Source organism: Papilio xuthus, unplaced genomic scaffold, assembly GCF_000836235.2.
Source record: "Papilio xuthus unplaced genomic scaffold, Pxut_1.1 DF827679.1, whole genome shotgun sequence".
NCBI lineage: Eukaryota > Metazoa > Arthropoda > Insecta > Lepidoptera > Papilionidae > Papilio > Papilio xuthus.
Window position 1 is genome coordinate 2,431,110 of NW_013530970.1, and position 72,089 is coordinate 2,503,198.

Consider the following 72,089-nt stretch of genomic DNA (forward strand, 5'->3'; position numbering starts at 1 on the left):
GTAGCGAGCTTCAGCTTTGCTCGCGGCGGAAACAAATTGCACGATTTTATCCTTTGTATCTTGTATAATTTTATATCAATATGATAGTTTTAGTATAAAATAGAATCAAAGGAAAGATTGTATAATGCAAAAACATGAAATTAGTCACTTAATAACATTTTTGTTTCAATAAAAAAACAGTCATTTTTAGTTTTAATAGGTGAATAGTTTAATGGATTGTATTTCTAAAAAATCTTTTTCGATACGATTATTTCTTTTCCATTTTCCAAACTTACTTCTTAATAATATTATAAATGCGAATGTTTAGATGGATGGATGTTTCTTACAAGGTATCTCCGGGACCGCTTAATAGATCACGCTGAAATTTGGCGTAAATGTAGAGCATAGTCTTAAAGAACACTTAGGTTTATTAATTTCGCACAGACGGAGTCGCGAGCAACGCCTAGTATGTCATCAAACTGCTAAATGAAAACAGTTATTTGTAATCGTAGCAATTATAACAGTTTTAAGAAATATGTTAAGCTAATGATGTAGTGGTAGAGTATAATAGCAGTGCCTCGCGGCTGGGCAAGCGCTACCACTCACCGCTTACCGCCCCCGCTTGCGGCACTCACCCACGCCTTACCATCTGGATCTTATATGTGAAGTTGATAAAGTTTAGTTACGCTTATGTTTATAATATGAGCTAACTAGGTTCCAGATCCTATAATAAATATAATGGCATCTATCAATTGTTTTGAGCCTGGATTTTTAAATGGTAGAAATTCAGACATGGAGACAAGTTTGATACTTATGCTGTATATCTTACTCTTTACAAAAATTATAAATGCGAATGTTTGGATGGATGGATGTTTGTTTGTTTGATGGTATCTCCAGAAAAGCTTCGTGGATCTCGCTGAAATTTGGAATAGATGTAGAACATAGCCTGGATGAATACGTAGGCTAATAATTAAGTTTTCTATTAAACTAGCGCGGATGGAATCGCGGGCGACATCTACTATTAATTTTTTATCATAGGTAATACAGATTAAACCACGAAACAATAACTAACATAATAAAATTGCACATAACTAAGAAATTAAATTATTGTTTAGTAATCATAGACAATCTAAAGTTTTTTTTAAATATCTAAATATAGTTTTATCAATGCTACAGAGTGTAGGGAATGGTCTGATTAGAACTCATTAATAATTTACTGTGAGGTTTTTTCATTCTAACTCAGAATACATGAATTGCCTAAAGCAAAATTCGGCCATACATTAACTGGAAGCTTTGACCGCCCACTCCGCTACTATTTGGTCGTTCGCTTTGTTTTTAATTGTGTTTCCATTTATGTAATATACTGATCAATTTTAATAAATCAAATGCATGAATTAATATTAATAATTAATTGACTTCTACTGTAAAATTATATAGAAAAATGTAATTACTTTACTTTCCTAATTTCACGTCATACTACATTTCTTTTTTTTAGCAAAATTTTTGTATTTTTTAACTTATTATTTCAATATTAATTTTAATTCCGACGTTTCAAATTTTGTCACACAGATTTGTCCGCGTCTATCAAATAGCCGTATCAGTCCACAGTCGGAACCGTATCATTTACATATCTTATTTACGGCTTGTCTGTCCGTATATCTTAATGACATACGAACAAATATATTCTCTTTGCTGACATCCAAGTTCCTCGGTATTGTTGTGGAGGGCACCATTTTACTATGGTCCGTAATCTTAATGTAAACTATAGTATCTCTAGCTCAGGTTTACTGGTCGTTTTTCTTTTTTTTGCGGTATAAATTTAAGAGAAGCTAAGTTTTTATTTTGTTATAATTTCGCGCAGTCGCCGCGGGCAAAGCGCAGAATATGAATATTAAGATTTTTTGCGTGGCGTAGTTTTGAATTTTCGTATCGTTTTTGTTTGCTTTGGAAATTTGTCTTATATTATTTTATCCAGCTTAACACGTTGAGCGCCACGTCAGCCATCGGTGGCTGACACTAGACATTCGTTTAGGCTCGACAGCCATCGGTGGCTGACGCTAGATTTTCTGTTTTGGGTGTTTGACGCTCAGTGACATTTGAATTGTAATGAACTGAATTGTCGTAAAAAAAATAACGGCCACCCCCCATAAATGGATTCATTTCGAAGAAATTATATCTGAGCGGGCTAAGCGTTAAGAAAAACAAAACAGACTTGGCGCGCAATTTGTTGAAACAAAGCCTATAGGTATAACGTTAAAAATGTAAACTACAAAATAGTGCGATCGGAAACACGGACCCTTTAATACCAGTGCGTATAAGCGGCGCTCGTGGCCTGAACGGGATTGTCTTAGAAATACGCGTGGCGCTTAACGTGTTAAGAATCCGTAAGAATTCGACTCAAGCGACTAAAAGTGACGTACGTAGTACTTCGTATATTCTGCATATAAAACTAGTAGCTAAATATGTTTTAAGTTATTTAAAAAACATTTTAATTGTAATAAATATATAATGTTATTTTAATTTATCACAAAGCAAGACAATGACAGATTAAGCGGAATACAAACCGTGGGACCGTGGGCGTGACGGGGCTCGTCTCTCGCCTAAATGTTGCCATTTCAAAATATTAATAATTAAAAGCATGCCTTAAAACTTTTTAAAGGTCAGCATCGAGAGCTAAAAATAACCAATTGTAAGTTCTAAATATGACTATGTAGTGGAAAACACATTGGTGAACACACATGATTCTAGATTTTAACTAAATAATTATTCAGTTATTACTGAACTTCAAATATCGTATACGGCATGAAAAACTTAGTTCTATGTTTGGGAAGAGTGTCGGTGGCTCGGAGGCAAGGCTTTGACTAGCAATCTGCAGGGCCTGGGTTCGAATCCACCATGTACCAATGTGTTTTTCGATTTTCCGATTTACATATGTAGGTACATTTATCCGACGTTCTTACGGTGAAGTAAAACATCGTGATGCAACCTGCACATATCTGAGAAGAAATTCAAAGGTATATGTGAAGTCAACCAACCCGCACTCGGCCAGCGTAGTTGAATATGACTTAATTACCCTTAACTTAGGGTAGGCTCCGAGCCCCTCGGTGGGGACATCAAGTGAGCTGATGATGATGATGTTTAGGAATAGGTTTTAATCTTTGGTAAACTTATTTCGATATTTAGATTTTCTAGAAAACCTTTAAGGTGATTCGCTTACTTTGGTCTTCTACTCAGTCTTCTTTATAAGTAAAAGAGCTACTTTATGTGATACTTTACCGTGACTATAGCGAGGTGTGGATTTCGAATCTTTTATTTTAAAAATGTTGCCTAATCATTGCATTTATTATTCCAAACTTAGTTGTACTAAGAGAAAGGAAAGGTTTCGGTTGTAGTTCATTATAACTAATTGTTTTCTTTATCCCATCAGTAGCCAACAAAAAATTCTTAGCCATAAAGAACTGGTCTACGTTATTTCTCAAATATTCTTCGTCCCAACGACCCCAAAAACAAGAATCGGTGGCCGAGCAAGTTATTAACGTTTTCTATAAAAGTATATTAATCACATCTCGCCACGCCCTCTAGCGGCTAAACACCAAATAATTTCTGCCATACCATTCTCGAAGGGTATGAAAAAAAAACAATAATTAATTTTACTCTGCGGCATTTCTTAGGGCGGACGTGTTTTTAGATATTTTCTGCCTTCGCTTTTTAAGGCAGGTGGACACTAGATGATTTGGGAAAAAATATATTGGACTAGCAGTCGCCCGCGACTTTATCGGAATTAAAAAAAACATGATTAGTAGCGTATGTGTCCTTCTTGACTGTAATCTACATATATGTATGCCAAATTTCATCGGGTTCCGTTCAGCCGTTCTAGAGATACCTTCAAACAAACATCCATGCATCCATTCACCCATCAATCTAAAGATTCGCATTTATAATATTAGTAAGATGTTTACAAAAATCAGTTGAGAAATGTCTTAATATAATAGAATTAAAATTCCTACTTATTTTGACAAAGATTAATATGTTTGATACTATTTTTCTAGGTGTTGTAGTTAGGATGTGATTGTAAATCCTGGTTAGTATTCAGTGAGCTATCACCATTGGTATTATCGATTAGTATAAATAATATAAAGGTATAGAGCTCGTCGGCAAAGATCACTGACGGGGCTGACCAATGGGGCGCGAGCACGCAAATGTCAGCGGCCGCACGTGTGTTTTGACACTCATATAGAGCTGAGAATACGCTGTTGTTATAAAAACTATCTGACCCCACTAACCATCCCAATAGATTGGTCTAAAAGTATAGAAATATTTAAAATAATTTGTCTTATATTCTTACTTATATTATGCAAATGGATGGATGGATGTTTATATGAATGTATCGCCAGAATAGTCTGGAAGAAACCAGAGGCTACTCATTATTTTTTTTATTCTTCGCGAACGGAGTCCGACAACTAGTACAAGAATATAAAAGTCAAAAAATGTCATATAAATTTCATCGCTCGATCAAATATAGCACCTAATTTATTTTAATGGCAACCATATTAACTGTAATTCAAAAAATAGTTATTACGTTATCGTGATATATCAAATGCGGTGGTGTTGCGTGCTCTATGTTAGTTTGCGACTGAAATATACATGAGTTTGAATGTACCCTCGGACAATCGCACTAATTAATGGTCACTCAATTTTACGAATTGTTTGTTAGTTGTTGAGTGGGGACTCATCTCTTTGTTTATCGATTGTTCACAATATTTGTATACTAGCTGACGCCCGCGACTACGTCCGCGTAAAATAAAAAAAATACTGAATTTATAGCCCATGTATTCTTTCGGAATATACGTGTACTCTACATCTATACAAAATTTCATTGATATCGAGCCGTTTTGAAGAAACCTTCTAACAAACATCAATCTATCTAAACATTCACATTTATGATATATGTAAGTAAGAAGTTCGGGAATTTTTTAACGATTTAAATATGGGCTTAGCTTTGGTTTTTTTTTACTTCGATGGTATAGTACTTTTGAAAAAGCATCTAAAACTAACATAAATGATAACATTTATAATTACGTTTACATTAATAAGTATAAAGGGTGATTCAGACTGATAAAAATATTTTCAAAGTCTATTGTACGTCTTTAACAACATATTAACAGTTTATAAAAGTTGTGTTTCCCGTTGGGCCGATCAGTTTACCGATCGATCGGCCCAATGGGAAACAACCAACAAAAGTAAAGGAATGCGTTCTCAGTTAGGTGTCAGCAACAAACATTATTAAAGACGCACGTAGGTAAGTGTAGAAGTTGTGCGCCGATAGCCAATCAATCAGCATTCGACACGGACATCGATGAGTAGGGTGACCATAAATATACATTCTAAAAATGGTATGATTAATGTCTACTTATCATTAACCCACTTAATGTGTGTTTGATGCATCAGATTTTCGTCCTATCAATCTGTTACTCGTCATTTAAGTCATTACTCCCTTCTTAATTGTGACATCTTTAACGCAAACCCTTCACCCCTTCCTTGACCAAGGCGATGTTTTTCAGGATATAAACAGATATTTTTAAAAGCAAGGTAAAATTAAAAGATATTCAATATCTAAAAATATGTAGAGAAGTAAAGGTACATCCACACATCCGTTGATTACACAAACACCGCACTCAATTATAAGCGAACCACCGTGGAACCGCGACCTAATACGATCGTGTGAAATGCCACGTGTTCTTTACCCTCCCGATTCCAATTTTCCTTTATGTGTAGGGTGAGGTGGGCGATCGTCAGTTAGGAGACATTCCTACACGAATTATAGGTGATACGGAATGATTGTGTTTACTATAAGCTTACATTCGGTTGTAATTTAATTAACAATATAATTAGTTTTTATTCCTCCAAGTACAAAAGTACGCTGTTCTATTTGTGTTTGACATTTTTGACAACAGTAAATGAGTATTTACAATTGACAAAAATGAATGTTATTATATAAGTGTTTCTATCTAATTTATATCGTGTGAGTGAGGTATTAGATTTATCTGTGTTGCTATATGTTTAATTAATTTACCATCCCTTAATCATTTTCTTTCCTTTATATTTTCTTTTTATTAGAAAGTATTTAGTCCAACGAAATATCTGATAATCTGCCTGATGCGCACTTTTTCTAAGTATTTATGGTGTTTTTCCATTGTTTTTGTCCAGATCTTTCGTCAGTGAAAATCTACTATTTTTTATAGAATACGGGAAAATCGAGCCTGATCCGTAGGTCTTTGATATTCGCAACACAAGTGAAACGGATAAGTTGCCGGCCTTTAAATAAAAATGTATCTCCTGTTTGTTGAATCCAGCGCCCGAGTATATCAGTGTATTATATTTGGTATAATAATCATCATCTGCTAACCATACGTCCCAACTGAGTGCCTCGAAGCCTAATTGACTATGACCTAGTCACTCCTGACTAGGACATAGTCAACCACGTTGGCTCATTGCGTTTTGACTTCACACATAACTGAATTTCTTCGCGGGTATGTGCACGGGTTCTTTGGTATTAGAAAATTGAAAAGCAATTTATTAATCGAATAGAGTTTATTCTTACAGACAATTCCATTATGTTTTTTTAATTTCCTAAGTACATAGATAGCAGCCTGTACTGGTTAACACTTACGCTAAGGGACATACTAAATACATTTTGTTATACAACATCCATTCTTCATGTTATTGAAGAAACTTATTTACAGATTTTATTCACATAGAGTAGAGTATATAATAATTTTGTCCAAACAGTCTCGTCTTACATAAGCGTGATTTTCCAATGAGACATTTATAAAACATAGAAAGCATATAATGATTCGGGTGTGAGAGAAATTAATTTTAAACTAAAATCATTATTCGTTTTATATTTTGTTACGAATATATTTCCGTTTTAAATTTCAATGCAAAATAATTCACATGAATATCTGTTTAATTGGATTTTATAAATATAGAGTTTTAAATGCATATTTATTTTAGAATACCTAAATTTATAAATAATATTTTCAACAATTATTTAGAGAAAGTAAATGTCTATGGTAGACAAAAAATTAAGGATTTCACTGCAAAATATAAGACAGTTTTTAATTACAGATTATTAATTTAAACATATGTAAACCCTTTTCACTCGCTTATTAGACATTGCCAGGTTTCTCGAAATGCGATCTTGACAAATAAATAACAAATTACTAATACCAGAAGCACAGTTTTGGTGAGAAATATTGAAAGATATTTTTTTTTATAATCACGTTGACATCCACATTCACTGGTAGTCAAAAGCTTTATACGTGTTTAACTAAACAATATCTAACTGTATTTTATGGATTAAATCAGAAATTTAATCATTATTCCAATAGTTTTTTACTCAAAATTACTTTTAACATTTAAATGCTAATTATTTTAATTAGCTAAAAAGTTCGTGACTGAAAAAATAATAGGAAAAGTTCACGAATGCACTTAAATATTACAAAACTGTTACAATGTTATTATCTATTACATTTACCGTGGGTTTCTGATACTAAAATCTTTGTACAAAACATATCGTTATCCTTGTCTTACAAAAGAGAGATAACAATATGTTTTAAACGGGGGTTTTGGCCTTAGAAACCCATGGTAAGTATTTTCAAAATTTCAAAACAAGTTTCATACATCTTAATTTGAAAATCCGCACCTGGATAAACGCCTTCTAATTAAGTTAAGCTTTTTAAAAGTTTCGGAAATCAAAAGAACATGTATAATAAATACATATATCTAGCTATGTAAATATACATGTATCAAGTTAATTATGTACCGGTACATCTACGTTATATTATACATAAAGATTCATCTATTTATTTACATAAACACCTTTTATGATGAAACCTGTGTACCAGACATGTTTCCAGGATATATTTTATTTACAAATCATATATTTACAACTACAATACCTTTTTTAAGATTTATAACTTAATTTAAATAACAATTTCATTTAATTATTGGGTTATTGAAATTATAAAATAAATACAAAAATGCGTTACACATCTATCTTAAAATAGGAACCAAAACAATTATTCTATGCTATTATTAATATAGTAAAATAAATTATTTTTAAAAGTAAACTTAAAAAAAATCTTGACATTATAAAATTTTATTTCTGTACACTATACAAATACATATTAAATTCTATACATTTTAAGATTCAATGTTATTTTAAATACAGTTAGTCAATGGACAGGTTATAAAATAAACCTTAAGAAAAAAATAATTATGTTGTTTATTTTGCATGCATGACACAAAGGTTTGTGTCAAAATTACTATTATTTAAATTAAATTTTTTATTTTACCGAAGATTTCTATTTAAAAATTAATAATTTTGGAGAAAAAAAATCCGGAATGATTTAAATACTGCACGTCACCACTGATCGCCGTTAACTTTAAAAAAAATACAACACGTCACAGAGCACTGCGTTCGAAATTCGAAATTCATAACGTCACATTCGTTCATAAAAGAACTCCGTTATAAAAGTCCACTTTGTAAACCGTTGAGCCGCATCAGTCGTGGAAGTCCCGCGGCTCCGGCTTCAGCTACCAGACGAGACCCTCGGGGTGCAAAGGAGGTGGAGCGTCACCAAAGGTGAACTCGGGGGAGGAGGGTCTCGGCAACACGAGGTGGTCCGGTGGCGGGAATTGCTCTGGAAACTCGCCGCCCGGCAGCGACTCCATACCACCTGCGAAACGACCTGCTCACGTTACTACGCGCCTGGTACTTTGTACACATGTGGTTACACGCACGTACATCTGATCTCTGTGAGGGTAACTAAGACAATTACTAAAAGTAGTGACAAAAATTGGTCATTGTAAATTATCTAACCAAATTACAGATCAAATAAATTTTTGTCTTTTAATATCTATGTTAATCATCTACAAATATACTAAAAGATTAAGAATAAAATAGCACAACTTATTATGACTTGTAAGTCTTTATACCTGGCTGATTGAAGGGCATAGTGGGTGGCGGGTGGAAGAATGGCGCGTCATGGTGGAACGGCGGCCCATAGCCAAACTCGAACTTGCCATCTGCAGTCGCGAAGTAAGGAAACCCCGGCGGCCCCTCCTCTAGTCCCCCTGGCGATAGGTTCATTGGGAATCCCCGCATCTTGCGAGATGACCCGAAGAATGGACCCCTGCCCATAGACGTCAGCTGTTTTAAACGACGCTCTTTCGATCGCTTGTTTTGGAACCACACCTGTTAGAAATAGAATTAATTAATTTCAGATAAACGTATATTTCTTGATTAAATAATAGAATTCACTAGCTATTTGAGATGTATTATAGACGAAAAATACACAAGACAAAAATGTCATAGGTAAGGACAGAATACAATAAGTTGTCGAAGTGATTCTAAAGCACGTTAGCATAAATAAGTTTAAATGAATAACAGATACTTGGAATTTACTTTTTATTTCGAGTAAGGAGGTTATAAAAAGGAGATTGTACATCTACATATAGATGCAATCGTAACCGCACAATAAAACGGAATGAGAACTTCGTAAAAGCGATACGAGATCGGTCGCAGGGAAATCGCACCACTTTGTCGGTCCGTCTCCGAGCAAAGTTTTATAGTTACACCATTGCTCGGTTTTTGTGGTCGCTACAAGAGTATATTTGCACGTCGTATATTGGTTTATATCGCGCACTTACAATTTAATTACATTCAGACCACAGAAATGATCGATATTATTGTTTCATAACAACCATGTCCTTTCTACCAAATTCTGACGTTTCATCACGCCCTCGTATACAACGAGCCTCATTTGAATGATGTTCTAAATTCAAATTTTTAGAACTTTTTATTTTTAAATCACAATACAGAAAGTATTATTCATTTGATATCCTTCTGTTATTTTCATTCGTGATAGCAGTTAAGTCTATGCCTGAACGTTGTAATCGAGTTCTGAAAACCCAATTAAGTAACGCATGTCCGTGACATCAAGAAGTGCCGATACTAATGTCTTTTAAATTTTTCATAAACAACCAAATAACACGCGAATCTGCGTTTATTAAGACCGAAGCCATACCTACCTGTAGAACAATCGCATTTTTCTATAGCAATGGCCTGACCAATGTAAAGGAGTTGAAATAATATACCATAGCATATATTCCTTCTCCAATTTGAAAATGGCACAATTATAAAATCATATTCAGACGGTCGTTACGCGTTCACGGCGCGTTATACCCGTCGCGTGCGTCTGCGCAACTAATCCGGCGCTTTAACGACCGTGCGTTATCCCCTGTCGTGTGGCACTTCCATTATAAAGACAGTGGCATGCTATTGAAAAATAGTAACGCCTTGACTGTCAAGTTATTTGTGTCATTGTCAAATTATTACACTTATTACTTGTATGAATTATTTTAATAAAAAATGAAAAGAATCTTCCAACTTACATATTTGTGAAAAATATATCTTACTAATATTATAAATGTGAATGCTCGGATGTGTGGATGGATGATTGTTAGAAGTTATCTCCAGAACGGCTACATCTCTCCGAAATTTGGCATAAATGTAGAACATAGCCTGAAAGAATATAGGCAACTATTTATATGTACGGAGTCGCCGGCGACAGCTAGACTCTCCTTTAAGATGAGTAAATAATATTATGTATACATAAAGAACCGGACAGTAGTTCTACAACAGTAATTACATGCAAAACAATTATCATCAGTAATATGAATCATATCGGAGCCTTCAGCGACTACAAATGTGCATTTTGTGCAAATGTGTGCGTGGGCGAGGCGGCACATCAAAGGAACGCAGCGGGACTAGTGGTGTACAGAAGTTAGGTTCGAAACGAAACGATTTATTCGATTTAAGTGTCTTTAAATTTTATATCGATTGTTTATAGTTATATTTAATTCGTTGACTTTATTAATAACTAGCCATCCGCGACTCCGTGCACGCAGAATTAAAAAAAATATTAATTAGTACGTGTTATACCAAACTATGTTCTATACCTAAACCAAATTACAGCGTTATCCATGCAGCTGTTCTGGGACACCTTCTAACAAACATCCATCCATCCATCCAAACATTCGCATTTATAATATTAGGAAGTTAGTAAGATATTGCGGTAAGCTTTACGTACTAGTAAAATTTATGTTTTACCGTTCATAAGTATGGACTTAACTAGACAATAAAATTAAAATAATATACGCGACTTACATAATATACTTCTCGTATATTTATTTACTTGTATACTACTACAAGACAGTAATTAAGCAATATTTATTACCAATAACTTTTATCTTAACTCCCATCTTTGCATACGCTTGGATAAAGTCTTACACACATTTTAGTATATGCCATAACATAAAGCTTGGCCAGAGTGGTTTACTATGGCCTAATCACCCTTAACTTAGGGTAGACTCCTAGCCCCTCAGTAGGGATGTGAGTTGTTGATAGAGTGAGCTGATGATTATTATATTTAAGACGAAGAATACGTTTATTGCCCCAAAGTGAAACAAAATATACAATGTGTAGATTTCATTCTATACACAAAGTCTTTGGCAACATTATGTTAAGATGACATAAATTTGTAATGCCACTAGAGCAGTAGTACTGTGACGTCACGCCGCGTTAATAAAAAAAGATAAAACTTGTCTATTACAACAATCGGCAAAACTGACCTTGAGACTATCACCAATCATTATACTACAATGAAATAAAACGTTTGTCTGTTAATCAATCTTATTAATATAAATGCGAAAGTTTAGATGTATGGATGGATGTTTGTTATCTATCCATACATCGAAAAATTGGCATTTTTAATATTATTAGTATGAGGAAGATCCGAAGTTGTGCCGGTGTGTTGACGCAACACCTTACTGGGATGTGGACGTTTATGTCCCCTCGCTGTTCTCTCTGACTCTAGACTTTGTAACGAAAGCCTGTCATTCACGTCAAATGATTCTAACTAATACCGTCTAAAAATTAATATGATTATTTTAGAAAATAGCGCGAAAGAGGTCGCTGGCTATAGTTAGTTTTGTCCGTCGACCGTTTGGATAACGTTAAACGTTCCAAATTGACGTGTTCCGTTATTTTATACCCAAAATTATAACGTTTATTACTTAATCGCACCACTCATAGACAATCTCGGTTAAAAAATTGATGGACAAAAAAATTGTAAACATAATCTTTGGCTATTAAAATATTTGGGTTGAATGTGTTTCATTTTTTTTTTATAATAGTTTTACTATAAGTGAGCTGTAACGTATTCTTATCTAATTGGAATAAACTGGACAAGGTATTGTAATAAGAAATCTTACTAATATTATGAACTAGCTGTCGCCCGTGACTCCGTCCGCGTGGATATATAAAAAAACGTAATATATAGATAAGTTAAAAAAAAACAGCTCTTCAAGGCATAACTTAGAAAAAAAAAGAATAAATAGTGTCTTATGTCTATCTCCTGGCTCTAAGCATGAGGAGGTGTCCTCACCAATTTTCAGCTATAGCGGCAAATACGTTCTTGAGTTATAAATAGTGTAACTAACACGACTTTCTTTTATATATTTGGATGTGAAAGATTAGATGAATGGATGTTTGTTTGAAGGTGTCTTCAGAACGGCTTCGCAGAAGATATCGCTGAAATTTGGCAAACTTGTAGACCATAGTTTGGAAGAACACATTGGCTACTATTTAAGTTTTTTAATTCCGCGAGAACAGAGTCGCTGGAGTCAACTAGTGTAATAAAAAGTGTAATGAGCTAGGACAGTATGACTATAGAGTTTCGAAGACGAAAATGGAATCAAATAGAGTCACTAAAATATAGGGTTTTTTTCATACTCTGTTCTTGCAGAATATATATCTTAATAAATGCCTAAGATATCTTTGATAAACATGTGATGAATGTATCTTTTCATATTTTTGATTTTTTTCATATTTTACAACTTTGTTTTGATTTTAAATTTCAAATTGTTTGTGATATAATGACGACTCATCAAGCTGGACAACTCTTAACGTCCATAAAATTTATACTACAAGACATTCATACTTAAACCGTGCTTTCTAAATATACCGTTTTTATGTTTATACTAAACTATCGATAAAACTTTACAACTTACATCACTAACAATAAACTTGCACACAGATTTACAACAAACATATTTGCAATATTAATTTACAACATAAATAATAAATTCATAGTTGTCGAAGCTACAAAACTAAGCTATATTTTAGGTGCATAGTTTTCTAAGCTATTTTATATGTTGTAACACTAGGAGCTAGGTTTTATGTTACTTTTATAGTATAATGATAAAGTTTCGTTTAGGGTGAGGTTACACTGTAGTGAGTCGGAACCGGCCTCGCTGCGGGACGCCGGTGTGAACAAGCCTTGTGGTGTTAAACACTATAATTCATACGTACTGCTGTGAAGGGGAGGTCCATTCTTATATCGAAGTAAATTTTAAAAATATATTTAATTTTAGTGTAGATATTAGTTGTTACTTAACTCTAACTTAACTATAAAACTTTTGTCTCCTGTGCGTTTAATTCTTTTTTATGAGAAATAATGTAATACTCTAAAAATTTATTATCTTGCATAGAAGACTCTTTGTAAACAATTTTTCTATTAAAATCATATTAATTAGATAATCATAGTGTAAATTTTATCAGAACTTACTATAAAAATACTTACAATAAGCTTTTGCAACGAACACAATACTAAGTATAAACATTTTTTACTTAATAGATTGCTTGTTAGAAAACCTTTTTATGTTAAGATTATATACATAATTCATACATTTCATCGCAACTATAATATGGACGATAAAAACCATTGCGGAATCACCCTGCGGCAAAGTATAAAAGATGATTAATACGAGCCGGGCGCGGACATTGTTCCCGTCCCCTGTACCTGACCAAGGCGCCCCCTGTCGCTAATGAGTCGACGTTACAGCGGACCATAACAGATAACACTAGCTATATAAATTCGCCCGTTTTAATGCTAACTACCGACTTTGACGATTAAGTAAACAGTCGGAGTCGAAGGTTGAGTATTAAAGATATAAATATATTCACATATCTTTTTAAAGGATTGAATATGCGAATTATGTTTTGGAACTAGCTGTCGCCCGCGACTACGTTCGCAATTAAAAAAAAACGTAATAAGCAGCCTATGTGTTTTCCAGACTATGTTCTACGTAGCTAAGCGATTTCGAAGATACCTTCAAACAATCTATCCATCCATCTAAACTTTCGCATTTATATTATAATATTAATAAGAAGTACGATAACTTTATAGTTTGTTGAGAAAAACGTTTTTAATACGGATGTAACTCACATTCGTATTAAAACTGTGATATCACTACAATGAAGTAGACGGCTTTTACTCTTGAACTGCTGAATGTTCTTGCTAACTATAGACGATTTCACAAATTGGTCACACTACAAAAAAAAATTACGAAAAAATTACAGTAGATACTTAAACGTCAAAACATCTTCTAGCCAAGTGAATGAAGCTCAGACATTACTTCGAATTATAAAGATTTCGCTTTTTATATCATTCGACTCATGGATACCACTTTTTGCTTTTTTTGTGACTTATAGGATATTGAACTGATTGGCGATAATATGACAAATCATTGGACTTTGTCCTCATCATATTACCTTGATTCAGTTGTGAAATTTTTATAATGTTAAAGAAGTTAAAATATTTTTAGCAGTTCGTCTCAGAGCGAAAAAATGAAGTCTTACGTAGAATTTCACATTTTAATTGCTCCAGTTAGATAGATTGGTCAATCAGGTTGTTTTTTATATTACAATAATGAATGAACATCATGAATGAACGCCCAAATAGTCTAGATTCAAGACTTAAGAGATTTGCTACGGTGGCCGCAAAGCAAAACGTCCGGACAAGAGTGAGCTAGTAATTTGGATCTAGAGGTGCTCCACAGGCGGTCTGGCTCCCTGCAGCGACCCACAATATAACAAACTATAATACTTGAGTATCGAACAGTTGGGATGATCGTATTTTTTCATTTTTTTTCGTTCCGCCATAAACATTAGTGTCGTGCGCCATATGCTCGGACGCGATTTTTGGATCATCCTATAGATTCGCGGAATACTAATGAAGGTGCTCGTAAATTATTTATTAAGTATTTATCAAAGCTGATTGTAAACATACTGTTACCTTTTTATGGAGGAGTTTCTCGACAATGGGATTAATAAATCATTTTAAAGTTTACAAACTCATAATTCATATTCGATTGTAAAACTTAACTCAGAAAATAAATATGCTTAAACAGTTGAAGAAAAACTGTGACAGCATAAAACAAACCTCTCATAATATACGTGATTACAAAACCTAATTAAAGTAAACTTTAGTTACTATTTTTTTCATAACAAAAATAAATAAACTTATATTAGTGTGATTTGTTTAAAAGTTATCATTACATATCATATTTAAAAAGATAAATCAAGATGCAAATAGCGTAAAAAGTGAACCGTTGTGACGCGAGGCCACACGGCGAGTGGATGCACCATCTAACTCTAATTGGCGTAACAAGCGACTTATTTCCTCACGAATCCATGCTTAATGTTTTCAAAGGCTATTTGTCTTTTGCCTTCCTTTTACTTTTTTATCGAGATATAATGAAAACAACTTACTTTCGTCGTGCCAGTATTAAATAAATAGAAAGTTCAAAACTATTCAAAAATTATGAAGATCATTTGATCAAATTATTTGAAAAATAAAGATGGACTAAGTTAAATAAAATGGAATAGTGATTATATTTTACATACTTCAATCTTTTTTTCAATGAACGTGTCATTAATTTGTAAATACGCTAAATTAAATTTAATTTTAAATGTCAGTCTAACATCGAATGAACACATAAAAAAGTAAATCTAAGAGATGGAGAACACAGTTTTTGTTTTAAATAACCATTTATACAATGCAACAACATTCAAACGGTAAATTGCCATTGGACCAATCAGCAAACACCTATTTAAAATTAGAACATCACTATTTTAACATAAATATAAATTTTGTCATCCCTTTCATTAATACAAATGCAATGGAAACAGACAGCAATACCAAAATAACATTCAATCATTTTATGTCGCGGGACAAGTCGACGCATTCAATTAACTAAAATAAGACAAGTAACAAATTGAACGCACACCGCAACACCGCCGGCCACGGAGAATTTAACAACGTCAACGCTCACAACACACTGATTTACTTTTTAATGACACGTTGAAACACATTTGTAAAAGAAACAAAGAATTGAAGCTTTGACATAAGACAGAATTTCAATCAAAATCAGCAGGGCTAGATAAAGTTCATTTGCTCTGAAGTAACTCCGTAACGAACTTAAAACTGACAATAACTTTCGATAAGACATGTAAGTATCGTTAGTATAATACTTTTTTGAAGTTCGTTATTGTATCGCTTCAAACCTGGAACTAAAGTTCACATACCTATGCATCCTAACTAGTATAGTGTTGTATATATGATCTGTCTTCACGGCAGTGAAATTCGACTGTAAGATTGCTTCATAATTAGCTACTAATATAGGCAGGTAAGTTTACGATGTGTTCTTTACTATTTCAAAATATTTTTACCACAAAACTCCTGTGGAAACTTTAACTTAAAAGTTTTGCGATTTCGTAAAGATTTCGTTTTTATATGGCTTGATCTAAACTTTCATGGCAAGTTAAAGTTAAATTAAAAGTAAGTAAAGTTACAATAAAAGTTTGGAAACTGATGAAAATAATTTCGCTACAAAAATGCAGAAGAAATATTTCTCAAAAGGTCCCTTAAAATCATTTTATCGCTCTTTATTATCACTTTACAAAATATATGAAGTTACGATGAGAGAAATGTGATATTAGTTGACAAGCTATAAAATACTGAACAGTTTCTTTTTAAAACTAGATTGTTTTTTATATTTCGAACGACATTTGTATCGTAACCGATTGTTCCGCCAATCATAGCGTAGTATTCATAAATCGAACTGATAACGGAATTCCACGATAACATACGTCTAACCATTGGGCACGGTGCACGCCACAAAATGGCGGCTTATCTAAACTCATTTAGCGGTGTAGTTTTATTTACTTTTTAACGACAAAAGATAAGTTATCAGTTGTATATACATGGTCGATGTTTTGTTTTCAATTTGCAATTTTGTAAAGTACATGGGAACAACGTTTTATACTGCATACTTACTGATATTTTTACGATGTATATAGACTTTGCAGTAATACTGAAAATATTATTATTATGTCTCTTATTTCAAAGAGAATTAAAGTATATTAATTTATTAGGTAATAAGACATTCAGCGTTATACGGTTAGGTATCATTAGTTGTTTTTTATTACTCTTCGGGTTAATTTGAAAACCTTACAGTAAAAAAATTGGCGTAATAATTTTTATAGTCATATTCTAGAGTGAAGTGCGGAAAATTATTGTTTATGGTTGTAATTAGACACTATTAAAAAGTAATAAATTTATGTCTTTATGTTCTGAAGTTTTATTGCTTGTAGTAAAATTGAATAAATGGGCTTAAATCACTAAATATTATAAAACAAACGACCCTTCTCTGTGTCTGTCTGAACTCCAACGTTACTACTTCCTTTAGATATTTAATAGAGAGCTATTATTGTTTTTAACATAATATGTAGTCAAGCAATTATATTTGTTTTCCACTTGGGATCGATCGTACAGCACATTGTCAACATAAGCGCGAATGTAATCTTTGCCAAGACGTCGACCTAAATGCAGTTTTTTTTTATTAAAAGGCGGCAAACGAACAAGTGGCCACCACCATAGCAAAGCTAGCGCTGCTTATGGAAATCATAAACTCCTGATGAGTTTTCTATCTTTAATCAACGGTGGAGACGACGCACAGAATATTTTCCCTTCCTATGCGGCTCATAGTTAATGTCAACTAACATTTGACTAAATATGAGTAGTAAATAAAAGCCCTAGACTGTACAAAATATATTCATTATTAGGCTTTCTTGCACCTTTATTCCAAGTATTGTATCTTCCGCGTCAAACGATGGCTAACGGAAGAAAAAAAAACCAGGAAGTGAACGACTACCGACTCTGTGTTGGAATTCGCGGCCTCAAGGACTGAGCTATCAATTGTGACAATACGTGTCTATCAGTTTTATTACAATTACATTGTTCACGAATGAACGGTGCTGGATATTCCGGGGAACACGGATCTTGATACATTGACTACATTATTACGACTATATTAAGCTCATATACATCAATTTTAAACTAGCTGTCGCCCGCGACTCCGTCTGCGTGGATATATAAAAAACTTAATATATTCCACCCATCCATCCATCCACATCGCATCCATCTAAACATGCGCATTTATATAAGTAAGTTATTATAAATAAAAAGCAGCTCTTCAAGGCATAAATTTGAAAAAAAATAAATAAATAGTATCCTATGTCCGTCTCCTGGCTCTATGCTACCTCCTCACAATTTTTTAGCCATATCGGTTAACCCGTTCTTGAGTTATAAATAGTGTAACTAACAAGACTTACTAGACTTACTTAGACTATATATATATATATAGATTAATATAACGGCTAAAACACTCACGTATGTTCGTCTAGTTTCTATGAGGGCCCTTCATCAGGGTGAGTGGGATTGTCTTTATATATGATGATAATGTCTGACGAAAGTTTAAATAATTTGGTACATCTATTTGTTTTCGATTATTTAATTGTAAAACACTTACAAATTTATATATATTTAAACTCAAAGTGCCAGTCAACCTTTAAAAGTTTAAAGTATTCGAAGTCCCGAATCTATAGTAAACGTTCAAACTTCAAATCGCTCACGTACCAAACATTAGTTCATTTTCCGGTGTAAAAACCAGAAACCCGACAATCGGACGCCGTGTTTTGTATCGATATTGTCACGTCAATAGAATCGTAAACCGTGGAAAGCAGCTGCTACGTGCTCATGCAGCCAAGAAATGCCCTAAGAAAATGAAATCGGTCATTAACCGCAAAAACGTTAACTTAACAGATTTCCAACATTATTAACTTAAATTATTTATAAAGAAACTAGTTGTCTTAAGAAAAAAACTACACTAGTAGCCAATGTGTACTTACAGACTATGTTCTATATCTATTTAAAATTTCAGCGAGGTTCATACGGCCGTTCTGGATATACCTTCTAACAAACATCCATTCATACATCTTTCCAAACATTTGCATTTATAATAAAATATTATAGATATGACAATCAAGTCAATCCAGTCCAGTGACAGTCCAGTCTGAGCTATACAATATGTATAGACAAGGCATAGTCGGCTAAAAAGAACACCAGCTATAACAACAATTTTTGCTTAAACCCCATGATTACAAATTATAACCTCCTTTATATAATAAAATATTAAACATTTATTATTATAATTTATTTGGATTTTTACTTGCAGTTACACCACCCGCCATCCATCATGGCGGTCGACGCTGCAATGATTTATTATCGTGCATCATTTCTTAGAGCTCCCAGCACTACCGTACATTAATTATGCTCATGTCGATTACACCAGGATACCTTGATCCACTTTCATTTTATTACAAGATTATAAAATCGATCAACAAACTCAAGCAGCACAAAGAGGTCCAATGTAAAAGTAACACAATCTTTTAGAAGATACGATTTAGTAGAAATAAAATTAAGTCGTCTTTTAGGAGTCAATTTTAAAAAATACCTAATACCCGACTCTCAGACCTACTGAATATGATTTTTTTTATTTTAAATAAAAAGTTAGCTTCCAATCTCAAAGAACAAAAATAAAATGCATCTTATAAATAGTAAGAACAAAGCACGAAGACAAAATAATTCATCGCAACAACACCACAAAAATAGAGAGAACACATCAAATAATTGCAGCGCGCAAAAACACAACTCGCTTAATGGTGCGACAGATGAAATTTATAAGAGAACGGTCAGGTTGACCGATTGCGAGACTAGGGCGATTGAACATTAAGGCCTACGCGATATTAATGTACCACATTCTCACCCGGGGCAATAAAATAAATGATGTCATTTTTTGTCCGGGGACCTTTTGTCCCTACGCGCCGCCTCGACAAAGTTACGTCGCTTTGGTTCTCGCCGCGGACGCCGCGGGACGCTGCTAGACAAAAGATTTTAGGCGCCGCTCTCGAAAACTTCTTTCGTATTTTTTCTTATGATTTCAGCAAACGTGTACGGTTATTGTATGACGGGGCTTTTTATCATAATTAATAATTTATTGCTTTCGTCAGGCAGCTTTGTTCGACCGCACCTGCTGCACGCTTCGGCAAGGTGCTTCTGTCCAATTGATAATAAATTATAAGATCTATTATGTTTAGTCGCAAGTCTGCAAGCTACGGTATTGAAAACTGGTACAGAAATATTCACACTGTTTTCACATATGTATAACACTTTGCTACATAAGTTTTCATTCCAACTTTTAACTCTTTTCATAAACCGTCGCTTTATTACGAGGAATTGTGTCTTACTAGTTTGTTAAAATAGGTCTTGTCATAAGTCCAAGAAGAAATTAATAAGATGATATTTGAAATTCCTTAGAATAAATCTGGAGAAAGGTCAATTACGAAAGTCAAACAAAGATATCTGAGTCGGTGAAAAAGAGAGAGATTACTTAACGTTAGCATAATTTGTTTTGACTTATGCCCGCCGGTTCAGATAGCCTTGTCGGTCTACATAATAATTTATTTACAACCACAGACAAATAATATGATTTGCATAAAATCTGTAACGCAAGAGTAAATTTGTCGCCGAGGAAAGCTACGGGCATAGACATCGAGTTGTTTTCTGCGTCCAACGCGCACTAAACGTCAAACGGCAACGCTAATTCCGTTTCGCGCCATACCGCCGCGCATTTTACGAGATTCCCGCCGAAATGTGGCTGTAAACAGAACATTTTATTGTTGTCTCTTGCATGCCCCACGCTTGTTACAATAACGATTAAAATTACGAATTTATTGTAATAACATGAAGTTTTTAGATGAAATGCGGACTCGATGATTCCACATTTAGTCGGGTCGGCGGCTATAATCGTTTTCGAAAACATTGAATACATTTTACGTTCGATGACACTGGCATTCAAAAGGTTTGGTGAGAAACGAGATTTTTACGCATTTAACTTGATCGTTGTATTAACTTTTTTATTCACTTTAAAATGCTATATAAAATTAGGCTATTAGATATTTGTGAAATGCACATTTAACATATTTTACACACTATAAATGAAATGAAATGTCGGACAGAGTAATTACCTACAATTTTTTTTTTTTGGAAAAATATAATTTATTTATAAGAAATGTAGGATTCAATAGGACAAATTAAATTCAAAATCCTATTTAAAAAATATTACAAAAGTATGTTACATAAACGTATAAAGACAATATTATATTACGAGAAAACTACAAAAATCTGTAGAACCAGGCAACACCGGTCACCAGCCGTGATGGCGCGGCGGCAGACCGTCCGAACATCGTAACTCGTACAAGTTATAGTATTTGGGGCAAGTCAAAGTCGCCGACGGATATAAAAACATGAGATATGGTCATGCGAGAGACGATGTACTGCTCATTCAACTCTCATCTGACGCGTATTGGAAGCTTAATTGACCTGCTTGTGTGGTACTAACGAACGATTGCGCGTTACACGTATCGAATAAAACTAATTGGTAGGATTTTTGTTTATAGTAAAATTCCTACTGTATTTTTTCATCTAGAGTAATAACTACCGCATATCGACTCATTAAGTGATCCCCTTTAATCTAAATTTACTATGAAATATCTATACTAAGAGTGTTCCTTAGTGAGGACTAAGAATTTCAGCAAGTTAGTAGTTTGTTGCCAGTATTTTGTAGCAAAAGAATAACTAAGAAAAAAAAAACAAAAGCAGTATCTTAGCTGGCAAAGGATTACTTTATTAGCAAATTTTTACTATTTGCAACATTGGCTTGTACCACAGTCAAGTCGCGGCATTTAATCACCACAGACTATATATTGTTGGGTCATTAATCAGGACGCGACTCAACGGGCGGCGGTGACATAATAACGTGTCTACTGTAAGCTGACAAACAGTTTTTATCATGTCGCTATAAATCAAGCTAGCCTTCCGTGTGGGAATTACTTTCTCGATTTTATTTAACTTTAAGTTGTATCATGTCATCTAAGATTATGCAAAATTATAAATATTAAATACTAGCTGTCACTAGAGACTCAGCCCGCGCGAAAGTTAAAAAATAACTTTATTAGTTGCGCATATTCTTCCATACTATGTTAAGTTTCATCCACCATTTTGCCGTTTATTTAAAATAAGACAGAATTTTATATGCACTTATAATGACGATTAGATGAATGTAACATCGAATTCCATATAAAAATAAAGTTGTTACAATTGTTAATAGAAGCAAAACATTAAGTAAAGCTCCAGATGAATTTCAAATACACTACAGTTGAACAAAATGATAAGATTTAAATATACTATAATAGTTATTATTTTATAACTAACTATGACAGCAAATTGTTATAACTATTTAATTAGGAATGATTGATGGTCATGTTTTCAATTATAAATGCTAACTGTACTTGAACTTGATACTGCAATTTATTTTAATAATAATAATTTACGTGAGATATATTCAAACGTAAAAGTATATAAGCCTTGTATTTTTTTATTTTGTAGGCAAAAACTGCGATTTTATACGCAGTTCGTATGAGTGTTCTTTTGTAAAAGTAAATTCAAATATGAGTCAAAGTGAAGTTAAAAGGCTTGTATTTTATGATTTAACGGAATGCCCATTTATCAATTAAAATATCCATCGACAACAGCGACAGTTTCGGTACGACAGATATTGTCTAAATAAAATATGAGTCAATAAAGGGCGTCTTGCATCGACGACACTAGCGCCGCGGCTGTCACGCGGGAGAAATTACGATATAGGAACTTATTAAAATGTCTATGGTATTTTTTCTCTTGTTTCGCGCTCCGGTGACACCACGTCAAGGTGAACTGACGTTCGGATGCGTTCTACATTGCTTATTTATGTTTTAGTTGCTAGTTATTAAATGGTTTAAGATTTTCAATGGTTTTAGAGGATAGTTATAATTATATTGCATTTTTTCGATAGCTACTCTATTTAAAATTTATTTAATTCCGAAAAAGACGATGGAACTTAAAATTTTCTTACCTGCTTTTTCATGTTTATTGATTTTCGTAATTTCATAAAGTATGTTTGTTGTGTTATTATGAAAAGGAACTAATTTCCAATGTTAAGTTTCAAAAAGTTTAAGCACAAGGAAAAAATGCGTAGAAAATCGATTTTCGCCATCTGGCAGCTCGAAAATCGATATTCGGCGACATCAATCGCGTTAGCGTTCACACGAACCGGTGTTAACTAGTTATAACCGTGTTGCACGAACAAAAAGTCAGTTAACAGTTATTCAACACCACATGTGGTGGCACAAACATTTGACACGCGCGATCTGGCGGGACTTGACGTATGGTGACAAAAAATGTTGTTTATGAACCCACTTAACATGCCCAGCATTATTGGAGATGCATGTTACACAATAATAAGAGTAAATATTTTTCTTACGCCGCCCACATATTGTTGTCTACACCATACTTACGATCTTTTGTGTGAGTTTTTTCATTAAATATAATCTTCTGAACACGATTAACACTTATTATGTTATGCTTATTATTGTTGAATTTTAAATGTAAAAATGACAGGTAAAGTAAATCTATAGGACCATATTATTTAAAACTTAAAATTTGAGGTTATAAGTCCATTGGTTTTTTTAACATGAGTTGTTAGTAAATTCCATTTTTTATTAATCTTAGCAATTTGGTTTTCAACTTAAAAAATAGTTTTAGACATTAGTCAAAGTTGAAGAACGACATGATTTATAAATTAAAATTAGCTCAGACTAAAGATAATTTATTTGATATCTATAACGGTTTCCTTTAATTTAATGCTGAAGTCTTACTTCTTTAAAGAACATTTAAAACTGACTCAATATGCGCTAATGAATAAAAAATGTATTTCTCTTCCGACATAAAATATTTGTTTATTTTTAATTTAGACGACCTGTTAAACCATCCTTGCCGAATTAAAAAACATAATTAGTCTATGTGTTCTCCCAAACTATGTTCTACATCTATGTCAAATTTCAGCGAGATCCGTTTAGCCCTTCTAGAAATACCTTCAAACAAACATCCATCCATCTAAACATGTGCATTTATAATTTTACTAAGATAAGAAGTAGGATAAAGATAACTTTAAAAAATTAAAATCATATAGTTAGCAAGAAAAAACTATTAATGTCAAAAAAAATCATAAAACATACTGGAAACCGTCTTGTTAATTAGCATTGTTAAATTGAGAGCTATTAATAAAACTTTTACAACAGCAAGAAACACACAGATGATTAATTAATAAATGTCTAAGTAAACTACAAATAGACCGCTACACGTAGGTAAAAACGTTTTGTTTCTTTCCGAAAGCCGGCGGAGCAAAAAGCGAAACAAAGAGGAAAGAGGCAAAAAGCGTGACGGACAGACGGACGGCGCAACAGACATCTGTTGCAGCGGTGTGAAGAATTGCATGGATTCACGTGTTATACAGTTTTTAGAAACAAATTTGATCTAGTTCACTCCTCAATACACAATACTATAGCAAATTAGATAAATTTTCATTTCAATGCAACTATAGAAGTAAAGGATTGTCATATTAAATATAATAGCGGCCATTACGCTTTTTTTTTTTCTTAAAATTATGTTTTTAACTTTTTGAGATAAAGTGAAATGATACAATTATTAGGTTAACAGATAGTTACAGGAGAAAACATTTATTTATTCACTAGTTTTTGCAAAAAAAAAACATGCAGTTTGTCTATGGTGAAAAAAAATCGTCTATGGATTGAAATTGAAACTATAATTCAAGAAAGCGCTAGTAAAATTCTTGTTTTTATTTGTAAAAATTAATGTTAAAGCACTACCGAGTCGCTATGCGCCAGTTAATTAGAATATTTGTCTTGTCAACACCGTTCCCGGACGATTGCGCGCGTTATTCAATTTGCGAACGATTGGGCCCCGGCCGCCATGATGGAGTATTGACCATTCGTTACGCTTCCCGCGCAAACGCTTTATGTCGTCTGATAAATTGCAAGTTTTACTCGAAAGAATTTAAACATGAAATTATAAACTGATTAATGTTGTTGATCTTTTTTGCATTCTTTTGTACTTGTTCTACGGAATTATAATTTTATGCTATATAAGAAAATTGACATTTTTATAAAGGCGAATGTAAAGATTTACATTAAATAATTAATCATCAATAAACAATTAATCGGTGATATAAATATATTCTTTTGTATTTTGCTACAATCGACAATTAATTGCTTGTGCAAGCAACGATTGAGAATTTAAAGTCAACAAAATCACGTGATATATATTTTAACAGGTGGCTTAAGTATTAAGAAAGACATCAGTAAATATCGTGTTCAAGAAAATAAAATAATTTGTAACTAACCTGTATAACCCTCATAGGCAGACCAGTTTCTTTCGCTAATTGTTCTCGTATATGCCTCGTCGGTTTCGGCGTCTGTGAGAAAGCGGACTTGAGTATTTCCAGTTGTTTCGCCTTGATTGTGGTCCTAGGTCCGCGTCGCTTGGACCCTCCGTTGCCGTCGTCAGGTGACTTGTTCTCGGCCTGCGAGTCCCTCGTCTCCGGGTCCCCGTCTAACGAGCCCTGGGACAGGAACAGATACAACTGAATGCGACAATGTGGTCACGTGACTTTATCCGCGATATTGTATGGTCATATAGGACCTGCTTCTGTAGTAGAAAATTGTATTCATTTTTTTAAATGGATTATGAAATGGATCGGTCTATGTGTTCTGTCGCCAATATCTTTTTTAGAAGGAAGACATCTAATCTCAGTCGGATAATTCACATATTAAAACATTTTCACCTGATATTCGTTGCTTAAAAATTTCAAAGGTTACTGTCCTCATTAAGAAATTCTATTTCTAGATGTACAGAATACTCCATCATATTTTTACATTCACACAGAATCAAAAGCTGTCTCTTAGCGTACATTTATCATATTAAATATAGGCTAAGGGACTGCCTTAATGTAACCACTCTGAGTTCTAGTAAGACACTATGACCGCTGTCAGTGAAGTTGCAAGCTAAGTAAATAACTCACCTGGTCTTCGGAGTCTTCATGAGGCTTTGTATCCCCGTTGTGCGCCAGATCAGGATGCAATGCAGGGTGCGGGGCGTGCGCGGGGCTGCTGGCGCTGTTCGCGGCTCGTGACTCGTCCTCCTCCTCCTCGTCTGACCCTGAACCCAGCAGAGAGTCTGCTGTAAAAGAAAACTGAAATTAGCTGGTAGCTTTATAAAGCATATTTGTGATTGTACATCATTCCGGTTTTAAAAGTTTTAATGGCAACAAAATATTGAGTAATTCTTTGTAGTACTGCTTGTTAAAGAAAAATCACATCGGTGCGTTTATCGCTTCTGTAAATTGCTTATATTAAAGCTAAAACTCAAGTCTCTATTTACGTGCGTTCAAAATTATCTTAACTTTTATGGGTCCAAAAAGCGAGATAGTTTTTCCATTAAATCACCATTCAGACTATTTTTATTGACATAATGAAAACTTAATAATACTTGAAAGAAGACGAGATAACGTACCAAGATCAGCCCATCCCTATGTCTAAAAATTGACTTATCAAAAAGCAATCGCTCGACCCTTCACGCGCCTAACACAATAAAAATGCAATTTTAGAAAGCGACTCCCCCAAAAGAATTGGAAGAGAAAAAATTAGCCGCAAAAACAATTACTTATGGTTGATATGGGGAAGTACAACGCCCCTACTCATTGTTTTCGCACAAATTCGACTTTATTTACTTAGAGAACCGCACTCAGAGAGTTAAGTGGAACCTTAATGTGGAATAACTTTGAAAAATCTACTTTAAGGATCTTCCTTAGATTAACATTCTGAGTTCGACAGTTAAGTATTACGAATCGATTCTAGTTTTTTTAACGTTAAACTTCTTTGGGTACGGTTGGATGAAAATTGGTTACAGTTACGCGTAATGGGTTACATTTTATGCTTGATTGTAAAATAAGAAAGAAAATGCAACGCGAATGTGTGAATTATTGGCAACATTTTGCAAAATAAACAATTAAATCTCGATCGAATAATTTTAAGTTTCAATATTATACTTTTAGTCTCATCTAGCTATCATCGTTCGAGTAACGAGTGAGAATATATGGTAGGGGAATACAACGTTACCGTATAAACATTGGGGCCGCGGCAGTATAAAATATTTGCGACAGACCTAAGGGGCTACTTGAGCGCTCTTGTTCTAATCGCAATATAAACTTTATGATATCAAGCTTTTAATATTTCATCTATTTTTATAGAGTTATTATAATTAAAACATTACTCCTGCAATTATTTATATTTTATTAATCAAGTTTTATAAATCGACTTATAAGTTTTGTCATCTAAATACGCAGGTTAAAAACCAATTGCCTATTTAAAGTAACTCCGAAAGGCAACAGAAATTATTATCTTAAGGGAAAATGGGTGTACCTTTGTGTGAATTATCTTTTTTTACCACATTTTTCACTATCAAAGATCTCGTTTAATCGTAAATCGTCAATCATATCAAAATTCTCAAACCGGTTTATATTCCAGAAAAGTTCCAACAATCATATTATAAAATTTCATTCATAAACCGTAATAAAAAAGTAACAATTCAAATTTAATGTTATGCATGAAACTATCACGTTGAACGAACAGATAGAGTTACCCCTTGACAGATGTTACACTGAAGTAGCCTCAGGCTCTCAGCCGGTCTGTTTTAAAACCAATTTCCACTAAGAGGATGGCTGCGCGATTTTAACCACGGCCGCCGTTTATAGAATCGTGGATTCATCTTATAATGGTGCAGCTGCACGGCTAGTCAAGTGGAAATAGATTCTTATGTTTTAGATTTATATTCACCGTAACTAAATTTGTTCTGTTTAGGTATATTGATGCAATTTATAAGCAAAATACTATACTGTTAACTATAATTGTTGTTAATTCGTATTGAGATAGCTTTTTTTAATTTAATATTTGTCTCGTATAGTAAAAAAAAACTAGTATTAGTAGTAGCTATGAAAAACTAAAAACTTTTTTCCCTACTTATACTTTTGAATAGCAAAAAAAAACAAAAACCATGAGAAATATAAATGTAATATGGATTCGTTAAGTTATCAAAGAAAGTTGACTTATTTCTGTAACTTTCCGGTCACTCCTGACTTGCGCTTCCTACAAGAGTGCAAGTCACAACGAGGGCAGAGGGAGGCTTTCATTATAAGTTCAAAGCAGCTGCCGAAACATTCTAAATTACCCAACGGTGACTTCTTAACTTAGAAAGGCAATTCCACCAAAAAAATACATTCGGGATTTTTTTTTACTTTTGCAAAAGTAAAATGTTGTTTGTTACAAGCGCTTACAGTAGTTATTTTTCAATTAAGAGATAATTTTAATAGATGTATTCATGGTAGCTTAATCTATTTGTTCTACCAGACTATATCCTACTACTGTGCCAGATTTCATGAAGATCCCTTGAGCCGTTCCGGAGATACCTTCTAACAAATATCCATCTAAACATTTGCATATATAGTTAGTAAGATGTTGTTTTCTTTTTTTTAATATTAACATTTTTTCTTGTTAATTTACTAATATTTCTTGTACGATTCCAAATAATTCCAGCTTGTTATACGAACACGTTTGAAGTTCTTGGTTTAAGTAAGAGTTGAATTTTTTTTCGTCAGAAACAATAACATACTCCATAAATTTTCCAATGGGGGACCGCGGACCACCTGAATGAAGACATATTGTCATCCTTCATTTGTTTCATATTTATAACAATAATTTTATACTAGTGTTTCGATAGACCAATCACAATTAAGATTCTTTACCATACAAGAGACGTGAGAACTTGTTTGCTAATTGTCTTATCGAAGTATCAAAGGGGCTAGTAGCCCTTAGCATCCCTTAGCGATCTAAAGCCTTGACAAACACTCCAGGGTAAAACGTCCGGGCATCGAGTACTCGTAGCGCCCTCTGTTTCACGACTTATGTAAACACCACCTCTTCGAGTACTTTGCTTTAGGCGTTGGGAAAACGATCAAGTGTGGAGCGAAAGTGATACGGATATTTTAACAGTTTGTTTGGTATTTTATGTTGATAAAATACAATGTTTTGGAAATAATTAAAAGTGTTTTGAATACACAACATAACACCATGAGATATGTGATAATTTAAAGACTAACTAGCTGTCGCCCGCGACTTTGTAGCGCGGAATTAAAAACTTAATAAGTAGCCTATGTGTTCTTCCAGACTATGTTCTACATCTGTGTCAAATTTCATCGAGATTAAGCCATTCTCGAGGTACCTTTAAACAAACATCCATCCATCTATCCAAACATTCTTATTTATAATATAAGAAGTATGATTTTTTCATAACATATGTAGAAAAGTTGGCATGTAAGCGTGTTTTTGCATGTCCATTGCATTCTATCAATTGAAAAAGTTAAGGAATTGTTGATATATTTTCTAAAGAAAAGAAAAATACGTGGAAAAGCAAATGTAGATGTGTTCTATCCTTTCGTTAGAAACAGGCAAAATGTCGATTATCGTTAGCTGTTGCGCTATGCTATTTTAATGCTATTGCTAATATTACGTGTAATCAAGAGTAAAAACTAACCGTATATGCTTTTTACTGCCATTAAGAGCATTGGTTTGCAATACGTTGCATGAAGCAGAAATGTTGTGAATACGTAGGTATTCAATGTTGTAAAATAGAGAGGAATAAAACCACGACTAAATGTTACGACTTTAATAAGAAATTGAATCGTTAGATTATGATAAGAATTAGGTTATAACTTTGGATTTCGACTGTAAAAACTCCTGTATAAAGATATTTGTTCCCTGGTTTTTCGAACAGTAAAGAAAATATGTTTTTGTGTGTATGCGTTATTACGGGACAATAAAGAACTCTACCCTGTGGTAGAGTTCTTTATTGTCCCGTAATAACGTTCTTCGTCTGTATTTTATTTACTCTTTGTCTGTACAAAGAGTAAATAAAATACAGACGAAGTTGGATAAGCTAGAAACCTCTTTAAACGAGACTCCTTGTCCGGTCCCGAAGGACAACCTCCATAAGCTAGAAAACTCGGGTAAAAATATCACGGTCTATTCGACTCTCGCATATCCAGGATCGACTGTAGTCGCAAATATCTCTTACTCTACAAAAGTGTTCCCTGAAAATGAAAAACGTCTGTAAACAGCGTGCCCTGTGTCACCCGCTCCCACGCCCCCTTCTCAAATCAATTTAAAACCGCCCCCCAAATAAACGACTTCCTTTGTCCCACTCCACGGCCTTAATCGAATTTTGGCGGCAAAACGGTCTTTTATTCTCGCTGAATTTCGAACGTGGAACACGTATTTCCTTTGATATTTTCGCGGCTTCCCGCCTTTCGAATGTTATAATTACTTCTTTTTTATATTTTTAATTTGTTTGCTAGTTGCTAGTTATAATACATAAACAAACATTTGTACATTCATTGTTTTAGTTTTTTTTTATCTTGCAATTAGGTATAATTTGAACTCTACATTTTCTACTAAAAATCTTTTAAACTTTTGTTAAGCCTGTAAATAAGTTCTTATATAAGACTTCAACGATAAAGAATTAGCATAAAAAATTTTACTAATCTGATGGACAATGTAAAAGCTAAGTTTAACAATTCCTGGTTAATGTAATTAACCTCTTGGTGTCATTGCTTTTTAAAGATTTATTAGAGAGCATTTACGACCAGTATGCTAATCCGGATATGGAACTCATTTATAACTAGTATTTAGGATAATTGTGAATTTAAAACGGAACAAATCTTAATGTCTATGAAAGTGGTAGATTACAACACAACATCAATTAACAATTCAATCGAGTAAATTCATGAATTTTAAGTTAAAAAAAAAACTTGAAGATCCCTATCGGTATCTATAACAGCCTATTAGTGCCGATGAGTAATAAAAATCACAGATTATTTTGTATTACGGGCACATTAAAGTTTGTTATAGCGTGTTTATGGGGCCGACCGTTAATTCGACCACCATCTTAAATGTAAAATAAGAAACCGCGAGATAAGGATCTAAGAACATAAAAGATATGGGAACTCTTTGTGCAGCCGGTAGCCGGAGCGTACGCCCCGCACGCACACACGCGCACCGCGGCACACATGAAAGGGCGAGGTCACGCACACGTGTAGACGTGGCCTACGATTGGCGGCCTGTGCGGCGACGTCAACGCCCTCTTTTATCGACGTTGCGCCGGGAGCGTGCGTGCGAAACGCTCGTATGGCTATGTGGCTATAGCTACAGGTATACTGCTATAGGTAGCGCCGGGACCGCTTTTAAAATGTCATTTCCATCGGGCCGTCTGTGGGAAATCTGGGCGCTTTGTAGTTGTTCCTCAAGGGTACTTTTTTGTGCGGATCTGGAGAGACGGCGAAATATCAATTTGCACGGATTTTGTCGCATTCCGCGCTCCAAATTCTAATAGGTATATCTATACAGTAAATATTTGATGTAACCTGGATACCTGTAAGAGGGATATTATAGAAATAGTTGCATATCAAAGTGATAACGGGATTATAACTTGATCAGGTTTTTTTATTATAAATAATCCACTAAAACTTTCTTTTTCTTCATAATCACTGTCCACTTCTGTTACCAAATAGTTCTGATAACGCGGACTGACTACGAATATCATTTACATAGACGCCTATAAAAGAAACGATTGCTTTTCTATGGTCGAATTCAATGGAAATGACAAATTATATTTACCCATGTCACTAGCCGACAAAATCTTTAAATTGATGATACAAACACGTCTATTTTACTTATTCTATAATATAATTACAGCCTTGCTAAGTAAAAACCGTTAAATTTGACTAGATAGTTTCGTTTGCAATTGTTTGCTTATTTATTACGGTTAACAAAACCATTAAAAAGGTTAAATAAGATGCTCATACCTTCTACCTACAAAAACAATTTGATTCAACTAGAAAAAAAGTATAAAACAAACGGTATAATACAGATAAAAAATGGCTATCATCACAACCAATCAATCTAATCAACGTTGATATTGTTTTATAAAAAGTAGCGGGTCGCATTTCAATAAGCATGGTGTTGTTAGGGGTCATAAATGAACATCGACCTCTAATTTCTTAGAAATAAACAAAGAAAGGGCAATAAATAACACGTACCTACATTCGTACTTCGACTATAAAGAAATGGATTAGGCAAAGAGATGACGTTGTACAAAAAAAATACAGCCACTTTTGGGGATGAGGTAAAGAAAGTCATACATGTGCATATTAAACTGACACTTGAAATTAGGTCTTTATCAACCAAGACTGGCTCAAAAATTTAAAACAAGCACACAAGCTAGCAATATAAATTCTTACTGTTCGTTTTTATCGACAGAAAGGAATGTGCTAGCTTGAGAGATCCTGTCTTTTAAAGTCAAAGCATTTGAAGCAATATGTCAGCGTCTGCACCCGCCATTAGCGACGCCATATTTGATCTAACACAATGGTGCGCGTACGCAAAGCTAAGACAAATTAGTGGTCTATCCATCAGATAGCTGTGAAGAATTGCCGTTTAATTATTTTTTTATACACCGCAGCGAATACTATGACCTCGTAACGTACTTCTGTATACGGAGACTGTGACCGATCGGTTATTCGATGAACATTACTTTCAGAAATCATAGCTTCTAACATATTCTACGATTCGTTACAAATAACAATAAAGGCTACTGCTGATAAGCAAGTAGGTACATTTGTGGGTAAAAAAGTTAAAACTTTAGTTAACTCAAAGTGATTTTATACGTTTTGCTAATTAACCGTGGGTTTCTGAGTTCAAAATCTCCGTATAAGCCATATTGTTATCTCTATGTTAACAAAAATGTAAGACAGTATTGACGATATTTTATAATTTTGGAGTCAGAAACCCACGATAAGTTCAATCAATACTACTCTATCTACAATCTGACTGTTTTTTTTTAAATATTGATGTACAACTTTAAATTATTTACTTTTATATGAAGGCTCGATTTGACATTTTAATACAAAATAAGACTTATATGTAAGCAACGCACAGAGGGCGCTACGTGACCGCAGATCGTGATCCTCTGTGATTGCGCCTGCACGTGGAGCTTTATTTCTGATTTATTTCTTAAGCTCTTATTTATAAACAAATACGTAGAAATAAGGTAGTATATTCTTATTTCTTCTAATATATCTAACTTATTAATTTCAATTGAGCTAAATGTCAAACACAAGGTATAGCAAACATCACCTTAGCAACTAAAGTTCACTAACTAAAACTATCGTAACTGCCTCAAACAAATTATTGACCCAGTGGAAATGTCACAAACAAAACACTTGAAGAATATAGCGAACAAAGTTAGTAAAAAAAATTGGAGAGAGAAGATTTATATCTATTGCATTTTACACAAGTACAATCAGGGAATCTGACGTTGTCAGACCTTAAAATTTACAGTTATTTAAACGGTTTGTACTCATTGAGACGAGGACGACAAACAATAACTAATACGCAGCTTTTAAATGTGGCTATGAAAACAAATCGGCCAGGGCAAAACGACTTACTGTTTTTTGATATTATCCCGTCGTTTGCGCAACTTACTACTACCTAATTGGCTATTTGTAAGGAGAGGCGCAGTATGTGTCGTCGCAAGGAACAATGTTTTTGTAATTGGAGAACCGAAACTTTCCACGATTGTACATCCGTCGTACCAAAATATCTATGTCAATTATAAAAAAAAACTACTTGTATTTGACCACCATAAAATTACCGTAACAATTACGACGCGTTGACTTGATGAATTTACAATCGCTGGTCTAAAACACATTAAACGAAGGACGATGAATAAAAAAATATGTCCATAGACAAGAGATCATAGACATTACGATCATAAACAATAGTTCGTGTAAATGAAAACAAAAAATCATCCTCACGCAAATGAGCGTAATCGCAAAATAAATAAAACATGGCGAACAAGTTGTCACATAATGACATACTTGACACTAATGATAGGTGGCTAGGGTTGCCACACGTCGATTGCATAGATTATTAACATACCAATAAAATCACTCCATTTTTGATGACTAGACTTAATTATCTACTTTATTACCTTAATAGCTGTCACCCGCGACTCGGTCCGCGCGGTATTAAAAAAACTTAATTAGTAACCTATGTGTTCTTCTAGACCTTTCTATATCTATGCCAAATTTCAGCGAGATTAATACAGCCGTTTTGGAGATACCTTCAAACAAACATCTATCCACACTATTCGCATTTCTAATATTACTAATATGAAGAAGAGGTAAGATTAAGTCGTTTTTATATTTTTAATATCTACAATAAGAACAAATGTTTTTTTAAGAACAAATATAAGATTTTCAATCTTTACAATGCTACTAAAAGAAAACCATACAAACGTAGGGAAACTTGTAAAAAATAAATTTTATAAGAAATTCAAGTCTAAAACTTTCTATATAAAGTTTGTGTGGCATTTTATAAGCTTGTAGCAATAAGATGATAAAATTGATGATAAGAAAAAAATCAAAAATGATTTACGACCATGATTATACAGATATGTAGTCATGGGCAACCTTATGTGGGCATGCGAAATCGCACAATGAGACAAGAAACCGACGCACGCGCAGCGCGCAGCACGCACCGTGCCCAATCGTAAGGCTTCAATGCAATGAACACGATGGATAATTTTGATGACTGCTATTAAAAAGCTTTCGAACTCGTCGACAAGAGTAAGGCATGTGTAATACACACATGTTACTGGCAACATTTAAATAGAATAAGATAAAGAAAAATAAATAAACAAATCAAAATGCTCTGTCTCTTGCCTTTTCTACCGACTGATAAGGATTTGTGCATTCATTAAAATTTAAATATTAATTTTGTTTTACAAAACGTCTTATAAGAGTGGAGATTATTAAATTCTACTTCATTAACGTATTATTTTGATGCTCACTGAAAATTATAAACTACGATTAAATTTGATAGCATGTAATTATATGCAACATTCGTATCGTCTACTGAACGGTAGAGAACCTACAGAGAACCTGAATACGCTATAATTAAAAGGGCCGAGCCAAACACGATCAATCTCGGCTCCATCTCCCCACTTAAAGTCAAAATAATAGATGGCCAACTCTAATGTCACTTTTTTCCCAACAGCCGACGTACACGAGTGAATTGACAGGTCATCAGCGACGGCGCAGGCGCAATGACGACGCTCTTTCTTTTCACCCGAGACGAACGACGCTAAAGAACTCCAGCGCATGCAACAACACTCAGATCTAATCCTTATACGGTAGCAGTAGAGGCGGTTATAGAGTGAAATGCGCACGCGTGTAAGCCTTTTGTTATCCAACAAATGCGCCTCCCGTTCGGTTCTTTTTTCGAAAGATAATCTTCGGCGGCCGAGGCGTGAAGGCCGACTGCCACACAACATGGCGTCGACAGGTTTCTTCCCGCTTTTTTACTTCTTTGTTCCTTTCCATTATTGTCTATAGATGTTTAGTTCCCGCCGTTCGATTTTTGAATAAGTTTTTCTTATTGTTTCGTTTTTCTTTTCGCATTAAGTCAGCGGCTTTGTGTTTGTGTTCCATTTATTTACATACAAGGTATCGGAGCGGAGAGCGATGAGCTATGACGGAAGATGATAGTTGATATTGGGAGTTTGATTTGTTCTCGGAACGATGGGAACATAAATGGAGTCCATCAAGGGATCACAACGTGCTGTCAAACGACTAAACACGGGCCGTGTTTAGTCGTTTCGCAGAAAACAATGATTTAGTGCTCATAAAAGGTTCGAAAACAATAAACCGGAGGAGGTCCGAATCGGAAGCCGGCGAACAATTGACGCATTTCGAGGCGTATTTCGATCACAATTGGAAAATATTTCAACCATAACGTCCAAAGAAAACCCATTTAATATGAGATGGTATCGCGTTAACATATACTTATATCTTTACCTACGTTGTTATAATAAGGAAATAAATCTTTGTTTATAAAAAGCAACGCCGAAATTGAAAAAAATATTCTGAAAGTATTCACTACTGTCTTTCTGCTCACTCATCAAAAGAAAAACCAAACAATGGTTTCTACAAGACAAACAATCCTATGGAATCGCTTTTTAAGCCTGCTACACATTTACAGATATAACTGAAAAGTCGAGTTGCACAGTCAAAACTTATGTGTGTAGCCAACATTTTAAGTGTCAATTATACAATTTTCATTTTTGCCTACACAGAAAAGTTTAACTGTGCAGTTAAAACTATACTGTTCGAACTGAAGGTGTGTAGCTGGCTTTATAAGTGAGCTATTCTGCTGTATCAATGGCAATAATTTAATGTCTTAAGCATCGTCTTTGAACATGAGTTTTCTGAGAAGCGAACTTCATTTACTAGCTAACGTAAGCAAACTGTTGTAATTGACACGTTCTAGAATCGATTGATTCATTACTAATTTACTTTTCCCTAACGCATACTGTAGAAGAAATTATATGCTTTGATTCAATTATCAACCTTGTTGGTCTACAATTAAGTCTATTTTCAATTACATAACATCAATCACATGTGATGTTTATGTAATGTGTGATTCAATTAAGCCTTTACAAGATGATCATAGGTAAATTGAATCTTAAATAAAAACGGTCAAGGTTTGTTTTTGCGTTGTATTTACGCGTAGTAAGGAAGCTGTGTAATGAGGCGTCTCGGCTTCGATTCCCCGATTCAGGCTATTAAAGTGTTAAGGTTAACTTGCAAAATGCCACGGTCGGTTTGTTGGCATATGTTTTGTATGAATGGTGACCATTCTGAGTGAACAAGCGTTGGATTGAGTATCGCATATCATTTATGCTCGTAAGAGTTACGGTTCTAAGAAATTTTCGATATTCCACTGTTTAACGACTTAGAGTCAATGACCTAAAGGAAACAGACTACTAATTATATTACGAAATTTTAAATTTGAAATAAATAATGTTATCATTAACTACAACATAATAAGTCTTAGACATTTATTAATTAGAATCCCTTGGAGCGAAAGACGTGCTTTCGTTACAAAGTTCAGTGTCAAAATGAATAGTGACGGGACACAAACGTCGACATTTTAGTAAGGCTAGTGTTGGGTGGATACACTGTCACATTTCAGGTTTTCTTCCTAACATAAGTAGCTTCGAAACCATCTTGTATGTGTATGATAAATTTCATCGAGATCCGTTCAGCTGTTCTGGAGATATGTTCAAACAAACATCCATCCAAACATTCGCATTTATAATATTAGTTAGAAGTTACATAGTTAGATTAAATTCAGGTACTTAAGTCAAGGTACGGATGTAGAAATTGCTCATAAAAGACGCATGTTGTATGTAGCATTTGGTAAATTCGAAAAATATGATAAAAAAATATAGAATCTTCATCAAGACACTCAGTAAAAAACCGAAAAATCAAGAAAAAAAAGGGCATGTTACTAATTCATTACTTATCTATGGTTGAGTCAAGTTTAACGACCAATTAATTGTTACTTAAGCAATCCCTTATTGTAGATTTCTCATAAAAAACATTAACTCGGTCATGAATTCTGTCATCATGTCATAAAAGGTCATTAATTTTTGCATAATTATGCAATCATTTTCCTATTAGCAATCAGACATTATGTTGAACGACCATACATATTCAAACAACGTACGATCATTACACGAACGATAATGAATATGGGACCAATAAATAACTCGATAGTTCCCCGGACAGAAGGGGGTCCAATTACATAGAGCTCTCCTGTAGTGTTATTCCTTTGCGATCGCCGGCCTTGTGATGTCGGTTTTTACACGATTAATCTGCTTTTTTGTGTACCTTAGAATACTAAGTGTCACCAGCAAGGAATATAAGTATAAAAAACGTAATTTTTCCAAAGATGACGACAATTTGTATCCAAAATGTATTTAAATTGGTTTAAGGGTAATTAATATTAAGAATAAAACTACGGATTTAGTTTCTTTGTAGATGATATATAAAATATGATATATATTACACTAGCTAAAGTCTGCGACTGCGTCCGCGTGGAATGAAAAAAAAAAAAATTAGTTCCCGGTAAATATTCCAATTTTTCTCACCTTTTAAACCTTCCCTAGACATCCACGAACATTTCAAGACCAAGATAAGGTAAATCCGTTCGGCCGTTCTCGAGTTTTAGCGAGACTAACGAACAACAATTCCTTTTTATATATATTATTACATGACACCAACGTAAATAATCGTATCTAACACTTTTACCATTTGCGTAATGTTTTATGTTTTTCAAATTATCTTGATATATTATTATATTTAATTTAATAGTGAAATAAAAAAGAATAGTTAAATGTCGCATGTTGCCTTTCCACTAAGAATAAAATCGTGATAATTATCCTAGAGAAAATGTTATTAAAAACTAAAATATACTTTTTAAACCTACGGTTACATTGCAAAAAGGTTACATACTTGTACATAACCAAAAATCCATCGAATATGCTCGAGTTTCAATTCCCCTTTTTTGACTGAACGTCGTAAGTTAGAAAAGTGTTATCTTCAAGGCTCCGTAGGTACTGAGGGAGGGACCCCACCCCATCCTCCGAAGGGTGCCTGTTGGGGTAGATAAGGAAATAATATTTCCTTTCCCTGTCAATTCAGACCTCGTTTCGCATCTAAATTTAGGATTTTTATTTAAACTAACTTTTGGATGAAAATTATGTTTTATCCATGATTTTGTTACCCAGAAAAACTTGTATTGGATCCGTTTATCCTACCAATATTATAAATGCTGTTTAGATGGATGGATAGATGAAAGGATGGATGTTTGTTTGACGGTGTCTCCAGAACGGCGGAACGGATCTCGAAGAGATTTGGCATACATATAGAACACACTCTGGAAGAACACATAGGCTACTAATTATTTATTTTTTTAATTCCGCGCGGACGGAGCCGCGGGCGACAGCTAGTGTTTAATATTATTCCGATAATAATTAAAATGTATCCTATGTGTGCCAAATATTCGTTATTGTCAGAATTATTCCAGTTTAATGAACTTGCGAGGCATCGAACTTTGGTAGCGCACGCTGGTCCAGAGTTGGACAAACGTTGCCCACACATCAATTTCACGCCAGTTACACGCGCACAATACCCGCGCATTAAAAACAAAAATCGTTTGAAAATGGAAGGCATTCTTTTTTTAAATCATTTTGTCGTATAAAGCCAGTTACAAAATTATAATTGTTTACAATATTTTAATTGTTTCTAAATCAAACGCAATTTACAAAATACATATGTCTCAAAAAGCTATATTTATTTGAAAAAAAAAAATTTACAAACATACTGTCTATTTTATTACATTATGGAAGAATGTAATGTGAAATAACCCTAGTGTTTTGACAAAATAACAATTACTGATAAACTCGTCCTAAATTCAAACCATCCAAATTACGCTAAAAGCCGAATTTAACCTTCGATACGTCGCCGACAATTACGGCTAATAAATTATAATTTCAATAATAAGCGTGTAACAAAAAAGTTTGAAGATGACCAAATTAGTGTGAGCTGTTTTGTATCATGATGTACATCAATTTAAGGAAATATAAAACATATGTTCAGAGGTCAGGTGAATTGGTTTTATATCGAAACGCAACACACGTACCGTAATAGCGATCGCTAACCCTCACTAGTGATTATGACGATTAAAGTCGATAACTTGCATCGACACCGGCTATTTGGTTAGTCTGTTGATTATCGATAATTTGCCTTCGGGGTACGCTTCTGATCGATTACGATTTTTTTTGTAAACCATACGTGATCTGAGCAATTTGCAACTAATACTTCCGTTAGGATTTCTTGGAACTTTTAAGATTTGTCTTAATAGTGATAAACGGAAACATCAGTAGATATTATTTTAAATTACTATAATTTGTCTATCCATAGTCTATGGTAACCATAGAGTTAAACGTTAACTAGTGTACAGAGATAAAACGTCATTAAATATTTAAATATGTTAATCTTCCTGTTCAGCTATTAGGTTTTTACTGATGTAAAATTTATTTAAAAACAAATTGCTATCCCTCACATTCTCTTTGGAAAAACAGAGACAACAATATTACATTGCGTATTCTTCTAACTTGATATCGGTTTTCTACAAAGTAAATTATAAATTACTTGATTTCATTTTTGAATTTCAAAATTGGAATACAATTAAATATAAAATACCTATTAATTATATTTTTTTCCATGAAAATGATTGTTCGGTTAATTACGAGTAGGAACGTCGAAGGTAGAGCGCACAAGAATGGAAACGGCTCATCTCGACATATTTTACTGCCTATAATTCTATTCCACGGCCACGTATAAAATAGAAACTCCAACTTGGAGAGCTTTCAAAAGCGCTACATTAAAACATCATAAAGATCCAAACATAAACGTTTACTGCGTCCAGTTTACGAGCGCGGGCTACCTATCGATCGTTTTGACGATAAATAAAAATTAATGGTCAGACATGGGGCAGAACTGGCGCTCTCTTACACAATCGTTGAGGATTCCAGATCAGTTCTGCTCCAAGATTCTGCTAATTTAACGTCCATGATGTTATGATGAACCACCAACGCGCTTTATTGGAATAGTAAATTAATATAACAAAACTGCCTTCTTTCGTACGCTTAGTAATAGATGGATTGCGTTAATGGTGACATGATTAAGAAGGAGTGACGACTGAGATGAAAGTAGATAGATTGATTTGGAGGACGTAAACCTGACACATCGACTCTACCTAAGTGGAACAAGGTCGATGATTTAAAAAAAAACTGCGTTCATTAGTAGAATTTGGATACTGTTTTAATCTTTGAAACATCACTGAGTAATTCAAACTGTATAATTCGTCTCATCTATATATATAAAAATCAATTGGTGTTCGTTAGTCTCGCTAAAACTCGGGAACGGCTGAACGGATTTATCTTATCTTGGTTGTGAAATGTTTGGTGGAGGTCTAGGGAAGGTTAAAAATGTGAGAAAAATTCGAATATTCACCGTCAACTAATTATGTTTTTTTATTTACGCGCGAACGGAGTCCTGGGCCACGGCTAGTTCAATATAAAATGATAAAAGAAGTTCATTAATTGATAATCAACCGATTATCAAATAGATCTATAATTACAGAGTCCGATATTAGTTTAGGAGAAATCAATAGCAAAACTAGCACATACTTGACGTATGTTCTTAAAAATAAATGATTGCCTGAAGCTAGTTATCTTTGAAATCAATGATCTTATTAGATGTTTAGATGAGTTTTGATATTAGTTTTTTGTGATTGACTACCGTTTATCAAAGACTAACTGTCCGCTACTTTTCTTCTACTGTAGAATTTAATAAAAACTTAATTAGTAGTCTGTGTGTTCTTTCAGACTCTACATATATGACTAATTTCAATGAGATCCGTGGAGGCGTTCTGAAGATTCAACAAATATCCATTTATCCAAACATTCGCGTTTATAATATTAGTCAGATTAACGATGTATAAAAAAAAAGAATATTTATTTTAACTAATTATATTTTAACTTTAAAAATATAAGACAATTGTTTAGTAATTATATAAGTTACTGAATAATATATAGAAGATTATATTTTAGGAAAAAACAAGAATTAATATTAAAGGGAATTCAAAACAGAATGTCGCTGCCAATCTTATTAACTCGATCGGTCCGTCGGATGCAGAATCGCGAATAACGACCCCAGCAACCCCCCGAGCGCAGGGGAGGGGGCGAAATGAGATTCTATCACTCTCCTCCATTCCACGCCGTTCGTGCTTTCTCTACGTGACTGTACATAGCAATATATGTAAAGAAATATCAACCTTCACTCGTAAGGAATAAAGTTCAAAATTCTTTGTACCAACAGCGTGGTATCAAGCTTTTTGTTTACGTCTGTAATTTGATGTTTTATGTTTTTTTATGTTCAGTCGACATTCATGTTTGTCGCCAGTTTGTGAATATTTGAAGTAAAATTCTAGAATAGTTTTGTTTCGTCTGTGGAACAATTTAAACTTTAGACTCTTGGACTAACGGATCGGTACGTCATTTGCCGGAGATTTATTTTTAAACATTTATAATACTGTTCCTTTTATTTGTTTTAAATTGCTAAAGGTAGAATAAAGTTAAAGCGGAACACAAACATTGGTTAAAGAAAAAAAAACAGATTCTTGAGAAAAAACGACAACTTTTTGTACTTTTTCATGACTTGGTTTGTTTATTTATCACAAATGTTAGTCTCTTTATCATCAGGAACTTCTTAATAAAATACTTGAGACTTACGTTTTAAGTAGATTAATGCATTTAAAATTTATAGGCTTAAATAAATTTAAAAATCTTAAACCGTTATTGGAGGAAAAAATATTTCCTTGTAACAGATCAACGCTGAAACTAATGAACCGGATTTTGATATTTTTTTTCAAATCAAGAACTACTCGTGCCAGTAATGACAAAAATAATACTTTTTTTTATTATAGTGCAATTTTTAATCTTACTCGGACAACGCTCTTTACCACAGTAAGATTTATAACAGTATTGCAAATAATTACTGAATTTCGGGAAACACATGAACGAACCTTTTAAAAAAAGAAATAGAATAAAAAAATATCATTTTCAACAGAAATGTGTTGGCAGTTAAAAGGTTGAATATAGAAAAACACCGAACTCTTAAAACATAACAAATTTAGGGGATCGAGAAAAAACTAGTCGTATGTAGGGGTGTGCGAATAATTCCAACTTAGGAATACGTTCGAATATTAATATTCGTATCTATTCGATTCGAACGATATTCGCACACCCCTAATCGTATTTTCTCACAACGAAATTTCACTGTCATGTATAATTGTTTGTCTTTTTTTTAAAGAGAATGACAGATAGCAATGATATAGAAATGTTTTTAAAGTTAGAACTCACAGTGATTGAGATTTTGACTATTGATCTTGCGCAATCATTTAACCCTCTCCCTGCTGACATCAGCGGCATTGCGCGTCAGAGCTTGCCCATTCTAACCAAAACATATCATAGCCCCCGTTCGGTTGCTGGAAAAATAGCCCGCAGCATGGATACAGTTATTACCTAAGGGCTTTACCAATATCGGGGTTCAGAGATTGTTGAGAGTTTAAAATCAATAATGTTTTAAAAATGTACGCCGAAAAAACACGTTTTAGGGACTGTAGGATTCATAATAACTAAAATTTCAACTTCCATTAAAATATTTATAAAATGTATTACTTATGAAACAGATTTGTTTCAATTGTTAATGACAATATTCTATTTTTCTATTTTTTTGACAAGATACTAAAAGAACTTTTTTGTATAATATAAAAGAGCATAGAACTAGAAATAATAAATAGCGTAAATACATCACAACCCCAGGCGCGGCGCGGCGCGTGCGTCTGATTGATAAGCGTTATCACGGCACGCACCCGGAGGCCCGGCTGCCTCGCGCAGAAGACGCCCCTACACAGGGTAGCTATTACCACAGTAGTTTTTTTTTAATAAATATTAAAGACATTGGAAAATAATCTTTAATGCTTTTCAACCAAAGGAATGTTTTTTTTTAGATATATGTACATCTAAAAATTTGGTATATACCTAAAAATGTTAAGTCTACTTTATTTATATTTATTATAAATTTTTATTGTATAATTTTTTACGTATGTGCCTAAAAAAATTCCTAACAGAATATCTGTTCTTGACATATTTAATTTTCTTTTCTTTGCAAAGTAGTAACACCGCTTATAACATACTATTAATTTGGCATAAAGATAGATTCTGTGCATGGCTAAAAAAGGTTGGATAAACGAATTAACGGTATCAATAACCGCGTAAGCTTCTTATCCCCTGTACGGGGTTTGCAGTTCCCGGCCTAATCTCCTCGTCCAAGGGCTTAGAGCAGCCAGTGGAAGTGATTTCTTGTTGCTGTATCATATATTCCAATCGTTCGGAGGGAGTTTTATCGGACGTAAATATCACGATCCCCTCCTTCGACCTGCCAAAAGACGCGCGAAATACTAGTAAGAATAATTATTTCTTTTTCAAATTTTGAATTTGGAATAGTTTTTTTTTCTGCCAGACGTTTTCGTGTTTTTTTGCAGTTTGGTCTCTAATAATAAATACCCAAAATACAAAATAGTTTTTTTATAAAAAAAATGTAAAAATCAAAATGAATATATTACTTTTTGGTGCAAATATACGAACATACTACTGTTCTAATTAGAAATGATTTGAATAAAATGTTATAAAATAATAAAGAAAATGCTAATGGTATACGTAAATTTCTAGCTGGCCAGTATTGAAATGTTATGAAACCACATTTCTACGTGTTAGATTCGAACGCATGCAAATGAGGTGTTGTCGGATATTCCGACTATAAATAAATCAAAATTAATCTTCATCATAAATGTTAATGTGGACCACTGGCTGTGTTAAAGTGAACACGAAAACATGGGAAAGGAACAAAACATTTTGTTATATCGCATTTTTTTTATTTTTAGTGCTACAAAAAACTATTCGTTAAATTATGATGTAAAGAAGCGATAAATAGTCATAAAATATTAAAGTTGGGAATAAAATAATTTTATGCTGATTTATTCCGCGAATTTAACAGTGCCAAATGTACTAACTTAGTTAAACTTAAGTTACATAAAAGAAAAACAAGTAAAGATATTGGTATATTCAAGCATTCACATAATTCAGTTTTTACTGTACAGACGGACTGTTTAGTTTGCTCGTAAGTGTGTAGGCGAAATTTAAAAATACAGTCAAACTGTACAGTTCTCAGTCTTGTCAATACACTTTCAGTTTAAACTGAACTGTCTTACCGTCCAGTTAAAACTGTACAGTCACAAATGAAGACGTTTAGCAGGATTTATGTATTTAGTACCGAAGATATGTACATATGTAGAAAAGTAGAATATGCTTACTTATAATTGAACCGACTTCAAAAAAGAGGTTGTATGTATTTTTGTTCTAGAATATTATATTTTAACTAGAAAATAAAGACGTTTTAAAAATATGAAGCCAACGTCTTTTATAACGATTGCGTAAAATATGTAGAGAAAATAAATCAAAAGGCGTTAGGGTTGTGTTGTTTGCGTTGCCGTGGCCACAACATGTGCGCGCCCGCGGCGCCGCGTGTTTACGTTGGGTAATTGTGTTTAGACATTGTTAGAGTGGAATAATACGGCAAATATTGCCCGCGGAATAACTACGATGATGTAATGGACCGGGGATAGAAATGTACTTTAATTATACTCATTTTATATAAGTTTACTAACTGCCAATTGTTTGAAAATATGTTGCCGAAAAAGAGAAGTAAAATAAATCATAAAGCTACTACATTTGTCCACAAAAAGGATATCCGCATTATAAGTAAAAAAAATTGTCGTACTTATAAAATATATTCAAATTTCCACAAGTTCACGACTCTTGTCTGAACTGCCAACAGTTTTTTGTGGCTCACGCCAAGGCATTGCCTTTGACAATGAGGCACACGTAAAAAAAGATGTTGTCTACTCCACTACCGCGTGGAGACGTGGCTGATGTGTAATTCAGTTGGCGTTTTTTTAACATCATTCGTTTTGTTTCTTTTTTTCAACGTTCGATTCGGTTACGGTTCGTATTGATCGAAAAATCCGATTTCAAAATGGGCGCTCCGAGAATTTTATTGTTGCCAGCGATACGTTCTTAAACAATAAAAAACTCTTTTTTAATCTGTGAATGCAATTCTCACATGTCACGTTCGAATATCGAAGGGGACTCCGGTCATGTTTTAGAAAAGTAATTATACGAAAACGATTGGCTCCGAATCGCGGCGAGGACAATAAAAGACCTAATTTATTTTTTTCATGCGGCAACACCGCCTTGTGTTGCGAACGTGATAGCGTATGTTGTTTGATTGGTGTTGCGTAAATATCAACTCCAATAAGACCAGTGCAATTTCAAAGCAATCTGACAGTTGACAGATCCTATTTTACGACACTCGACCACAATGTCGTCACACAACGAAATCTTAATAAAGAATAAATACAACTAAAATAACACAATCACTCATTCTGTCATATAATAATGTACCTACTAAATAAAATACATATTATAAACATATCAGCGTTCTCAAGTAGAAATGACGATTACTAATCGATAAAAAGCTCAGGATCAAATAAAAAGTACTGTAAAACACAGTGTTACATGGAATTATGCACAGATAATATTAATAGGTTTGAGAAGTAACATGTATATTAAGCCGTGAATAATCTCATTACATTACTACTTAACAAGTAGCAGTTAACTTAACAGTAATTAGATTCGTTTATCTTTTTTTATTGTTATAAAGCAGATAATCTTGAAGTAACTAACGCCATCTATACTTATTTAACATAAAACGTCTTAGACAACAACGCCATCTAGTATATTTTGTAAGTTATTAATCTTTGAAAAATATTTCATGAATCGAACTCTAAAGAAATACTCACAATGCGTTGGCGCCTTCCCAGCTAAGTAATCCTCTTTGCAGATAAACTTGTTATCATCCAGCACGTACAACTCCTCCCCAGTAGAGAGCTGTTTGCGGCAGACCAGGCACGTGAAGCAGTTAAGATGGAACACCTTTTCTCTTGCCTTCCGCACCAGGTCAGACGGCGAGATGCCATGCCCACAACCGCTGCATTTTGTACCGTATCTCCTGCGGAAAAAGGCACAAATTAATATGTTTTCTTGATTAAATACAAAAGCATATTACCGAGATATTCATACAGAATTATGATATCTTTTTAATTTAAATTTCAATTCAAGCATAAACTTTTTGTAAAATGCACGTAATTTTTTAAAGCTGTAAAAAGTGACGTTTATAAAAAATATGCTATTAAAATAAAAAAATAAAATTCTTTTTCAAAATGGAAGCTGCAATTCTACATTCGAAAGTAGCAGATTCGTTTTTAAATGTAACCAAGAAACATAATAAAAGAAATCAGATCCGGTCCCTGCCGTGTTGCCATAAAAATTAATCCCATCTAATTATCGACGCAGGTTACCATATTTCATCTTTATTTTTCACTTTCACCATATCAATGAGTACTTTTAATAAGCATATTGTCACACAGAACTATACCTTACTAGTTTAACTTTAAGGTTAACAATTTATTGTACTTTACGTTGTTTTCTTGGAACACACGTTTTTTATTAAAATTACATATTTTTTTATATCTAGGGGATGAAAGTTTGTATAGGGGTACTAGGTGTCCGTGGCCGCGCGGGATTTAAACTTAATTAGTAGCCTTTAAGTTCTTCCAGACCATGTTCTACATCTATGCCCATTCATCCATACATTCGCATTTATAATATTAGTAAGATGTAAGGTTTTTGTGAATGTATGGTCGAATTGTCTTTTAAGTTAAATAATTAGCCTAAATAATTAAAATTGCAACCAGAATACAGTATATCAAACGAACTAAGTCACGGTTACAGATATTTTGTTATAAAATAGTCAAACTTATACAACATTAAAATATCACATAGCACGAACTGACATTTGACATATATAAACGTAATAAATTAAAAATTAAATTTCACTTTGACTAATGAAACCAAATTTTGATATCCAGCAACACATTGGTCACATTCACCTGTGCCATAGAACGCGGAAATCGGACATAAATTGTTTTAAATAGCAAAATAATCCTAATAATTTATATATATTATATGGTGATACATCGAATAGAACATCGTAAACATAAAACGTAACACGGATGCGAGGATAGTAAAAAAATAATCTAAAATCACGTTAGAATCGATCTTTTCTTTCATCCGCTTGATTGAGTCCGACTTAACAACCAGATTTAACGAAAAAAAAAATGAGTCGCCGCTGACAAATTTTATGTCCGTCCAAGTTAAAATATTAATCGTAAATATAATTTAGATATCACTTCTAAAAAACATGTTATCGACAAGCCATCAGAATATCGATGTATTGAAATATACGCAGCTTCGAAGTCATTAGGGTCAATAATGGATGTACAATGAAACGATGAGTTATGGCGTTAAATGTATGCAAACGTTCGGAAATTAAAGCGATCTCAAAAAAATATCGACGCCTCTTATACAACTAGGGATGTTATCAAAATATCGATAACAACGATACTCGATATTTTAGATGACTACAAGAACTATAAATATTGTCAAATTATTAATAGAACTATTTAGTTCTTAATAGATATTTACTACTAGAAAAGTACTAAAACTGTTGTTTATAAAAATTCATAGTTTACATTTGTAAGATGAGTATACTAATTTCCAACTCGTACAGTGTCTACTAAATATTTCTCCATAAACATAAAAGAAAAAGAATATTAAGAAAGTATATATAAGCAGAAAAGTCGTGTCTTTTAAGATCAAAGAAATGACTCACAAAGCGCAAGAGAGACGCGAAATTCATATTTAATGGAGTTCTTAAATAAATTAGAACATCAAAATTATTATTTTAATCGTAAAGAAGCACCTCCCTAGTGATTACCAATCGGTAGTGTAGTAGCGTTAACGAATACAACACTAATAACTGTTCGTAGATTATCGAATACGGAACGACGCGGACGCTCAACGGTATCCGTGAGTGATGTACTTAATCCTTCATTTTTAGGTCAATACCAAAGTCGATATTCTCTTTGATACCTATTAAAATCGATTGTTATGTCAACCGATCATGCTATTTTATCTGTTGACACGCAATTTAAACATTTTTGGCATTCATTTCATGTCAATGTTAGTGGGCAATTAACGAATTACGAAATCGATTAAATTTTATTTGGATTTATGGGTTAGTCATATAACTTTAAATACTGGCCTACCGATATTGAGACACTAACTGATAATGACAAACATACTCAGAGTTTTAAGTGGTCGCTAAGCGTTACTCTCAGTATAGATTTACTAATGATAGTCCCTTATCCTTATAGCTGGCAATAAAACACTGTAGAAGTAGAAAATACGTATAAAAGTAGAGTGGACGTGTGTTCAAAAAGTATTTGATGTTTGAACTCCATACTATGCGAACTTATCAATCTATCTTGTCATTCACAAAATAACTATTTAAAGCTCCGCGATGGAGTACTGGCCACAAACACAAACAGATGATAAACTCTATTTTATTATTTAAAAATAAATGTTTTTTCTTTTTTAAGAAAACCACATAACACACGAACGACGAATGGTTATGCCAGGATGTTTCTTAAATCTTTTTGGTTTAAAGTAAAAGCAAAGACACAAAAATATTGCGGTTAACCAATACAAGGAGAGTATGCCGTGGACAGACATAGTATTTATATAAATATAGCCGTCCGATTTGCATAAGCGACAGAGGCCGTATGAATTATACATGAGATTGATTTTGCTTGCTTGTGATGTGTCGCGTCGTGTTTTTTCATGAATTAAAAGTCATAACTAACAAAGAAAAATTACTTAATTTTGTCGCACGTCGATTCATTAAATTATTACAAAATAAACGCATAGATTTCTAATACTAACTGTTACACTAATGGACTGTTGAACACTCCTAAGGTAAGCGAACAATAAAAGATAACTTATTTTTTTAATAACAAAAATAAAATTGTTATAGTCAATACAGTACAGTGTTGCCAAAATAAGGTATGTCTTTTTCATATTTCAAAATGCAAACAACAATTATAGGAACACGAACGAATATTTTTTCTTTCAGATTTGGCTTGCCCCATATCTGACTATAGTATCGTGCCAAAGAACTAAATGTGGACAGACGACGTAACTTGATAACATCTTCATAAAAAGCTATTAATAGCTTTCCAGATACGCTATATCTAAAAGAACAAATTTAAATGAATATTAACCGTGGGTTTCTGAGACCGAAATCCTCGTTTAAAACACATTGTTAACTCTGTTTTATCAAAGATAATGACAGGTATGATAATACGTTTTATGCAGAGATTTTATTTTCAGAAACCAACGGTAAATTTGCTAGTCAAAAACTCTGTTTGATGGACTTGAGTTAAATTGAAAATATTTATTGAATTTTTTTTATTGCACTTGTCCATTTATTGATGGCCAACAAATTATAAATAAGTTTTTAAGGAAATATCGTGAACTTTTTCTTTATAAAATTATAAAGTAAAATAAAAACGGTATACAAAATGAAATCATTAAGACAACGGAAGTTGTAAGTGAACTGCTTTCCGCTGTTGCCTGACCTGCGACAAAATTACTCTTTTTATGTTATTTTGAAGCGCCATACGATTTAACAATCTAATAGTAGGGGTTTTTACTTAAATTGATGCTTAGACAAATGACAGTCAAATGCAGGAATCGTCAACGGGTGGTCTAAACTTTTAAATCTTACTAATATCTTACTTCTTACTACCGTTGTAAATGAGAATATTTGGATGGATGTATGGATGTTTGTTTGAAGATATCTCCAAAACGGCTGAGCATATCTCGATGAAATTTGGCATGGCCGTAGAACATATTCTGGAAGAACACATAGACTACTTAGTTTTTTTTTATTCCGCGCGGACGGTGTCGCGGGCGACAGCTAGTATAAAATAGAACTTTTACTTTTAATAATATTTTCCTACTATCATAGACAATAGAGTGATCTCTACTCTATGATTTTACTTGAATGGTTATTTAACAACCTACTATACGAATTAATAGGTTTCGCATGATTTAGGAACATTTCTCAAATATTATGAAGACTTCCTTATTGGGTTTTATTTATAAGTTTTGAATATGATAACCAGTGAATCAAGACAAATTATTAAATTGTTTAACTAAAAAATTATAAGATTTTTCGAGTAGATCCTTTATAACAAGCTTTAAACAACGTTTAAACACTTAAACTACGCACACATTTTACACTTCAACTACGTATATAGTTAAGGAATAAATAATTATGTAATTAACAACAGGTGTCATAGTGCCGACCACTTACAGGTCAACTTTGTACCAAAGTTAAAAGCGATCTTTGTTCATTCTATTTGTAAACGGACAGGGAAATAATTGATTATAATAAAAACTGTTGGCTTCAAAACCTTTTTAATAGAAAAAAAAAATTCGACAACCAACAAATTTTTAACACGTCAATAGCTGAAAAATTTGTTTACATTAAATTACAGTAAGAAAGAACTGGCCACTAAAATTTTATGATTACGTTAACATTTGAAACATAAGAAATTATTTCATCAATCTATGAAAGGAGACCTATTTTTTAATAGTAAAAAGTCGTTAATGAGTAGGATGTTATCCAATTTCACTTAAACAGCTAAGAAACCGTTAAACATAGCATGTTGCAAGTTAAAACTTAGCAAATGCTTCATTCATACATACTATATACTCAAGAAGTTTGTTGGCATCATCCCGTGAACTGACCTGAAGAAATCATTCCTGCAGAAGAGCTTGTTGTCCCTAGAGTAGCACTTGTCGGCGAGTGGAGCGCGGCAGTCGGCGCAGCGTACGCACGCTGCGTGCCACGCGCGCTCCAGCACGTGCAGCAAGAACTTGTCCAGGATCGGCTTCTCGCAGCCGGCGCAAGCCATCGCGCCGCCTGCCTCGCCGCGTCCTACATAACAAACAAGAATATTAATATCTATAGTCCAGACTATGATATTACATTCAAGATCCATTAGTCCATACATCTACTCAAGATCCAGACTAGACCTTATAAAGACCTTCATAGCATCATTTCTATAGTAAAATCTTCAAGAGACCAGACTTGATAAGAATAGGATAAAGTAGTGAAGTACTCATAGCTACCATGCATAAGCTTAAGATTAACAGATTTACTTAACGGAATTACTGGATAATATGCATATTGTTGGGAAGAAAATCCGAAAATGTGGCAGTGTATTAACCGAACACTAGTCTTACTAAAATGTCGACGTTTATGTCCCCTCACTATTCATTCTGACACTTGACTTTGTAACGAAAGCACGTCATTCGCGCCAAAGGATTCTAACTAATAATGTCTGAAAATATATATGTTTTATACCTACTTAGTATTTGAATTTATCTATGTATATGTCTGATTAACATTTTATATCTGTATCTTATTTCTTACTAATATTATAAATGTGAATGTTTGGATGGATGAATGTTTGTTTTAAGGTAGCTCAGGAACGGCTGTATGGATCTCGTTGAAATTTGGCATAGATGCAGAACATAGTCTGAAAGAACATATAGCCAACTAATTAAGTCTTTTTTTTAATTCTGCGCAGACGTATTCGCGGGCGACAACTAGTCTATTAATTTATGTTGTAATTAGTATAATCTGTATCAAATGTTTTAATGTATCGTAAATTTTCTTCTTTACATACATTAGATATGCATTTAAACACGTAATATCGGCAAGACCGGAAACTAAACGATGCAGGTTTGTACAAAATATTAACCGGATATGACGTGTGAAACGGGTACCATTTTTTTTAAGTATAAGGAATTTTAACTTTATTTTATTAATCACATGCTCCTTAATTAAAACTTAGGTGAATAATATATTAAACTAGCTGTCGCTTGCGACTCCGTCCGCACGGGATTAAAAATAGATGTTGACCGATTCTCAGACCTACTCAATATGCTCACAAAATTTCATGAGAATCGGTTAAGCAGATTCGGAGGAGTATGGGAACTAAAATTGTGACACGAGAATTTTGTATATAAGATATTAATGTTGCTGTCCGCGACTCCGACCTCGCGGAAATAAAAAAAAGCTTTATAACCCATAGTTTTTCCAGGCTAGTTTCTACATCTATGCTAAATTTCAGCCGTTTTGGCGATACATTTTAACGAACATCCCCATCTAAACATACGCATTTATAATATTATTAATATGTAACTTAGGGACAATACCTATGACATATCATGATAAACGATATAATCGCCAAAGTAACAAAAAAACTCTGCAAATAAAACGCTGGGAGAAATTAAAAGATAATCAACCTCCTTGTCTGTAATTTAAAACTATTTAACCTTTACGATTAAGTTTTAAGAAACTACGTAAATTACTCGTAGCAATGTTTTAAGGTATAATAAAACTTAAGTCCAGTCTTATATCCTGCGTCCCTCTCATCCCAGTACGATAGACAGAGATGGAGTTCTTGGAATAGAAGTGCCTAGCCCAGTAAATCTAGGCTATGATGGAACGGTTGCTTGTTACGTTTGAATTTACTATATTTATACAATACTTCATAAAGTTGGTAGCCTGCTAGAAACATAATGGGATTGCGTTATTACGATCGATAAAGGTTATGTTGAATAAAATTTTATTAGCATATGTTATTGCTGGGTACTGTACATATTGCAGGAAATATGTGTGTTTTAGAACGAACAATTTACAAACCCAATGTAAGAATTGTTTCATTTAAGAATGCTACAATGAAAGGCACAAATTTACTATGAAGAAAACTATAGGATTTTTATCCCTATAATCTTACTAATATTACAAATGCAAATGTTACGGAGGTATGGACGGATATTTGCTCGAAGGTATCTCCAGAACGGCTGTATAGATCTTGCTGAAATTTGGCATAGATGTAGAACATAGTCTGGAGGAACACATTGGTTACTTATTAAGTTTTATTTTTAAATTTCGCGGTGGGGGTCGCGAGCTACAGATAGTTAATTACAAAATTAACATGGACTTTAGGCTTGAAGCCGGTAGCCCAATATTTTAAAGCCTTTTGCATTTTTTGAAATGAGTTCCTAAATATTATACTATATACCTGATCTGATTTTAGATATCGTAATAAAGCAAGTTATTGTTATGATATATTCATTTATGCAAACATATGTTCCTCTTAAAAAACTTTAATTGCCATATAATCTCATGCGATTGTGTCCTAACACTTCGTTAGCGAGGAACTCGACCGTGTCATATTAACAGGATTTTTTCTTGAAAGCCGTTTTCGAACGTAACATTTGACATTTATTGGTCAAATTTATGAAGGTCGCCAGTTTTTTAATATTCCATATTCGAATGGGGACGTGCGATTGGTCTCGCGTCATTTCAGACGCGTTCAGAAACATGGTGCCGCGATTCTACGGCTCATTTTAAAATAACTACCGTAAGTGAGATAAACTGAAAAGAAACAATTAATAAAATTGAATAACCTATAGACTGTATGTATTACTAAAAAATACATATTTCGAGAACATTCAATTTGTAAGTTGTTGTGTGTAAATCTATCCAAAAGTCCGCGATTGTTCTTATAATCTCCGAAACGGCTGGACGGATTTTGACAGGACTTTTATTGGAAGTTAGCTAATGTTTTTTAAAATGTAACATTGGCTATTTTTAATTTAATTCAAGCTTCCGAAAAAAAATTAAAAACAAATTTGAATATAGAATATAGATTCCATCAGTTCAAATCCGTTAGCAATAAACCTATTAAATTAATTATAACAATATCGCCATAACAAAATGTAAGGTGCGACTATCCGAACGAGTTAAACATTTACAGATTATAAAAACAACAAAGTTGTCTATGGATGTCAATAAAAACATGTTAATAACTTTCCCATACGCATATTTAAATGACAAGAAGTTATTAAATTACATTTTAACGTGGTTGAGTAATGTTTGTCTTCCAATTAACCGGGAAACCGCTGAACCAATTTCCATGTGAAGTTGAGGATCCGGGCTTATTAGCTGGCAACATTGAGACATAGAGCAGGCAACATTTCAACAGACAGATGCAGTACAACAATGTAAATTTTCACATTATTTCTTCAACTACTTTTGTCTTTACCACTATTTTTAAAATGACGACTTATGTTTGTTAGAGAAGCAATTATATAATTATGAAGTGTCAATTATTAAAAGGATAAGGGTACGGATATCACGTTATAGATGCGTTGTATTTAACTGACGGAGAAAAGAATGCACAAAAGGCTGATTTAATTCTCTTTATTCTCTCTGTCTACCTCTTTACTCGATGACTCCGCAACGGTACAACACATCTTATTGAAATTTGGCACAGATATAGAACATAGTCTCGATTAACATATGAGATACTTTTCATCCTTTTTAGGGTTCCGTACCTCATAGGAAAAAAACGGAACCCTTATAGGATCACTTTGTTGTCCGTCCGTCTGTCTGTCAAGACACTTTTTCTCCAAAACGCGTGAAGGTATCAAGCTGGAATGTATATCAAATGTTCAGGACTGCGGTCGCTAGGTGCTGTGAAAAAATAAAACTTCTAAGCCAACCCAATCAAAAGATACATATTTCGCAAATTTTTTTTAATGGTGCGCAGACGAAGTTGGAGGATATATAGGTATTATTTATTAAAAAAATATAATTTTAGTCAAGTAACGGAAAAGATAACAATTATTTTAAGTCAATAATGTTGGTTGAAAAGATAATTACTACATGGGACAGTTTTTTTTTAATTTAAACAAAAAATAACAACAAAAAACTTGGCACGCGTATCCGTAAAGAGGAGTTAAGTGCTTTAAGTAGGTATTTCATTGTTTAGTTGAATAGCGTTTAACAAAAACTTGAAAAAGTTTTGCTTTTTAAATTAAAAAAAGATAAGAGGTGTTCTTAAAGAGGTTTTATGTTGTGGCATATTTAATCCGCTTGGCTTTACCTCGTTATGTTTTTAAAAATACAGTTTTAACTTTTTAATTTGTAACAAAGGTTACTGGCCATCTTATATGAAAGTTGGAGAAGAATGCTTTTGAAGTCTTTTTTTTTGTGAAAACAAAGGTGTTACAATGCTAGCCTTTTAATCTTTAATCGCATTTAATTCATATTTCGTTAAGTTATGGTTATTTTACATAATCTATGCTATACGTTTACATAACTGTTTTTTTTTACATGCCTTACCATAAAAAACTAGGACAGCGTTTCAATTACATTTTAAAGGTAGGTTATTTGTGACCAAATATAGTTGATTTTAGTGTGAATTGTCGATTATTAACTCCTCGTTGGTGAGATCTAGAGATGTAGCCAGTTGCGCTAATATATTTTTTTAATTGATACCTATAGTGTGTAACAAGTTGACATACCCGGCGTTGCTTGGCTGACCTTCGTATTAAAAATTAATATTTAACCTTTATCTATGTTATTTCTAAATAATGACAATAATCGGTAATATACTTCAAATAGGTTGTCTATTGTTTTATTATCGTCCATTTTTAATCTGTTTTTTTTGTTTATGATATATCAATTTTAATGACCCCATCCTACCTGTCTATCATAATTTTAACACGTTAACAATGATACGATTTGTTTATGGTTATCAGGACAAATGAATAAAGCCTTTTTATCCTATAACGTTTAGTTTTATCGTATACAGTACTATGAAATTATTGATTAGACTTGAGATTTACAGATTTCGAATTTGGTACAGTACTTTGTTAAATTTCTATTTGATACTAGTGAAAATAATGATTTTATATCATTAGAATTTTAATACAAATATTTGTAACGCGAAATGTTAGAAAATTATAAAACAAATAACATATGTATTATATTTTTAATCTATACTTTAAAATATTTTTTTAAAACAAATTAGAAATCACGCGAGTCCTTCTAAAGGACAGATTTTGTTAGTTAATATGCCTTTAAGTAACATAACTGTATGTTGTATTTTTCTTTAGATGAAAAGCGATAGATATTACAGAGGTTTAGGCCTAGCGCGTACCTTTAGGCCTAACCGATGTTAAGTCTAATTGATTAACTAAATATAGTTAACATTATAATGCACTAATTCTCTTAATTTCAATAATGTATTATATGCAAGACAATTTTTTTTTTTAATATCGTCTTTTCTCAGTTAATTAACGGTTTAGTTGTGATAAGCTTTGCAATATCTTCATGCAAATAATAAGGTTGCTATTTTCACTAATTGTAACAAAATTAAACTTAGTCGACTAAACCAAAATGAATTGTAACAAAAAATAATTTCGTTTTAGGCACACCGGAGTGTTAAGGAAAGAAAACTTAGCAAACTTAATCATAACTTAACTTAGATAAGTTAAAAAAATAAAATAAAAAGCAAGCAAACAACCTCCATACGTCGGCATCCCAATTCACATTCACAGTTCCGTCCACAAAGTCGAAGATATAATTTTTTTTTTGTAATTTTTAGTTTATTGCAAACCGACACTGACTTTTACCAATGTGGTGCTGGTGGAAGGGGGCATGGGCCCCCCGTCCTGTAGCAAGGAAACCCGCCACTTCGGCACCTCTACACGGCACTTCACAGACACAACGCGACTACCGCGCGGATCTTACGTTTGACACGCGCGCCGTCCGAACGCGTACTGAACAAAAACCTATAGCTTTTTTCATGTCACACAAACAGTGATGAGACAGAGATATATGAAGCTTTTAAGTTGGAGAGAGAGGGAGTTGGTAGCGAGGTGTAGGAGGCGTGGTCGAAGCGAAGGGCCACTAGCGAGCTAGGGGGTGTTGCCCGCAATGTACTCTAGTAGGTTGTTTTTTGTGCGTTGTGCGCGGTAGTGGGATTTCATTTTGCGGGACACGTGCGGCGTCCGCAGTAAATTTGAATCGGCCCGCCGCCGCCCGCCGCTTGCCGCCCGCCGCTTGCCGCCCGCCGCCCGCCGCCCGCCGCCGGGTCGGGTAGCCCGATATAATTACACAGGCATTATTTCGGCTGCGTCTAGTCCCGGCTGTGTTTTGACTGGGGGCGTGTTGGGCCAGCGCTCGCCGGCTCAACGCGTTTTTATTTAACTCCTTTATTTTGCGAGACACGACTCTCCTTTCGATATCTACATTGGTTTTAGGAATCTTCGATCCTTCAGCTTCATAAATCATCAAGGGTTATATTTAAAACATTTATTAAAAAATATAAAACAATTGACTGTTGTTATAGAATAAGAAAAACAAGGTTTTAAACAAATAATAACTAAATGATAGGTTTTCGATTATAAATGTTAACAATTACTACTGACCTCATTCTATGATACAAGTAGGTTATATAATTAGCAATATTCATTTGTTCTTCTTACAAATAAAAAAGCTTTGTAACAATCGTCAAATTTATAATATGGGAGTCGCCAGGAAGCCCACCCATCCATCCACATCACATCCGTCTAAACATTCGCATTTATAATATTAGTAAGTTAAATAAAAAGTAGCTCTTCAAGGCATAAATTTGAAAAATAATAAAAAAAAATTAAGAGTGGTAGAACCCGCTTTAACATCTTCGCACTAATTGGCCAGGTACGCCCGGTGAAATACCACCACCACACAGAAAACAGGCGTGAAGTGGAAGAAATTCCGCGTTTCATCTGATGAGTGTGCGTCCCGGAGGCCTAATTTAGTCCTCTTTCCCTTCCCACCCTTTTCTTATAAGGAAAGGATGGGAAGTGGAAGTGGACTTTCCGGATGAGGGGATGCATGGAAAGGGAAAATATTTTCTTTCTGTGCATCCTCTCCTCCGTCGATTAAAGGTAGGAGGCAACGCATATGCAATTGCGTATGTCTATGGGCAACGGTCACTTCGCTAGTTTAGCGATTTCAGGTGGCCGCTCGCTCGTTTGCCGCCTTCAGATATAAAAAAAAAATAATAGTATCCTATGTCTGTCTCCTGGCTCTGAGCTACCTTCTCACCAATTTTCAGCCATATCGGTAAAGCCGTTCTTGAGTTATAATGTTTCTTTTTTCCAGAGAATACAGCGATCAATCACAGTTGTGCGGTTTACGTAAGAAAACGTGCTAATTGTAATAAGCAATTACTTGTAAAGTGTAGGAATTGTGTGTAAAACGATTCAGCACATATTGTAGATTAGAACTAACACCTGCTCGTGCGAAGGATTTTTAAATCGTTTACCTCAGTAAACCTTTGATAATTATAGTTAAAAAAACATAAAGACGCATTTTAAAATCCTCATTTTTGAAGTCGGTTTAAAAATTAACCCTGAGTACCTTCGTTGGAACGATTGAAAAATGACTATATAATGTTGTTGAGCTATTTTTCGTTACTTCAAACTTAGATTTTAATAATTTTATCTAAGGGATGCTTTAAGCGATCTAATGAAGACGATTTTCACCATCATCTGGAACGCTACATCAGCAAATGAGCCTGGACCTGGTCAAGCAAATTTCTCCTCGCAGTACTACTTTGACAATGATAGCAATCTAAAAACTTATTTTTTATCTCTTAAATTAGCGATCAATCCATTTTCGAGTTGACACTACAGAATTATTAAGATAAACTTGAGATCGATCTTAAAGATAAATAATTGTGTTTAGCTAATTAAAAAAAATTATAAAACGTCATATCCAAATTTTATCTTATTCTACATTTTATTTACATTAGAATTTCGTTCTTTGGAGTTCAAAAATTAAAATTCCGGGACAGCGCCATCTATATCAACGTCAATTAGTTATTACCTTCCAACTTCTTCGTTGCTCATTAGTACCAATAAATAAATATAGATGGCAGTCATCACCGGAGTCATGAGAAATATTCTACCGTCCAGTATATTCAAATATTTATTTATTTAAAATTTAAAATAAATTACACATTTTTACTAATTACAGGAAGGTAATAAAAAGAACAAATGAAAAAACAACCTTTATTTAACACACTTAAATCCGAAAATATACAAAAATATTGATTTTGATACTAATATAAGTTTATGCTTAATATTTTGTTAAAATCAAATTCAAATTTACGCAAAAATAAAATTAGCTTCTATTTCTTAAAAAAAACTAATTACAGGCAAGTCTTAAATTCTTGAACACCTTAAATCGATTTAAACATATAAGCTCATGTTTATATTGAAAAAAAAATACATATTTCAGTTCCTTCCGTATTTTCCTATATCACTACGGTAAAAAAAATATTTTTCATTGTTTACAAGCTATGCTGTTTTAAATTCATTATAAATATATATATTTTTAAACTAATTACATTGTATAAAATTTTTGCTATCTAAAATATTTAATAAATACATATATAATTTTGTAGTCTTTATAATTTTTATATGTTGCCATGCTTTTTACATAGTCTATCTATATACTTAAATTTATATAATTTCATAAAACGTGTTATCAAACAGTACACTGTGCAAAACAATTCATATCTTCTTACTAATATTATAAAATGCGAATGTTTAGATGGATCGTTTCAAATTATCTCCAAGAACGGCTGAACGGATCTCGATGACATTTGGCACGTGTAGGAAATAGTCTGGAAGAACAAATAGCCTACTAACAATGGTTTTTTTTAATCCGTGCGGAGGGAGTCGCGGGCTACCGCTAGTTTATATATAAATAGCACAGATGGACTTGATCACAATAAAAGTCTGATTTGTTCTTTATAGTAGTTATAGATATAACATGGAATGTTCGTATAATGGAACGTAGAAAGAGCGAGATAGAATGATAGTTTTATATTAAGATGACAGAGAGAGAAAGAGAATACTTAAGATATAGTTCATAATTGTAGATAGATTTATCAGAAACATTCTATTTGGTGATTTTAAAACCGGATTCCACGTGAATACTGAAATTGTTAGGGAAACTATTTATGTCAAACCTTTTTTTTTAACATTCCTATCATTATTTTATTAACCTAAAGTTAAAAAAGTTGAAAAAGAGTGAGATTCATTTGTTGTTAGTTTTAATAGAGAAAACTATGACGTCATTGAAGTATGTTTTACATTTTGTCAATTTTAACACAAACAGTCGATAAATTCAAGCAAAAATCTACATATTAACTAAATATTTTTGTAGTGAGAAAACATTTTTAAAAACTTTGAGAATCAACTAATTTCTATATTTCCAGTCAAACACATATACAAAAACATTGTCACTGCTTTCTTCAAAATAATAAAAGGGGTAATATAGGAATTTCGCCAGTGGAAACAAGGTTTAAGACCATGCCTGTACATTCCCCTCTCTATGCATCCGTGCGATCTCTGTACGTAACTTCTTCTCATTGTCTATGGCCGCTCTGACGTCAGCCTCCCTCTCCGCCACTTCTTCCAACTTCTCTTTCTCTACTCGGAGACCGTTTAATTGTGACTGCAGCGCCGCTATCGTTGAGTATTCTGTATTCTTCAACTGAAAACAAGAAAGAATATTATAATTAGAAAACTGAAAATATATTAGTAGTCGCCCGCGACTCCGTCCGTATTAATTAAAAAAACTTAATAAGTAGTCTATGTGTTCTTCCAGACTGTGTTCTACGTATAGGTCAAATTTTAAGCGAGATCCATGCACATGTTCTGGAGGTACTTTTTAATAAACATCCATCCATCCATACATCTACTTTCGCATTTATAATATTAGTAAGATATTTGTTCACGGCTATCCAAACATTCCAACTAACGATTTCGCTCAAACAATGGTGATACTGCACTATTGTATTGATCTATTATGTTATTCTACCCTCGTGTGAAAGCATTCCCATTTCCCTGTCTTGTATATCTTTTTCCTTTACCTGCGTCTCCCGCTCCTTGGCGCGTACTTGCTGGTGGAACTCCTCCATGTCCTGGAGTATCTTCTCTCTCTCCAGCACGTTGGCGCGCTGCTGCTGCCGGCTGGCTTCTATCTTCTCTTCTACTTGTCTTCTTAGTGACGTCACCACGTCCCGCATTAGTATGGAACGTGCTTCGCGCTCTTTTGCCCACAGCTAAAATAGATAAGAACAATGGTACTTTACTAATTATTAACTTAACTTAACTTATTGAGAAATTAGCTACGTCCCAAAAAAAAGGTACAACAGACAAGACAAGACAAGTACGGCCCGACAAGGATCTTATGGCACTTTTTTATGACACACAGGACTTAATTTGACTAGACAGCTATATACTAACGAGGAGCTATTATAATTTAGTTACACACTAGCTGACGCTCGTGACACCGTCCGTGCAATTAAAAAAAAAAACAAAATTAGGAATTTGGATAGTATAATTGAATTGAGATAAATAAGATAGAGATATATACCTTGTCTTGTTTGTCATTGATCTGCCTCGCCTCGCCGTCGTACATCACATCAATGTTCTTCTGTCTGTGTCGCTCCCTCTCCCTGCACTCCTCCACCTCGCGCAGCGCCGCCTCCAACACTCTCTTGTAACTACCACATCTCTCTTGTTCATGCTCTAAATCCTAGAGTTACATACTTAAAATTAGTAGTTTTTGAGTTCGTAACAATAAAAAACTAAAACTACTTAAAACTTCAAAAACCTGACTAATTATGACACTCAAAAATTAAGAAAACATATATATGACACCTCATATGTCAAAATATTCTTTGTTGTTGAGACTAGAAGCAATTAAAATCGAACTTCCATACATACAAACCCACACACATAAAAAACTTTCATACATTCGAAAACAATACCCGAATGATGAAATTTGATACAACTTTAAATTTAAAATTAAATTTATTTTGAACTACATTCACCTTGATAACAGTTCTCTGCAATTTCTCCAGCATTTTTAAGTCTAACTCTATCTCTCTCACAACTGCGGCTACTTTCCTTTTCAATTTGTACTTATGCAGGCCCATGTTCACAATATTCGTGTCTCTTTCTGCCACAAGCCTTGCATGTTCTCTCTCTCTTTCTTCAGATATAAATCGCACCTCATCTAATATCATCTTCTCTTTCTCTTCTTGCTTCCTCAATTTCTTTACGACTGTCTCTTTCTCGCTTAGCTCTGCTATTTGACCTTCTAAACTCTCACGGAGCTCCTATAAAAAAATTATTTCGTAAAACACATAGTTAAACAAATGTATCAACAGATAACCTTTTCATAAATATTAATAAAAGTTTTCATAAATGTTAATAAAAACATCTACATAAATATATATATTCTTTTGATAAATACAAATAAAAGTTCACCTTCATTTGTAGCTCTTTTTCTTTTAATCTCTCTTCTTCTATTTGAATCTGTCTGCGCAGAGCTTCATCCCTTTCCTGTAGACATTTTCTGGTATCCTCTTCTTCTTTCTTCTTTTGTAATTCTTTCTCTACTATTTGTTCCATCCTGAAATAAAATAAAATAAAAAAATACAAATTGGCTTCCAATATAAAACGCTAACGATAAATGGACACGCAAATTCTATTCAAAAAAAATAAATACTGGTTAAGAAATTGTCATCCAAATAATATATTTTACAAAATGTATTTTTTTAATCCTTTCTGAAATCTATGTCTCATAAAAAAGACGGAAATAAAAAGATATGGAGAAAAAAATACATTAGTAATATTAAAAAATTAAAAATAAATATTAAAAATAGGCTTTCATCGCCCCACAGTTCAAAGATAATGTAACAACAAGTAATTAAATATAACAACACCTATTATTATATAGAGCTTGCTGCAATTTAAACAGTACATTCAGCAAATTTAAAAGTACCAGTTGTATAAAAGTTTTCAAATATCTTGGCGGCTCATAAGTCATTGCGCAGAACACAATTTTAGGTGTGTTGGGGTGAGCCTTGAGCCGCCAAGGTATTTGAAATAAGTAATACATACCAAGCAGATTTAAGTTTCCCATTAGCAACATAAGTGTTAGCAGCTCTAAGCTCAGGTTGACGGAGTCTCCATGCATGATGCAGGCGCAGTTCCGCCTCATGTCTTCGCAGCTGTTCCTCTTTTTCCATGATTCCCTGGTTGATTTCTTGCAAGGTTGACGTTGGAACTTTGTTGAGATATGAACTGGTAGGAAAAATAACAAATATTAACAACATGCCAATAAAAAAACTTGAAAAATTTAAATAAATATTTTACCCATTCCGGTAATATTTTGGTTGAGCGGCCAACATTTTCAACTCCTGTTGGTACTGCATATTTTCTTGGAACAGCATTAGTTCCAACTTTTTACGTCTTTCTTCTAGTTTACTGCAATGTAATATAACAAAAGTAATTAAAATAAATTTGCCAATACTACTGGGGTTTTTGCAGAAATAATTTTAGTAAAAAATCTGATTGAACACAAAGTGCAGAAAATTTAAATTAAATAAATTATTTACTTATGTAGCTCTCAACACTATACATATTAAATTAGATAAACTATTATAAAATCTTATATAATATTATATAATCAAACTGTTTGTCAGAAACGGAATTTTTACAATCACCATACAAATACCAATCATACAACTAGTTAAAAACCATAAAAGTTTAAATGTATATATCAAAATAAACCAACGCTGATCGCATTTTCTTCTGCCTTAGTATCTCAGCTTCTTTCTTGGCTCGTTCGTAATAATCCTCCGTGGTCCAGCTTTCATGGTGGCGTGACTTGTTGGTGTTTGTCTCAAAGTAATCTGCAACCTTACGCAGTTCTTCAGCCCTACGTAGTTCGTTATCACGTCTTTGTGCTGCTAAAGCCTGCAGCTGCCATTGTGGTCTTGGTCGAGACATGATCTGAAAATATAGTCAATGAAATACATAAAAGTGAAAGTAACTGTTTTAATTTTGTCCCAAAAAAACAACAACCTTAACATAAAGCTTTATTTGGTAAATTCAACTTGATAACCTTGACTAAAGGTATAAACAAAACAAACCTTATACAATTTTTGCTTGATAAACTTTTTGTAAAGCAAATAATTGGATTAATGTCTTTTATCGTTTGCCAGTATTTTTGATCAAAAATAAATGTTTAAAAATAAATCAGAGTCGATGTAATAATTTACATTGACTATATATTGAAAACAGATACATCTCTGAGGTATTTATATGGCAAGTAACCATTTTCATCATATGTTTTATGAAATTCAAATTTATATTTTGCTGATTAAATTAAATACTCTTTGTTAAAATTATTAATTATTTAGAAACATCAGTGCAGTTTCTAAAAGACGATTTGACAAAAATTCAACTCACATATTTTATGTTCCAATTTAATTTTGGTTTTTTTCTTGCTTAAAGTAATGTCAAATATACTTCGCAAATGTGCGTCAAATTAAAAAATTTTGTTTCAAAATAATAGTAACACTAGTTTATTAAATTGTTTGCTTTAAAAACAAGCGGTTTTTATATTACTAATGACTTTCTGGATCTATGTTTTAAATTTGTCATGACAATAAAAGTGTTCAGTGACTCATTAGTTAAATCAATATTTACCAACCTGTTCGCTTCACTGCACACGCGAAAAATACACGATTTGGACACCAGATTGAGAATAATTCGACCTCAGTCTTCAATGACTGGGCCGTTTATTTCACTTCGCGTGGGCGCTAACCGTCGAGCAACTGGGCCGTATGAGGTCAATCGGATAATTAAACTACGTAATATTTCACTTCCTATCGTGTTTCATATGAGATCGTTTTCTGTCACGAGATTATGATACAATCATATAACACATCGTTAACGAAATTGCACCTCAAAACAAAATATTCGTTAAGTCAAATGTGACATTTAATCAACACGAGGTGACAGTTGCTAAGCAACCATGATGTTTAGAAACAAATTATGTTCGTTCTTGAACTTGAAATACATTTGGCGGTCATTCGATTTACAGCAAGTTTTTTACTTACCTTTTTAATATTTTATAGTACCCACACAAGTTTGTAGAGTATCAGACGGTCAATGATTGCATTTTTTAGTTTCAAAATATATTTGGTAAATATCTTTGCTTGTGCTAGTAGAAGTTCATTTAAGATTTTTAATAGTAGTTACAGTATAATCTGATATTTAATTATATGTTATGTATCAGCAAATCGTTTTGCTCTTTTTCTATTTATAAAAGTTAAATCGGAAATTGTGATATTCACTACACCATTTTGTGATTTGGGATATTTTACACATAAAGGTACAAAGATGCCGGAGGTTGTTCTTTTTTTATAAATTCAGGTAAGTCTTTTTCAATTTTAAAATTAAGATTAATAACTAAGTTTAGATACCTCTTTGTATTTATTTCACATCATCATTGCGATGCCTGATGTTACAGTTATGGTTTATACGTCCTAAAAAATTGCTACTTAAAACTATCAGGGGGTACAGATAAAGCCGAGGCCTTAAAGTTAATACCGACAGGTACGGTTAAGGGACAATAATCTTCGTTCACTAATTATGCTTTTTTGCTGACGACGATTTTACTTACGACAATTCTCCAGTGTCGTATTAGAACGAACTTTGATATTTGTAAAATTTACTTTATAATTCATAGCCGATCACCGATACTTGTGTGGCTTAGAATGCTAACTACGGTACAATGAATTATGATTGTGGTTTAAAATCAGCCATTAGATCAGAGTATCCCAACAACATAACACTTTGTTTTATTGTTTAAAATTGTAGTACAACAAAGTTTTTAAAGTTCGCTTTCAATATTTCTCTTCCCTCTCCTGTAGTTTGATACAGTGCAAATTGTCAATTGAATAGATTATCCAACGGACTATACAGCGTTATAGTGAAATGCAAACCATAAACCATAATCTAATTGAAGAAGTGTTTTTACGTTAAATTTGTTGCAAGACATAAAAATCCTACAATAGCAAGATTTCTTCTTAAGAAAATAATGTTTACATTCACCTATCTTTGTAATTATATAATTATATATTTGTTAAGATGCTAGTTCGTGTATTTAAGTCCACTGAACATCTGTTTACAACGTTCATAAATCATATTTCAGTAGTTATTATTTAACACTTAAGCGAGGCACGCATATCTAATAAGCTTGAAAGCTCTTGTTTTCATTGAAGCGTCTGTAAGCTTACGGCCTTCAAGGTGATAGCGGGTCACATTCCGGCCTGCAGAGGGAGATAAATATATCTTCTATCTCTTTCAAACAATCATGGAGGACTTAAAATTGTTGCCATATTGCCTACTTAAATATATTGTTGGTAGTTTTAAATGTTATATATTTTAAAATAGTAAAAGGGAATTAAGTTTTAAATGTGTTTAAGTACCGGCACCGTGGTGTTACTTATTGTAGTAATTGATGTAGTTATTATATTAAATAATAAACTACTTACTAATAAAAGATTTGTCGAATACATAACTTTTTAGGGTTCCGTTCCTCATAGGAAAAAAACGGAACCCTTACAGGATCACTTTGTTGTCCGTCCGTCAGTCTGTCAAGACCCTTTTTTTTAAGGTAATCCAACAAGCCATATGTTATCCAATCTGTATATGTTAATAAACTTGAAATTTCGTACACAGGATATATTTGCGTTGCCGATAACAAAAATCTTATTTTTTTTTGTCATTTGAGGTTGATAATCTTCGAAACAGCAAGATTTTGATGGGACTTAAACGGGAAGAATGCTCGCAGGAATATTGTGTGCTACATTTTTTTTTCAAAAACTGCGCTGATGAAATTGCTGGCGACGGCTATGTTATATAAATACCTAACTGATAATATTAAGCAACAATGTTACGATAACAAGTAATTTGTGAAACTTAACACAAACAAACGTAAGAAGAAATAAAACTAAGTAGTAGAAATTGGTAACTTTTAAAAATGTTTTAAGTAATTTATAGTTAACATTAACTGGCAGCACAGGCAGCCGGCAGTCAGTCGGGTTAAGGCTGCGCTTGCGCATGCAGACCACAACTTAAACCTTAAAATTACCTTATTGCTTATCTATTTCAACGAATTTTACACTTTAATCTTATGAAATATGTTTAATAGTGTTATTAATAAGTGAATATAAGTGATTTATTTGCGATAATCCGTTAAAATACATAATTATTCGTACATCTAGTGTCTATATAATGCGGTAACGAAAGATATTTTTTGTTTGTACGTCGGAGTGTAATAAGCGTGTTCGAAACCAAGAAATGGGTTTATAATTGGCCTAAATCAAAGGCCGTGATGGTAAGTTATACTATGGCGGTGATACGCCTAGACGCAATGTGTGCGTGTGGTAAAGGATTTTGTGTGCATGTGTTTGTGAGAGCTACATATTTTATGATTGTAAAAATTCCTTTAAATTAATGAACAGGTGATTAGGTACATTCATAGTTTGTAACTAAGATAATGTGGGCTTTATAATTTATTTAGTCGTACTGATAGTAACTTCATTCCATATAGAGGCATTGGACTAGAAAGTTGTTTGAAGCTTTATAAACGAGTTATCGTCGATTTATCATCGCACATCTGTGTAACATATTATTTAACGATGGAAAACATCTTATGTTGTTAACCTAAAATTGATAAACATTTTCGTAAGCAAATTATTCCTCAACATATTATAATTTTAAAATATGTTATTAAAACATATAACTTTTATACTATTATTAAATTATATTTTTTCCAAATCCATCTCTCCAAATAATTCAACGTATAATTTTCAAGCTATTATAAACATAAGAGATGTAGAACATAATTTATTATACTATTGTTTTCTAAGTATAACTTATTGCCATACTCATAACTTTTACTCGATGACAAGACACGCAAAGAAAAGACATCAACGCGTTCGATTTACCATTTCAAGACATTTCTTGCATACTTTCATGTTAAAAATATTGAACATTTTTTTAAAAGTAAATTTACATTTTCTTTGAAAAACAATAATAAATAAAATGTGCTAAATATTATTTATTCTCTTTTAATAGTTGTTGAAAGAGAAAGTTAATTATTACTATATTACTTTGTGAATTACTTCAATTTAACTGAAATATATAACTGGACAAAATCATGTAATAATTTTCTTCTTAAAGAACATTAAAGTCTGACTATGTGTGGGAATAAGATTCTTAATGAATATTTTTTGTGTAGGTATATTAGCATTTAAATCAGTAAATTAAACAGTAAAGTGTACGCTAAATAAGCTATCTACAAAATAAGACACAAATGATTAGGCCCTTTTTCTGTATCTACGACATAACATTTCTTGAACTATTCAAATTAATTTTAAAACAAAGCCAAGGTCAGTCCTATTCCGTAGTCAGTACGTGACAACGCGCGATAACATCAGTAGGTCTACAAAGTCGCTTTGTTAACTTGAAACTTTATAATAAGTTGGGAATCATTTTTACATCCTTAAATCTCAAGATAAAAGTTAACAAGCTACTTGAAGAATTTTAATTTTGTAATAGATTACAATAATATTACCAAGTTGTTGTGTGTACTAAGTATTTAAAAAAAACTGTAAAACGTTCTCTCAAAATTATAACTTTCCTCAGTTGTAAATGAACATTAAAAAATTATAATTAATAAATCCTTTTCCGTCAATTGCAATGAAAATAAAAATAAAAATTCTTAAATCTCAAAATAATTGTTACTAAAGAATAACATAACTAGGAATTCATATAACTGCGTGTAGATTCATTATTTCTCTGATCCATAGCAATAGCGACAGCATAACAAAACTATAATAAACAAAAAAGCAAAACTCATTTTACATTTCAACTCCTTTAACATTCTGGTTAGTAAACTGACAAGAATTAAATAGCTGTTTCATATCATTTGCTCATTATTATGGTAAGTATTCTCATCTGCTTGTAACAAGTAGCTGCGGAATTTATATCAGTTTGCGACCGCGGGCGGAGTTGGTCAGGACGCTCGGGGCTCCGACGCGCCGCACGCGACAGATAACTTCGTAAGTCGTGTTTTAACAGATTGCTAGTTTTCTCTCCTATTAGGTTTGGTTTACGGTGACATTTTATTTCTTTTATCGTGTCATTTATATTGACTATTAACTGACATTTATGTTGGACTAGGTGCATTCTGGAACTGACCGAATCGCAACGTCTTTCTGTATTTCTCTTCTTTATCAAAAAATCGTCGACAGGAAATTGAATGTACGGTCTTCCGTAATCGTAGTTATCGATAACGAGTATTGAAAAGGCTTTTATAAGGAGTTTTCTCCGTCACCTATATTGATTCGAACTATTTAAATACTACATTTACTCCATAAGCTATATGTCGATATAATTTAAGCTGGTTGGTTAAAACAAAATATACCGTTTACTAGTCTTCTATGTTGTATAAGTCCCGTTAGGTCTTGTCTTGGATTATAATAAGTTTTTACCCCCAAAAGGATCTTTCACCTGCTTTAAGCAGGTAACGCTTGTAAAAACAACAAAGATATAAAACGTACACTTTAGTCGTTATTTAAAAAGTGAAAATAAAATAATATTACATAAGAAAGTCTCAAATAACAATGGCCATACAAACTACAGTGGTCTGATTAGGTCGGTCACGTCAGTTCACGTGCGGGTAATGATAGAGCGACGGTGTTTAGAGGTTCGATTCCGCGCCACCTGGCGACGGTTACCGGCTACTGTATAACAGGCATAGCTTCAGGCGAGAACGTGCTTCAATTTTTGTATAAATCGAAACACTTTCGAGTTTGATATGACAAGATATGCTTTTTTTAACAGTATTTAATGTTTCTGCAAAAATCGTAAGTTTTCACTACAAAGTAGTTCAATTAGTACTTAAACTAGAATATAGAAACTAGATCTATTCTAAAAGGTTCATTAGGTAACCAAAAACGTCGGTGAGTACTGCATTTGGGGAAAATGTAAGATGGTAAAGTCATTTGACATTTGAAATCTGTGAACAGGGAAGGCACACATGCACAGTCGTAAACCTGCAGGCAACTTCCGTGAATATTCTCCAACGCATAAATAGATACGACAATAATCATAATTCATGCGTGTAATAATTGAAATTCGCAACAAAAAGCCACGGGTATTCAACAGTTACACTAACTGTACAAGACATTATTAATATGAAACTTGTAATTAAAAAGGAGCGACTAAATCTTAATCAACTACTGTGGTCCAGTGCAGATTGGTTGACTTCACATATCTTTGTATTTCTATGTATTAATACATTTTAATTTCGCTTAAAACATGGAATAGATTAACGTAGAAGTTTTAATATTAAAATAAATTACAACTTTAACTTAAAAAAAAACAACAACATTCGTTCACACAGAAGACAGGAGTAAAGTGGAAGTAATTCTACGTTTGGTCTGATTGAGTGTACGTACCGAAGCCTAAATCTTAGTCCTCTTTGGAAGATTTGACGTACGTACGAAAGTACAGGACGCATAGGAAGGGGAAATATTCTCTATAAGTGTGTCCCCGCCCGTCTACCTGCTTCGTCGATTAAAAGCAGGCAATACTCACTTGATACTTTAATTTAAAAAAAATGAAAAGAATTTGTTACACTATTGTGACACTAAATGACTGGCAGTCAAATTCCACTGCATCATTAGAGTGTCATTAAACAATGCTGTGTCGCCGGGTTTATTACAGATAACTGTCCCCAGGCTTACAGTTACACTGCGTTCGTGTTAAGCGGGAAACCTTCGTGCTTGTTCGTAATAACTAGAAGATTGAGTGATCTCTCATTACTTACACGGTACAAATTTAACAGGGCACTCACGAGCTTCCTTACAGCCCACATAAGGCAGACTACGTTCAAATAAATCTTATATATACAACTATCGTATTACAATCTTAGTAACGATACTCCTCCGAAACGGCTTTACCAATTTTTACGAAGTCTAAGAGTCGGCTATGTTTTAGTCCCACGCGTACGGTGTCGCGGGCAACAACTAGTTAATATTTTAAAGTATTACTTCCTATTAGAACCATTATAATACGAAAATTCAATTTCTTTGTACTGTATAATACATTCATCAGCTTAACTCTTTAATGTGTTTTCTGCTCGGTTAAAACAGAAGTTCTGTTTGTGACGTCACTGTCTATACAAGTCCCAGATGTGTTGAAAAGTGCAATAGCTAATTAAAGTTGTTAAATATTCACAAATCAATAGTAAACTGTTTTTGTATGAATGCAACAGATGATAAATATATTTTTATTACTTGAAAATCGATTTAATAGACATTTAGTACTTTTCATTTTTAAGACAAAGTTGTTAAGTGCGTTATAACCTTAAAT

General features: G+C 33.4%; 3 protein-coding genes across 6 annotated transcripts in view; 1 reads left to right on the forward strand and 2 right to left on the reverse strand.

Moving 5' to 3' along the window:
- Positions 1–8,437: 8,437 nt before the first annotated feature.
- Positions 8,438–57,542, reverse strand: Lim1 (LIM homeobox 1). 3 transcript variants are annotated; one of them, XM_013312109.1, is made up of 7 exons: positions 57,408–57,542; positions 51,663–51,852; positions 46,748–46,956; positions 26,266–26,423; positions 25,588–25,806; positions 8,980–9,238; positions 8,438–8,732 (listed from the first exon to the last, which is right to left on the reverse strand). In XM_013312109.1, exons 2-7 carry the CDS (start codon positions 51,827–51,829, stop codon positions 8,578–8,580), a joined length of 1,167 nt encoding a protein of 388 aa, XP_013167563.1. In that variant the 5' UTR covers positions 51,830–51,852; positions 57,408–57,542; the 3' UTR covers positions 8,438–8,577. The 3 variants fall into 3 exon arrangements, with proteins under 3 accessions (XP_013167563.1, XP_013167562.1, XP_013167561.1); XM_013312108.1 differs by having other exon boundaries at positions 8,438–8,720; positions 57,305–57,542; XM_013312107.1 differs by having other exon boundaries at positions 57,305–57,542.
- A 2,952-nt stretch (positions 57,543–60,494) lies between these two features.
- LOC106117640 (trichoplein keratin filament-binding protein) lies at positions 60,495–65,662 on the reverse strand. Of its 2 annotated transcripts, none has more exons than XM_013312029.1 (9): positions 65,106–65,171; positions 64,429–64,646; positions 64,008–64,118; positions 63,753–63,935; positions 63,117–63,261; positions 62,678–62,965; positions 62,218–62,379; positions 61,712–61,903; positions 60,495–61,332 (listed from the first exon to the last, which is right to left on the reverse strand). In XM_013312029.1, the coding sequence occupies exons 2-9, from the start codon at positions 64,641–64,643 to the stop codon at positions 61,141–61,143; spliced, it is 1,488 nt and encodes a 495-aa protein (XP_013167483.1). In that variant the 5' UTR covers positions 64,644–64,646; positions 65,106–65,171; the 3' UTR covers positions 60,495–61,140. The 2 variants fall into 2 exon arrangements, with proteins under 2 accessions (XP_013167483.1, XP_013167482.1); XM_013312028.1 differs by lacking the exon at positions 65,106–65,171 and adding an exon at positions 65,350–65,662 and having other exon boundaries at positions 60,496–61,332.
- Positions 65,663–67,748: 2,086 nt separating this feature from the next.
- LOC106117874 (tetratricopeptide repeat protein 28) overlaps positions 67,749–72,089 on the forward strand; it is a 53,670-nt gene continuing 49,329 nt past the window's right edge. Inside the window, exon 1 of the mRNA XM_013312360.1 lies at positions 67,749–68,043. The gene's annotated coding sequence lies outside the window, so the exon portion shown is untranslated. The remainder of the gene's footprint in view (positions 68,044–72,089) is intronic.

Coding starts and splice junctions, on each gene's coding strand:
- LOC106117640 (XM_013312029.1), bottom strand. CDS start 64,643: ATGTCTCGACCAAGACCACAATGGCAGCTGCAGGCTTTAGCAGCACAA. Junction 63,936..64,007: donor CCAAAATATTACCGGAATGG/GTAAAATATTTA, acceptor TTTTCCTACCAG/TTCATATCTCAACAAAGTTC. Junction 61,333..61,711: donor CCAAGGAGCGGGAGACGCAG/GTAAAGGAAAAA, acceptor TCTTGTTTTCAG/TTGAAGAATACAGAATACTC.
- Lim1 (XM_013312107.1), bottom strand. Junction 46,957..51,662: donor TGCAGGAATGATTTCTTCAG/GTCAGTTCACGG, acceptor CTTTTTCCGCAG/GAGATACGGTACAAAATGCA. Junction 26,424..46,747: donor TGGGAAGGCGCCAACGCATT/GTGAGTATTTCT, acceptor TTTCTTTTACAG/CAGACTCTCTGCTGGGTTCA.